Consider the following 72,089-nt stretch of genomic DNA (forward strand, 5'->3'; position numbering starts at 1 on the left):
CTGCTCATTTACAGGGCAGTGCGGGCTACCAGGAAAGAGCGGCAACCTCTCTCTCCCTCTCTCTCTCACACACACACAGAACATGGTACTGTATATACAGATACAAACACATACTGTGGTCCATGCAGCAGTTTTGTCCAGTAATTAGTAGAGGACAACATGGGTTGACACTCATTCACCAAGCAGTGTGAAACCGAAACAGGACCAACATGTGCACACACACAAACACACAAAGGTTTCCAGCTAAAGCAACCGGGTCACATGAGTGACCAGACGGTGGTTTGGTTCTGTTGTCCTGTGGCCAGACATGATCCGTGTGTCACTAAGCGACAGGAGAAAGGAGAGAGGAAGTGTGGATACCACAGGTTTGCAAATGCCAGTGATTTATGCATTATAACAGACACAAGCACACACATCTGCAGGACTTATCAGTACCACAGTAAACACTACATGTTATCTTTCTCCATTTGACAGCCTACCTGTCCTTACTTCCATCTGAAGTGACACAAGTCATTTCCTGTTTTTCTCATTACAGCTTAGCAAACTTTTAAATTAATCTCTCAGAGTCTAAAGAAAAAGAAGAGACAATATTGGTATGAAATCACAGGCTTGACAGCATTCAGGAAGTAGCCACATCAGTGAAAACTTTTCCGTTCTTATTTTCAACCTAGAAAATGAAAAAGTGTGAAAACCACAATCAGGTTAAATCGCTTTAGGCTTTGAGAGAGGAAAAAGACGCCAGTGGCCCACAAATACTGTTTTTTTTTATATATATATATTTACCTTTTATATTTTACAAGGAAAATTCAAACATAATATGTAATTCAACAAACATATGAAAGGATCAAGGCTGAGAAAGGAGAATGTAGGTGTGACTTGAAAGCTGAAAATGAGAAGAGACCCAGACAGAGCTGAGCAACTGGCAGTGCTGCTTCTGATGAGACTAAGATTATGATACTATCAAGTGGTAAGTGAGGGTGGAGGTTTTGCAGGCCCAAAAACCACCAGTTCTTACAAACACAGATGTGCAATGAGTCAGACAAACATAAAACTAGCACAGGACATACATACAGTCAACAACATGCTTAGCGTTGTTCTCTGTTAGAGGCACAGCTCTTTCCTGTTTGCTACAGCCGTGTCGATATCTCTCATTTTCTCTTTCTGTTCGTCTGACTCGTTCCTGTCTTTTTTCTTTCCCCTCTGTTTGTGTTGGGCTTAATACATTTTAATGTCTCTCCAGCTCCTCTACAGTGGTTTCGGTGCTTTCTGCAAACCTCAGTGAGCCACAGTGGCGCAGGCCGCTGCCTGGTTTGAACTCAAAAGAAAATAGAATGTTTCCAAAACTTGGACAACCAATGAAAACTGAGAGAGAAGACGGCAAGTCAGAGAAGAAGAAGAAGAAGCATGGAAAGTACAACCCGAAACAGAGAAACCAGAGAAAAGGCAAAGACGATAGGAGAAGAAGGAGGGGAGGGTGGGAGGGAGAGGCCCGGTGACCTCACGTGACATGTGACGTGGGCTCCACCACTCACGGAGGGGAGTGTGTGTCTCTGTGTGGAGGATGGCGAGGAGGATGCAGATAGACTGTGGCTTTTAGCCTTTTACTAGCACTGACGCTCCAGTCAGGCCACCACCACCGTGGAAGAGAAAGAAATAGACAGACCACGCTATCACGATAGCTGGCTAACCTCAGACCCTCGGCCTGCTGCGTGACTGAGCACCACAAGCCCAGCCCTCCCTGTCACCCCGGGCTCCGTTAGGTGGGCCCCCTCTCATCTCCAGCCCTGGTGAGTCCACCTCCACACCTGGAGACACAAATGCTGTTGTTGTCTTTCTTTAAACTGCTTCTCTGTCAACTGTCGTCTGTTCTTCTCTACACTTCTCTCTGAAACGTCTTTTGGTGCTGCTGCTAGCACATGCTGCTGCTCTCTCTGCAAGCTTGTGGCTTAGGATTCCTGTGGTAGTCACAAACCCTAGATTCTTGGTTGCAAACAGACTCTGAGCTCCAGGAGTTTTGTGCTCCCCTTGCTTCTCTCTCTTTTCTATCTATGGTCATTTGTGTGCCTTTTTCCCTCTTGAGGTCGGAGGAGACTGCCTGCAGCGAGGGCTCCGCACCCTTGTGGCTTCCCTGTCATGGCATCCAATAGCATCTTTGACTCCTTCTCCAACTACAGCAGCAGTCTACTAAGAGGTAAGTCCTGATCCTCCCCTCTCCACCCCACTCACCCCCTTCTCCTTCCCCACCTTATCCCTGTTCCCTCCCCTGTCCAGTTGTTTTGAATGTATAGCTTTGTCAACAAAAGCACTGACTTTAACTTGTTGAAATGTGATGGCTGGATGCTTCGTGGTGCATAAATGCATTACTCTTCTTGTCCACATACGTGTGCTCAGATAGATTCACAAAGGAGGAACGGATTAGCACAGTAGCCCTCATCTAGTTGACTGATATGGCCCATAAAGGCCTTTGCCTCTCTGCTCCTGTGTTTTCTGTTGACTTGATGGAGTAGCGCCATAATGGGATTCTCACCACAGACATTCATTATCAAGTGAAACACGGCGCTCTCTCTGTGAGAATACGAGCTCAGAGGCTCCATGTGACTGGGCCCTTTACTGGAACACAGCAATACAATAAAAGAGCAAAGGAAAAAAAACATATTAGTATTACTTTCAGGAGGTACTTTTGGTCTGTGTGGTGAGGTGAGTGCACTATAGTTGGTGATGCTATAGCCTCAGTGAAGAAGCCATTTGTTGCCATGGCAATTCCAATCAGCTTTTACATGATACTCTTTGAGAAGACAGAAAATGATCTGATTTTAATAGGAAAATGTGTTGAGTTTATTCCTGTAAGTGATGACAAACATTTAAACTGAAGTTGTTCCTCACACAACCACTGAGGCAGCCACTGAAAGGCAGCAGAAAAAAAACCCTTTCCCCTTTCCCAATTAAGGCCTTGTCGCAGTGTTAATTAGAGACAGCCACAGGAGAAGCACTACCAGTTTGTAATTGTTTGCAGAGTATATCTTAAAATCTCTGGAGCCTCACACATACAGTCAGACAAACTCAGTACATCTGGGTCTCACATGAAAACAATCCTCTGATATCCTCAGTGGAACCGCAGCGACAGGAGATGATGTTCCAGTGTTCTCACAGCTTCTACAGACTTTCAGGCATTTATAGTTTCCTCATGACAAGACTCAGGCCCCCCCTTTTCTCCTCTATAACCGCTGGATCTGCAGCCCTTTATCTCCCTGCTGTTTATAGATCAGTGTGTCACCAACTTCAGGTTTCATGGATGCCGTCTTTCAGGCTGTGTTAGCCTCTAAAATAATGTGCTTTCAATGATCCTGATTTTAATTTTGAACCCTTTTCAGTGCAGCGAGACAAGAGACAGTGGGTCAAGAGAGGAGGATTTAAAACTGTAATCATCCATTGGAAATCATTAGTGAATATGCAATATCCTTTTACAATTCGCTCTGTCAGGAGACTGAAACAGAACTGCAGGAGAACAAAGGCCAAGAGTCATTAAATCCTGCAGTTCAAACTTAAAGCATTTCAAATTGGGACTACCTCATGTAAGCAAAATACCGCAGTGGTTAGTTTAACAACTTGCATTACACAGGCAGAGCAATTTGGCCAAGGTTGTCCTTTTTTTTTTAGACTTAAATCAAACTGAAATTAAGGAGGAACGGTTAAAGAAAATCAGGGAGACTGTTGAATGTCTGGCTTCCCTGAGCTCTGACTTTAACACAGTGCGACATGAGGCTTATGGAAAAACTGTATTCAACTCTTCAGAAGTCAGGAAATACTCATTTGAGCAAACACAGTCACTGAAAATGATTTCTATCTTTAACATTTCAATTCATGCAGCCTTTGAAAAAAAAATAGGCATCAACACTATCACAAATATATCAGCGTAAGCTAAAGACTTTCAGTCTTTAGGCGCTATATTCTCTTATATTTCAACCTATCTCACAGTGCAGACATGTCAGCATGTGATGTGCAACATCAGATGCACTTCGCGTGAGAAGCGAGAGGATGCCTCACCTCAGAAACCTCAGCCCTTCGCTAAAGCTCAGGGAGACACACACAGACACACACACACATAAAACATATGACACATGCACACCAAGACACAAAGGGAACAGATAGTGTTGTGTTCTCATGGTGTTTAAGTCAAGTTTAAAAAATGCTAAGGGCCTGACATCTCATATGTTGTGAAAGAAAAAGAAACAGAGATGTGGAGCTTTGCGTCAACAAGGCGTTAATCTGATGCAGACTCACAACTAACTGCTGTAGTTCACTGATAATAACCACAATGAGGCTACACCTGCTAACCCTCACACAGCAGCACCACAATTTAATCAGAAAGCAGCGTTTTTGAGAAGGCTTTACACTTTTTAAAGAGCAGCAGACTCCAAAAAAAGCAGCCGGACTTTCCTCATGTGAGGCAGAATTATATAAACTTTACTGACGTTTACGATCCTTATGCATTGGCAGCATTTGCATCAGGTGGGGTACCTGGTTAAAGCAGCTGTGATTGGGCCTGTGGTGGCTCATATTGTTGGCTCAGCTTCTGTCACCACATTTCCCTCTGCTTGGAAGGACCGCTGTGTTCCCTGCAGGCTGTTTTTGTGTGTGTGTGTATTTTTTTGTTGAGTGTTACGCTGTTGGGAGCCAGCTCCCTTTGTGGCAGAGAAAAAGGCCTCGGTTTATTAGGGTGGGAATGGTTTTATATGTTTGGCTTATTGCACTGCATGAATGGAAGTGAGGGCTTGTGTGTGAGAAATGCGCCCTGCCTCACCACAGTTGTAGCAAGGTTATTCTGGAGGATTCTGGGAGGTGGTCTGGTTTGTTCTACAAGTGTTAGGGAGGGGAGGGGGAAGCCTGAGAGACACATGCACAGTGTGAGAGAGAGACACTTTCAAAATGAATGTCAACCTCCTGACAAATAAAAAAAAGGCGCTTTTACAGTAGCTCAAAAAAGAAAAAAAAGCTATAAATTCAACAGAGCACATGGCCGGCCACTGCTGAATGTATTAATAACCAATTCATATGGTGACGATTTTTTTCTGCTCTCTTAAAATTAACATGCTTGATTGGAAGCCATTCAAAATCCAGCTGAGTGTGAGGCCCCCCGAGTGACGCCAAAACATGAAGACTGGCTGAGCGGGCTGAAATCTGTAACCAGATATTAAGAGTTTCAATATTTTAAAGTGAAAGCAAATAATAGAAAACGCATGACAGCCACACAGCAGTGAAATCCTGTCTTTAATTTAGCCCAGTATAATATCTATTTATAAAACTCTGAAGGCATATTGGACAGACCAAACGCTCTGGACTTGATTAGGGATGTAAACGTTTTTTTGGAGGTACTTATTTACTTTTTGGTCCGTCTCGCCGCTTTCACCGTCTGTCAACACAACTTTATGGGGAACACTTTCAGGGGTTGCCAGTAAGATGGGTTCCAGGTAGAGCATGCAGAGGGGTGTGCTGATTATGTGGTCGGCTAATCCTAAACCTGCCTCCACCCCTCTGCACACTTTTTGGCTCAAAACATGCTCAGCTCTGCACTGGTCAAGGTTAAAGTTGTGCTAAGTTGTAGCAGTAAATACAATTTTCTGGTGGTTGGCGAGCAACCACAGGGGCCAACTTCTTAACAGCCAATCTGATAATATGGATTTATGTTGTGAAGGTTTCTCTGACTTAAAAGACGTCTGAAAGGTTGAGCAACTTATTTCAACAAACATTCCTGGAAAGGGGAGAGGTGGCGCATGTTTCTGTAACTCTCTTGGAAAATAAACTGGAGGTGCGTGGACTCTGAAGCGGCATCCAGCGAGGAGTGGATGTGATCTGAGGCTGGTGTCGCGCCAAGCAGGCAGGAAGGATACGCTGCTCGGCGTCTCAGCCTGCAGTTCATCCAGAGTTAGTCTGAATGTTAAACTCTGTGATGTGATCATCCATGGCAGCTGTGAGAACAGTGAACTCAGAGCACGTATGCCGAGCACATTCAATCTGAGGTCACTCTCAGATGAAACAAAAAAAAGACTGAAGATGTCCTATAGTCTTACATGAAAATTAAAGAGCGGTGGTTAAAAATAATTGGTACGAGGCACAGAAGAAAAAGTCCTGATAGGATGGTTTATAATGTCTAGACCTGCTTCCTCAAATGGAAGTTGGAAGTAAAAGTATGCAGACTTTGAAAATGCTTGTATAATTGGGTAACGAGGTGGAAATGATCACAATATAAAATTCTTGATTTCTAAAGAGTAATGCCCATACCGGATGAGGCCCTTCAGTTTCTATGAGTCACTTCTGTATGGTTAATTTGCTTCACTTACGAGCTGATAATATTTCATATAAACCCTTACGTTAAAATGATTGAACTCACATCACAGTTATTAGACTTTTCATGATCTCATACGTCCTGTATGGTGCACAACTAAATTAAGCAGAAGCCCTTTTTGCAATTTTCTAATTCTTAATTTCGCTTTAAACCTACGCCCTAAGCCACAGGCCGGCCCCACAGCTTATTACATGGTAAGGCTGGGATTTCAGAAAAAAAAACAGATGTATCACTGTAAGCTAATTTATGTATTATTAACTTCAGTTTATGCAGCAATTTTGCTAGTGTACGGAAATAAGACGAAGAATTTGAAGTAAAACCTGAAATAAGCATTTGTTTCATGACAGGTTTAGTTTGTTTTCTCTAACCAGAATTAGAGAGCTGTGACCCGAGCCTGACTCAGATGAAGAGGACTTATTGTTTAGACCCCTCCCTGTATCGTTAAACAACATCCCTTCTGCTGGAGAAAAGCAAAAATCTGCCCTGTGACTAAGCACAACGCCGATTGCTGTGCACTTTTGTTTTTAACATTACAGTTGCATTCTAACCCACAAATTACTTTAATGGGCGGGCATGGGTCTGGTCTGAAGCACATAAAATGACTCAAACTTATGGAGATCCCACATGTTCAGAAACATATCAGCACTCTCTAACTTATTCTTTTTTTTAAATGAGATGGAAAACGGCAACGTCGGGTTTTACTTTATCATGTGTGAGAGTTTAGCAGATCTGAGGCCCAGAGGAACTCATTCTGTCACCATCAAAGGGATTAAGAGGAATGTTTTTCACAGAAGAAATCCTGCTTTCAAGACTGAATCTTCACTTCATTATGAGCAACTTTAATCATGCTCAAAACATCCTTATAGCCCATCCTTCTTCCCATAAGCGCAATAAAGAAAAACTTAATTACGGTGGAGGAAAAATGCAGATAATGATAGGATGTGAGAGGCTGCAGGCTAAATGTTTTCTGATTCTCTATTTTCCCAGAATTTTTTTTTGTTGAAAGTTGTTTACATACAGCTAATTGTCTTTGCTGCAATAAAACATGTTTTTTGGCCTGTCTTTTTTCCTGCCCTCAAACATAACTTTAACCACAGGGAATTGATTTTTGTCGAGGCACCATTTCAAAAATGGAATTTTAGTTTTCTCATTGGGGGGTAACTAATAACTGACAGTGCTAACTGCATCAATAATGGGCTACCTAATTGTGCTTTTCTGCTCCGCTGCAAAAAGGAAGATTTTTCATCATTGATTACATTATGGCTAAAAGATGAGTGAAAGGAGGACTGGTACCACTCTGCAGGTAATCCTGAAACACCAGCTAACCAGTTAGCATAGCTTGAACACCTATTAGTTAAGTTAAAACTAAAGTAAAGTAAAAAAGGTGCCAAAAACTACAATGTTTGACTGCGCAGTTAAATTCTTCTCTTGTGCTCAATTGTTGACCATATTTCCTTTTTCTAATTGTGCCTTATATTTATTCTAACATCACAAAACTCCATGTGGAATCAACAGCAGTCTCTAATATCATAATACTGCAGCAGATTTTGCCCTTAAGTAAACTTTAGTGAGCCTTTTCTTTGCAGCTGCTCACTTCTGTATTGGCTCAGGAGGAAACACTGTGCCAGGGATTCCCCCCTCAGCTGTGCAGCAGAAGTGGCCCCTCCATTTCTTTCTCCATAGTCTGTTCTGCTGTGAGGCCACGCCGTCTGTATAGCAAAGACTGTTCTCACGTTCTTAGACGCAGCCGTCACATGCACAGACGCAACAGGAACTTTATGGCGTACACGAAACACATGGCAGCACGTATAGGCTGCGCAGACAGACAGACAGACAGACAGAAGTCACACACACACACACAGCCTGAGTTTTCCCCATGCTGAGTCAGAGAGGAGCAGTGCATGTCAACATGATGACTGTGACGTTTTCCCCATCTAAATGCTGTCTGACCTCACTATAATAGCTGGTCAGGGCTAACATATGGTCTCCTGATGCCTTAGTCCAGCGGAATTACCCACATAGTGACTAAACAGCAGAGGGCTTCACTGAGAAGCCACTGCTTTCTTCAGCTTGTCTTGTGCTTAAAAAATATTTGACTACCGTGCACTGTGGTCACTCCTGTGTGAAGATACAACCGTGTTTTAAAAGGTCTTAAAAAGCAACTCACTAACATGTCCCTATTAGTATTTTGGATTTTATAGCTGTTCTGTTTGTCATATTAAAATGAGCATTTGTCCTCAGTGAAACCGGAGTCTGTCAGCTCTGCACTTTATGGTGTGACAGCCTGCCGTGCTAACACTGCCAACCTGGCAGAAAGACGTTTGTGTCAGAAGGGCCTGACAGACTTGAACACAACTTTTCCCCTTTAATCAGCGTGATGACATAAGAGGCAGACAGGGAGCCAGTCATTCAGTCAGTATAGAGTTTGATTAACCTAATCACCAGGCAGCCAGACTCAAGGCTACTGATTGGGTTTACAAATGCTCCTTGTCATCGTTGTGTCATTAGCTCGTCGTTAGCTGTGGCTGCCTTGACGTGGAGCAGCGACAAGCGGGGTCTAAACACAGCAATCACAGGATTAGAGTGCAGTTACAGCAAAGCCTCAATAGACGCCTCAGGCTCTGAGTCAAAGGAGGGAAAGTTCTGCCTTACTATGCAAGCTCCACGTGGCTAGGGTGCTAACTGTACACAGGCAATGCCACTGCTGATTAGTGATGGAGATGATGAGAGGAAACATTCAGGCACCTTCGGACACACGGGTGGTTTCCCGGACGCCAATTAAGTCAAATCCTTGACTGGAGAAATGATTTGAATGGAGGGACTCCATTGAAAATAACTTTTAGCCTCCAATTAGGTTTGCTTAATCTACAACTGGGAATCAAGCCCAAAAACAACACAGAGCTGCATGCACGACAGTGACTTTCTGTAGTCACTGCAGAACGCCTGAGTGACATTTGGAGAGGATTCATTTTCCTTTGATTTAATTTGTAATCAATTGTAATGATTGACAAAAAAAATCACTTACTGTGCAAAAGATTAGATTTATGAAGGATGACAATATTATGTGTCTAAGTGCTTTTCAGAGCTCCTTGGCTTGCAGGCTGAGAGCCACCACACCCTTGTTTCCTAACGATGAAAAGCTCAGAGGGCCAGACGAGTACTTTCCAAGAGTTGTCTCACGTCTGCAGAGGAAAGTGGCATGGACACTCGTCAGGAAACCAGTGCAGGGTTCCTGCTTCAATCTGGTTGAATTCTGCTGTGAGTCAGATGGTACTTGGGAGGCTGAAGGAAATAAATGCAAATTCAATATTTGGAGGCTCTTTGAAGCCTATTTGCACTTGAATGAGTGTGACAGAACCTGGAATGACCCTGCTGAAAGAGCGCCCTAACAGGAATGAAAGGAGAGGGACAAATGTAGATGACAATAGTTGGAAACGTGTGTGTTTGTGTGTGTTGATGATTCTGTGCTTGAATGTGTGTACGTGCACAGTGGTGTCAAACATGCACAGAGAGCACTGCAAGGAGATTTGCTACCTAAAACTATTTGAATGCACAATGCAGCTAAGAACAACACATATTTGGCTCAAACCCATGTTGGCAAAGCTCTGACTTGCATTTTGCTAGTTAGCATTCATACCATTCATGTCATACGTTACATACCTTACTGTGTTCCTTCGCAGTTCAAAGTAACAGGGACCTAGTCTCAAAAAAGTAAAAACATGTGGCTTTTGTTGCAGAGAGGAATGAACAACAGAATTCCATGTGCAACCACATCAAAGTTCTCCCTCGCCATGGGGCTAAACGAGGGCAGACTGTCCTGCTTGCGCCTCCTGACAGGACTGCCACTAATTAACCAGATTTTAAAAGTCACACTTCCTCCTCATCAATATTCCCACTCTTCATACTAATCTGTGAAGCTTTTAAACATGCAGGGCTTCACTTTGAGTTTCATCGAGTGGGGACAGCCACACAACATGCACAAAGAGGCATTGTCTGCTGGTGAAAATGTGGTTTACAGCTCTGCTATAATGGCTTGGTGGTTGCTGGAAGCCATGCGCACTTCCTAATATTCGGCTCACATGCGATTTCATTTTGAGTAAAGACTGAGCTGTGGGGCTTTGCCTTTGTGTGAGAGGGACGCCTCACAACTTATTTTCTGAGCTGACAGGCTCGGGCTCCTTTACCCCCTCCCCTGCTCCTCACCCCCCCTCTCTGGTGGCGCTACTATATTTGTGTGGGATCTCTAGCGATGGAAGAGTAGACGCAGGCTGCGTTGCCAGTCAAACGTGTTCGGGCTGTCAGACTGAACGGCTTCCAGCGCTGCGATCTGTCTCCTCTCCTCGTCAGTGGGAGCTGTTTGATCTGACAGAGAGGCTCCATTAGAGACACAGGGAAGTTCAACTGCTGGGAGGTTGGATGGCTTCAGCAGTCAGAGTAGCAGCCCAGAGAGAAAAAGGTTTGCACACACAGTCTGGTTGCAATCTTGGTGTCTGTGCTGTGTATCTATAAATGTCTCTGAGCATTACTTGTCCTTCTAGTAGGTGTGTGTGGTTACACAACCCAACGGGCTAACATATTTTGGTGGTCGTTTGGGCAAAGGGGTGATGACGCAGTGGGTAGTGATATCATGAATGTGCGGCGCAGAGAGAGAGAGAGAGAGAGTGTGTGAGAGAGAAATAGAGAGAGAGGATTTGCTGAGGTGGTGAGTAAAAGGAGCTGTACCATAGTTTGCCCTCAGTCTCACAGTGGTGATGACCTCATAAACCTGCGCCACAGTCTGACAGAGTGGAGTGAAAGCTGGTGTCAGAGTGATGAAATAGCAGATGATGGTTTGATAAATATGCATCAATGGTTCAGCCACAGACCGTCACTACACTCCCTGCATTTAATGTGGGAGCGCAACTTCCACTAATCAGGAGGAACTCCCAGTGATTCAATTCTCCAAGACAAGAGGGGGATTAGACTGAGCCTCAGGTTGATGTCATCACCTGCTTGTGAGATGGCTGTTAAAAAAAAGGAGAGGGGAGAGTGAAGTGATGTGGCTCCGGTGAAAGATTGGTCTACTGATCTGTGTGTGGCAGCTGGGCTCTGGCAGGGATCTGGCACAGGGGCTGCGTGGCAGTTAAACTGTCACTGGCAGGAACTGTAAATCTTTTGCAGAAGGTAAATGCAGCAAGACAGTGCCACAGGTGCATTCATTAGTGTGTGTGTGTGTGTGTTTACTAGTCACTAGATTGTTGCAGTAGTGCAACTGCTCATCTCTCCGTTTGTCTGTCCCTCAGTTAGCCCAAGGAGCAAGCAAGTCTGCAAGATTTTAGCAGGACACGTTTAGCAAGGCAGAGTGAGTCAGGATAGTGTGTGTATGTGTGTGTGTGTCTGTGGGGGGGTGGGGGTGCTGTCACTTTGGCAACGCAACTGCACATATTGCAGCGATTACCACAGCGGAAAAATGTTTTTCTGCAACATGCAATTACTACAGATTACAGATTGCCGTCCTTGCATCAGAAGCTCTCGCCAGAAAAGGAGAAACACTCCACATTTGTGTGTGCATGTGGATTTTTTGTGTGTCGTTACACACAAATAGACAGAGACACAAAGACAAAGAAAGATGAGAAATGATTATAGCTCACACTAAAAACCACAACTGAAAAAAATGGGGGGAGTTGACGTATTTATGGGACTCATTTAGATTTAAAAGTTATACTGACTTTGAGAGGTAAATAAAAGGAAGAAAAAAAATACAATCTGTCCTTCAGTAAAAAGGAAAAAAGGAGTATAGAGTACATTTTGTAGGCCTTTGTCCATCATCATCAGCATTAGGAAAAGCAAACAGTCATTCTGAAGGAGTATACAAGCATAAATGCCACAAGTCAGATCAATGTTGGACTTTACATTTTGTTCCAGGTTACAAATCACCCTGAATATCAAAAAGCTTCCTTCAGGTCACACTAAACAATATATCCCAAAAAGTGGTGCCCCGCAGCAAGGCAGGGCCCTATTTACAAACCCACCAGATCAAAACTCAACCCAAAGCGCTCCTATAATAGCACTGGGGCCTTTTGGTGAGCTTACCATCCAATGCTACTTTTAGTGGGTTTCCAAAGAATAAACAGGCCTGCAAACCACATCACAGCCTGCTGACTGTCATCGTTGGGTGAGTGTACCCGACGGATGATGTGAGGGCGGAGCGACCGTGACACCGAGGTTTACGGCGAACTCCCCCCCTGCCTGCTGCGGGTGTGGTGAGTGCCATTGAACTGCCACTGACAGAGCAGGGAGGGGGTCGCCTTACCACGTTCAACCCCCTGATCACAGCAAAAAGCAAAGTGTTTCACTGGCTTTTCATGACCTTTACAGGCAAGATATGAGTCCTCACAGGTGTTGGACTGTTATTACTCAGACACATTAGAGCACCATTATTTCATTGTAAATATACTGTATCACAAGTTAAAGTGAAACATTAGCATCTTCCTCATTACCAGTTACTTTTAGGCACCAAAACTACTTGGTTAGAGTTAAAAAATATAACTTCCAGGGTAAAGTTCTCCAATCTGCAACAACCTTCTCATTTAAAAGTGGACATCTGATATCATAGACAAAAAGCCTGAGACCCAGCTGGTTTCATTTGTAATGGTGAGTTATGTATGTTTTTTTTGTAAAATCTGAATCTGAACAGTAACTAGCTACATCCAACAAGTCAAAACAAGAAATACTCAGTAAAGATCATTAATATTTATTCAATCAGCACCTGAGTAAAGTTTTTTTTTCCATCGTTAGACTAAGAAACATCAACATCATAGAGACGAGTACATGTTTAAGTGCAGTCTTTAAGTAGTCCACTCACATTCAGCAGACAGAAATCAAATCACAGTCAGTTGTCCCCCAGCAGCCATTATGTTGCTCAACTGAAGGCTTTAATAAGCCCTTGGCTCCGCTCTGCACCTTTTATAAAATGTTAGCAGAGTATTAAAGATGCATGAGATGAATGCGCTCATTGTCTCCTCTGGTGACTGCCGCGTCCCGGCTCATCACGCTTACATAGTAATTAGCTGCTGGGTTTGGCAATGTCACCATCCTCTTCATCATCGTCAAGAGAAAATACACTCTAAACGCCTTCAAGGATCTGAAATTGGGGCCTGACACTTTTATAAGTTACTGGATGCATAAAACAAGCTACAAGGAGACAAACTACTGAAGAAAACTAAAGAAATTAAAATGAAAATACAGAATTTAAGAGCCATTACGAGCTAAAACAAAGTTTAAGTACACAAATGCATTCCAGACCTCATTAAAACCAACACAGACGACCTCTGTGGATAAAAAGTAACATACAAATTTATACGATCAAAATTGTTCAATGTGTTTCCTATTTTCTCGTCTGAACATCAAAATGGACAAAAGTGACCGCCAATTGTGATGTGCTGACACATTATGTAATCAAAATTTGAGAGAGAATCAGCCATCAGAGCAGCGAGAGCCCGAAACCCAAACAGTCTGTACCCACTCACTGTTGTTTAAAAGTTTCTCCATACACTTGTGTATATAAACACTCTGACGCTAGAATATGATTTGGCTTTGAGGGGGACTGGCACAAATGGCTTTGGTGACTTACATCATGCTTAGAAGTCTAATCACAGACACTCTTGTCATATCAAGCAGAAAAAGTCTATTTCATACCAAGCTACATTTCAAAAAAAGAGAAAAAAAGGAGGGAAGGATAAACAAGCTCTGCGTTCCACAGCCACCACAGAATTCATCATTCATACAAAAAAATACCCCAAGCCCCAAAGTAGAGCTAATTTAATCCGAGAGGAATAAAACTCCATTTCATAGAAGTCGTCCATTCAGAACACTCAGATTTCCACTGAGCAGAAACCCCCGGCTGAAATTCGAGCAGACACTTTTCGGAAGGAATGCATTCGGTGGGTTGAGGGCCAAAGCTTGCCCTGTAATTTGTGAATGTACAGAAATGTGTGACCGCCACAGCTCCTCTAAAGATAGAAATCTTTGTCTTATGTCATCGCCGAACCTCAAACTATTCCTAATTACCCCCATAGCCCCCTTTTTCAAATGAATAGCTACCCATCCAAAGGCTTATGTGTGCACGTCTGAAAATAGCCCCAGAGTTTACCCAGACTAATACATCATATTCAGGGGAGAAAAAGTGAAAAACTTAAAAAGGTATCCAAGACTGTCCCCATCTTCAAAGTGACTTTTAAGTGGCACTGAAAGCAGCGTGGGTGGCATTTAGAGACAGGTATACGTTTACAGACCCCAAAGGCTTCCAGCGGTTTCCCTGCTAATGGGGATCATATTCATATTAGTCTTTACAATCTGACTCATTACACATGTAACCCAAAGTAAGTGGGGTTTCCTCTGGTTCAAAACACACAGAGGAGGGTTCGTTTCTTCTGCAGGGTGTCATTTGATTTGTTAAACTTTGTGATTTTACTTCTCCAATGAGTTATAATGACACATTTAGAGCTTCCTGATGACTTTTTCTGACTGCTTTCTGATACCACAGGGAGCCATATTTATAATGAGTGTATGCATCACAGATCAGATAAGGAATACAAGGATGGAGGCAACATCTTAGGTTTTTACAGAGTAAGAATCACTACACAGCGATGTGATTTCTTCATTTACATCTGCAGGATCCTTTTTCTTTTTATCCGTGAATATACATGCTGAGGCCTTTTTGAGGTGGGTCCGGGGTTTCACATATCCTCCTGGAGTTCTGTCTTGATTTCAGGCTCAACCCACTTGGATCATTAAAAATCGTTCAGGGGCACGGCGGGCTCTGTCCTCAATGCCTGTGCGGCTGAAACTGTAGAAACTGCATGTTGAAATGCAGAGGTCTAAATGTGACAGGCGCCCGGAGCACACATTACAACTGAGCAGGGTATAGCTGGGGCGTGTGGTCACATATTAATAATGAACTAGGGCAGGAGGACGACTAAAATATCACCAGCATTGTCATTGTCCCAGTCGAGCTGTACTCAGAATAGAGGCAGCATGATAGGTGATCTGATCAGACATGATGTTTTAAAGAGAGGGTTACTGCTGTTACACACACAGACCTGAGTCCATGTGTGAAGCTTCTGTGGTTTGGACCAAATCTGACACACATACAGTCTTAAAGGGGACATTTATGATGTTAAAGTGTCCCTTCTTTTTTGATGATGAATTAAACAACATAGGTTCTTAGATTTGATGTCATTTCTAGTGAGTGGCATGAGTTTTTTTTTAAATTATATCCCCTACAGTCACATCAAGAAAGAAAGAAAGAAAGAAAGAAAGAAGTGGTAGCCACACAAACAGGTAAATAAAATATAAAAAAAAACATTTAATGGCCACACGTCATTTAAAGCCTTTTTTATTTTGGCTTTTATTAAAAATAGGCTAACATGTTCTTCTTCTGCAGCTGTTATCAGAAACTGCAGGAAAACATGAAGCCACTGCGATGACTCCTCACGCCACTTAACTGCACTTCATTTACTCTCATGCAAGTAAACAACTTAAAAGTCCCCACACGTGCACGCAGGCAGGCAGGCGCGAGCACGAGAATAAAAGATGTCATTATTAAAATAAAACTACTATTTAGTTTCTAATGCATTTTATAAATGCTTAGCAATGAAAATCCACAGGCCTGTTCAATATTTATTTTACTGTCCGTAAGTCATTAATTAAATTAATGTTTTAAGGCACTTTTAAAACATTAAATTTCATACTCCATTTTTACAGTAAACGACATCAGCGCTGACCACAGCCAAAGGGTGGGCCGTGTTAATAATATTTTAAGCGATGCTTGAGAAATTAATGAAAAAGCCACAAATTACAGAAGCAGTTAATTCTGTAATTATTATTTTTAAAGAAGAAAATGTAACTTCTGCATCATCGAATGGCTTTTTCACGCAATGAATAAACGAATAAACACCAAAGATTTAACAATAATTTGATTTCTCAAAAATAATCATTATTATTGTGATTCAGCCAAAAACTCGTTCCTACATGTATGAAAAAATGTTCAAAATGTAATAAAAATCTCTACACAAATAGAAGCTGTTAATCTGTTTAGGCTAAAGTCGAAATTAATTCATATTTCCGACTGTTTGAGAGCACAGATAAAAGTTTCCTTTCCTCTGCAGATGTGAAATGTCTGCCTGCAGACCGTCTGAGCTGACAGCGATTGAAAAGGCAAATGCGCCAACTAGTGTCAGAAGGCAGCATGTCGGCGGGACTGCAGGGTGTGCCGTCATTTGATGTAACATTTCTAATGAATTTAGCCTCCGGCGCACGCTGATTACTCTGTTGTGTCGTTTGATGTGGAACAAAATAAAAAAACACTGCTTTAATTTTCTTGTTTAATTCAGTTCAGCCAATTAAAGTGATACGGATCTGCCTTATAACGCATAATTTCAGTCTATGAAAATGTTTAATTTACTTTGAGACAAAGTGTGAAGCCTCCAGATATTACATGAATAAATGAGAATAAAACCGCAGGCCTGTGCAACCACAGAGCTTCTGCGGAGGAGTCATAAACAGCTCTGATAGAGATGGGTCAGAGGAGGTGCTGTGATAAGAGCAAGGAGTGTAGAGGTGCACATGCTCTGATGTTTTACATATTTTAAGATGTGCATCAGAATAATTCAGCATCTTCACACAAAAAGCAGGATTAATGTTTTAAAAAAGAGAAAAATCTAAAATCTTTGCACTTGCTTTACATGCGCAATAATGACATTTTTAACCATGTGTTTCTTTTTTTAAAAATCCTCTTTCGTCGTACTTTATTCTTAAATAAAAAGCATAAAAAGCATGTAAAAAGAAAAGCACAGATATGTATCAATAATCCAGGTCGTCAGTGACAGCAGCACACAGGGTTGCTGAAGGAGCAGCGGAGAGTTTGATTGGTCTGATGAAAGCCCAACCCAGCGGATTCATTGGTGGAAATCATCCCCACACTCCCAACCACTAAACTAAATGACTAGGGTAAAATAATATCGCAGCACTCTGCACTCTGTTCAGCCTCACGGCTCTTTCAGATCCATGAGCTAAAAGGATAACTTTTTTAAAGGAAACTGGATCGACGGGAGCGCTCCTCTTATCCCAACATTACGCTGTTGTTTGTGGGAAGACTCAACGGGGGACACGGCTGCACGAACTTTTACGCACGAATAGGACAGTGCTGTACTTCAGCTGCAGTTTGTCTGTAGATATTCGAGTGTGAATTTTTTTTTAATTAATTTTACATTTTTGCGATTAATTTGATTTTGAAGTGAGATCCAAGACGGCGACTGACTTTTTTGTTTATTTTTTCATTCTTGATTTCTTTTAAAGTTTAGCCGAGACAGCCAGTCAGCTGGACTGCGTCGCTTTTTACAGGGTGACTGGATTACCTGATCACTGCCAATTTGTTGTCAGTTGTTTGGCAATAAATTATTTTGCGGGTTCATTCACTAATTTGCGATTTAAAGTGAGAGCCTAAGTACTTTTGGTGGTGTTGATATATTGTTTACACGCAGCTGAAAGTATCCTCTCAGTGTGTGGTAGATAAGAGCGCCGATATAAGTTCAGCCCTGTCAGAGACTTAAGGGAGCTTTTGTCTGAACGTTTTTGCTGCAGTTAGTGAAAAACAGAACAGCCCTGATGATCATCAAGCTGACGCATCATGTGCAGATGATCTAGAAACACAGTCATCAGAGTTTATTGTTTCTATTGAGATAGCGAGGCTCCTTACACGCTGCGCTCTCGCCCTCAGCCCTTTGCGCTCACAGTGGACTCTTGAGACCGACGGCGTCTGGATAAAAGACACTTTCCCCCCTCAGAGTTCTGCTCTTCTGAACCAGTCAGGTGGCACTGACCCAAGCTGTTGTGATGCATATTCCCGTAGAGCCGCCCACCACCAGACGGTTCACGCCGCCCTCCACGTCCTTCCCCTGCAGTAAGATTGGAGACGGCAACGGGGCCATGGCCACCCCGGGGCCCCTCAGGTCAAGACCGGACACCAGGAACGTGGTGGACGTCCTGGCGGACCACGCCGGCGAGCTGGTCCGAACCGACAGCCCAAACTTCCTCTGCTCTGTCCTCCCGTCTCACTGGAGGTGCAACAAGACGCTCCCCGTGGCTTTCAAGGCAAGACACATTGCTTCTGCTTGTAATTTATTGTTTTAACATTAAAGATGAAAAGACCTCAAACAAACCAAAGGGGTTTGAAGAGGTAATCCTATTGTATGCATTTATAAATTGGAGTGAGGTTTTATCTTCTGAATATATATAAACTGTAATATTAAAATATAGAAACTTTACATTTATTGGATTTATACAAAATAATATCCTTGTAAAGTCGGACCAGAATAATAGTGAACTTAGTTTTCTTATAATTTTATATGTTAGCTATGATTATGGATGTTTTAAGAATCCTTTGACACAGGGTCAATATGGGCCTTTTAACCATCAGTTGTAATAATATGTTTGGAGATGACGACATTAGATCATAGGGAAAATGAAGAAGGTAACAGAATGCACTTTGACTTTATTTTCCTGTTTGAATGTTGACAGTTGACAGTGAAGGGAGTCCTCAGGGAGACCTCAGTTTATTGTTGACATTGTGGTGAAATTGTAAAGATATCTGCGTTTAATATATGGGAGCCGGATGCGGTTTTACGCGCGCAGTGTGTACATTTGGTTTGGTGACCCAGAGTGACCGCTGGCTTTCTCCTGTGCACAGGTCGTGGCTCTCGGTGATGTTCCCGACGGCACTCTGGTAACCGTGATGGCTGGGAACGACGAGAATTATTCGGCCGAACTGAGGAACGCATCCGCCGTGATGAAGAACCAGGTTGCCCGCTTTAACGACCTGCGCTTCGTGGGCAGGAGCGGACGAGGTGAGTTTAACCTCAGACACTCACACACACACAGGGCTGCGCACCCTGAGAGCCTCTGCTCCTAATGCCATTTGCAGCAACATTTGGAAACGTACTTATAATAAAACTACTGGATCATATTTCTGGGTCTAAGTGGAATAACGACTGACAGCCGATAGCGTATTATTATTTTTGAGCGAATTAGAAAAAAAATATACATGACTCCAGATGTGCTGCAGGGACGCACATACAGTGAATACTGATTCACGATGCCCCTTATATTATGGTTATTAAACAATATTGATCTGCAAATGTGGGACCATTTAGGTATGGGTACGGGGAGTGCCCACACTTTGCCAACTGATGTCCACGGGTGTCATCCGAAACATCTGTCCTGCGTCACGGTGCACAGTTGCAATGTGGCTGTATAATGATCTTAATCCGAGAGAATACAAATAATTATCCACGTGGTGCAAGTCGGAGGGGCGGATGAAATACCTCCTAGCATTTTTTTTTTTGTTTTGCCCTTGAGCAATATGTCCAATAATCCCCGTCTCCGTTTAGACCCGCATCATTCATCGTGGGTGTTGTGTTCAATTGCTGCATAAAAATTCTCACACATACAGGCCTGTTTGCAGGATGTTGTGGTTAAAGCCCAGGCCTACTGAGCAACATTTTGTACTATATACCCAGTAAATCAAAACCTCTCAATATTCACCCATTCCTGCACAAATACACATATTTTCATAGATCTGACTGTTCACAAAAATCTTAAAGCGGAGGCACCAGTGTTTTCTAAAAAGCCTTTCTGGCCTTTTCTTTTTAATGTCAAATGACTTGTGATTTCATGAATGGAAAATGGAATTAAAAAGTAACCCATCATTTCTGTAGTCAATTATCCCACACGAGGATTTTTTTTCTGTCCTCCCACGCAGTCTCTTTTTTAACAAGAGATGCCTTTCTCCGAGCTGAGCTCCGGACCCGCTACATGGTGCAACCTTCCTCCTCACTGCAGGGACTTTGATGCATATGGGAGCAAGATCCCGCCTTGTTGAACAATAAACTATTGCTGTTAGCTCTCTGGGACAATCTGGAAGACATTCTCTTAGTAATAGGAATCATACCCACAGTCAGAGCGTCAAGAGACAGGGCCCGTGGCTTTGAGATATATATATATATATATATTTAATTCAAAGACGGCAGCGAGATAAAGGCAGATGATATTTAAAGTTGAACAAGTGAGGCATTGTTGCAACAACAGGACATAATAGTTTTACAAATAATTAGAAAAATCTCTTCCTAAAGTGAAACATCTCATAAAAATCACGGACGTGTTGCTGTGCTGCAGGAAAAAGCTTCACTTTGACCATCACCGTGTTCACCGGACCGCCACAGGTGGCCACCTACCACCGCGCCATCAAGGTCACCGTGGATGGACCCCGAGAACCGCGCAGTGAGTACAACGCACGTGCACACACCCATAACACCCACCAACACCAATGTCGTTACATGCTAAAGTGCATTGTGGTGCAGTGGCTCCCGATGAGAACAGCTATTCCTGGTGAAATGTGTCAGTATCTCTCTATACTAAAGAAACATGACTCATATACAGCAGATGATACCGGGGTGGGTGTGTGTGTTAGGCACTCATCACATTGTGGAGGTAAAAAATCTCTCACACCATCACATGTGAAAGGATGAGCATTCACCAGATTTATTTTGGGGTTAAGACTTGGTTTTGGGGTTAAGATCAGGATTGAGTCTGGGTGAAGCTTGGGGTTAGGCCTGCAGTGGTTATGGTAAGCCTCTTGAGAATGAATGTAGGGCAGCATATTGTCCTCACTAGAATAGCAGGTTTGTGTGTGTGTGTGTGTGTGTGTGTGTGTGTGTGTGTGTGTGTGTGCGCGTGCATGTGTGTGCAGCAGGCACAGGGAAGGGCCCAGTCAGAGGAAACTGTAAAGCACATTAAGGCATAACCCAAGACCACTAAGAGGAGCTGAGTGAGTCTCCAAGCCACAGGTGGCTCAGCTCAGTGGAACTCTCCTTCTCCTCCTCCTTCTCACCCCTGCCTTTCTCACTGCTGGTCAGAGGGGTCGTACCTGCCCGACCACATAAGTGGCTCGCTGATTTAACACAGGGCAGACTCCAGCCACTGTTAGCCCTAGCAGGGAGGCTGAGCAAGCTATAGCTGTTAGCGCCATCGTTCAGCCACGGCTACGTTCACATGTGGTTTAATACTGCTGGTGGGGAGTTGTGTTACTCAGATGAGTCAGTTACTGAGGGTTAGAGTCCGTATGTGCGTACAAGCATACATTTTGTGTGAGCTCAAGGTGGGATAGATGAGATGGGTAGGATTTCGCGATCATTTCTATGAAGGGATCGAGCTTTTGATGGTTCTAAAGTGCAGGGTTTTAGAGGTCTTTGTTCATGTGGATGTCTGTGGGTCATGCTCATGTCTTTAGAGGTGGATATTTGGAACAGGGTGGATTTAGCCCAGTCAAAACAGAACACTGAAGGGACAGTGAGAGTGGTTGCAAGTGCCACATAAGAGGGGATATAGCTGGCACAGGGAGCAGAGGGGCACATGGAGAGGGACATCAGCCACCTGCCAAGCTGGATGCTATTTGCAGAGGTATAAAAGAGAACAGCAAAGGAGGGAAGGACTAGATAATAATAAACACTGTATTACATGTGTGGATGGCTTCCATTCTCTTGTTTAAAGAAAAAGAGCATACATGTGTAGGTATATGTGTGTGTGTGTGCGTGCATAAATGTACTCTCACAAGCATCTGCGAGTGGCTGGGTTTGAAATAACTGTGTACATTCAGGTTGTCTCCTGTCTGTCTGTCAACATGTTGCGGCTCCAGCTGAGGCGTCAGAGTGGCCATGCTACTTTTACACTGGCGCTGGGTGCTATAAAGTGACACTGTTTAATATAGGCCTGTAGGAATTTAGGGCTCCATTAAACTCTATTTCACAGTGCTGAGAGGGAATTCATAGAATGACAGAAAATAAACTTCTGGTTATTTAAAAAAAAACATCTGAATATGATTTATTCTTTAGTTTAAAGATGACAAAGACAGAGATGATTAGATTTGTGCAGAATGTGAATTAATATATCCAGTTACACTGCACTAAAAAAACAGTATCAGCATTCAGAGGAGGAGTATATTTACTTATTATTAATTCCTTGCATTGGTTTGAATGAGCTGTCAGATCTGAAGATGAGTTTTCAGTCCGACGTTGGTGTATTGAAGGACTCAGCCTCAAAATAGAAATCACACAAGACGAGATAAAGGACCTCTCATATTTAAACAAGAAGCACATTCTAAGACTATAATGTCAGTCATGTTCCAGCACACTCAAAGCACAGGAACACACACAACCATTCAAACATTATTAGGACCATAAAAATAATCAGATTCTTTTCTAACCACAAGGCACCACATTATATCGGCTGTACAGCGTTCAGAGCCAAAGCAGAGAGGCACCATTGCCAGCACATAAAACTAACAGCATTTTTTCATTAGAAATGTCATCCTCTGAGACAGTTATACTGCTTTGATCCTGGCTTTCTATTTTTCATCAGTAATGCCACACAGCGCGGCCCCGCACATCTCGGTGCAGACAGCCTGAAGCCACTCTTGGCCAGCGCTGTGCTCACCTGTCTGCAGGCTGGCAGGGCTTCGGGGCGGGGCTGCACAAGGGCTTCGCAGGCTGTTTGCGTACGGCCTGCATTTGCATGGCTGCCAGCCGAGCCACGGCAGGAGCTGGCGCTGAGGGTGGAGGAGGGGGGGAGGTTTTATTAATGTTTACTGATCCAGTCAAGAGAACCTGACGGACAGGGCTGCAGCAGTGGCTCGCCTGCGGCAATGTAACAAAGAACGCCATGCCTTCTGAAAACGCTTGAGCAGGAAGGCACTCACTGTATAGGCACAGTTGTGTACACTAATTTATTTGCACTTGCCCTGACACACACCAGAGTGTAAGTGCTTATAAACACACTGACAGCACTCTGTTCCTCTGTGTTCTGTATGTCGAGCTAAGTATTTTTGTCTGCCTTGCTGCTGATTTCCTCATCACACATCCGGCATTCGTCATCATACCCCTACCAACCCCCAACCCCCCCGATATAGCTGTCATACTTTATTATCAGACTTCTGCTGAGCTCAAACTGCTGACAAAAACTCTCCCTCCAGTTCAGCTTTAACAAAATATCACATCCAGCAACAAGAGAGAGCATACTGAGATGCAAATTCAAAAAAAGGAAAACAGATGACTGAAGTATTGAATCCCTCCCTGTTTGTCACTGCTGTCAGATGCCTCTGAACTCATACACTCGAGCGGGGGTTATTCTCACCAATTAATCCCTCCACTATATTTTTGTTGCCCTACTTGCTCTCCTCACTTATACATGACATCAACTGCTGCCTATTTCCCCACAGGGGATGGGCCATTTGTATTTCTGTATCTCTTGACCTGAAATGAATCGGCCCCTGGGACGAGCTCAGTGTGGGTCAGAGAGAGAGAGATCAAAAAAAGGATTGGAGATATTGTGAGCTTGTTAAATGATGTTTAGAAATAATCTTCACAGCACGGGGTGTGTGTGTGTGTGTGTGTGTGTGTGTGTGTTGCTTTTCTAGAGCCTGAAATAATAATTAAAAAGAAAGCATCTGCACATGTGAACATCAACATCAAGTCAAGTTTGCTATATATATATATGATAGATATAATTTACATACCTGCAGAAAAATGTGAGGATGTAGAAATATTTGTGCATGAATGATTTTGAAATTGAGGTGAGAAAAAGTAATTTCCCTGAATATCTACAAACAGATTTGAGGCAGTTATCTGTGTGTGAAAATCAACGCTCAGAGTTCCAGTGCGTGTGTGAATATTAGAAATACTTTAGAAAGACCTATTTTCAGAAATTAGATTATTTGGCAATTTTTGGGGGAAATCTTATCAACATTTTTTTTTGTTTATGGAGCAATAAGAAAATTAGTGGAGAGAGGAAAGCTGAGGATGTGGGAGCCTCAAAGTTTGCAATTTGTCTAATGATACTTAAATGATACACATGAATTCATCCAAACCACTAACATTATTACACAGAGCACATGCAATACCTGTATACATTCAGATGGAGCTGACACACTTTACCACCCACAGACCCACACTTCCACCGAAATCACACAAGCGCTGTTGTGTTTTGTTGCATGTATTTACTCGGCGGGGTGTGTTCACACAGCTCCAGGAGGAGAATGGCGGGTGAGGGGAGGGGAGGGAGGGCGGTGGGGGGTGCATGTTGGAGTTGGCGGGTTGATTTTATTTGCATTTGGCACACAGACTGTACAAAGTATGCAAATAGACAAACAATGACATTTGCTGTGTTATTTTTCCTGTGATATTGCAGTCTCTGTGTAAAGTAAACAAAAAGATAGCATGTGTGTTGTTGCGTATGCATTTGCGTGTGCGTGTGCTCAGCTCATGCACCTGCCAGGTGCATCTCTTTAAGTCGGTCCCCACCGGACCACGCCCATGCTCCACAAATCACATGAAAGGCTCACCCTCGGTGCGAATTGCTCTCTCAAAGGCAACTTTGATGTTTGAAAATAGAGAAGGGTGTCTTTGAGAGAAGGGCCTACAGGTGTATCAGTGCCAGGGGAGGGGGAAAACAGTGGCATACGTGACGCTGGGTGCTTTCCTGACTAATACCTCACCGTGACTGCATAACCCGGAGACATAGAGGGCCTAAGCATTCACACAATCACACATTTACAGACAAATGGCAGCCAGCCTCAACAATAAAACTCATGACCACCTAATTTATTATTTGGTGGAGAAGAAAATCTGCCTCGACACCACTTAGAGACAGATGGGAACAGATAAAGGCCTGATTTTATGTCTTCTTCAAGGAAACGACAGTCTGTGGCGTCTGCCGTGACTGCAGGCCGATGACTGTGGCGTTCTTCCTTTCCTCTGGGGTCACTCCAGACGCGTCATACATGGCCTCAGTGATTAGAAGTAGAGCAAATATTGGCCGACTGATAAATCCACTGGAATGCTGTGGTGAATACTGAATAGTTCTGTACTTATTTTAGAGAGGAGCTTGTGTGTTGGGACAAACATTCACCACATTTTTAGGGTCTGAAACTTGTGCTGCACGACAGAGGAGGACAGTCGCCTCCAGCAGTCATAAAGAAAGTCTGGGCGTTGCAAACAGCTAATTCCACTCCACCATTAAATATCTGTAGCGTTGTCTTCTGTCAGATATAAACGGTTGCAGGGCTGTTGCTGTCAGAATCATTGCGTGTGACAGGACACATTTAAAAAGCATAGGTAATATGATCAAATTTTGTCGTGGGAGGGTAAAAAGGGACCAAGATGGAGGCTCTTTGACCACTCTTGCCACCTTAACCACATCTAGGAGCTTTGAGGCCTATTCCCTCTGAGGACTACACACACAGACACACACACACACACAGCTGCTGGTAATCCTACTTAAGCTTTTGGACTTAGGCTTTCCTGTGAGAGCAGAGCTAATTTGTCTAAATACCTCAACTAAACTGTGATATAAACAAAGAAAATATAGCCATTAATCTATTACTGGCACCTTTCCTCTCTCCTCTGTTTGTTGTTCTGCATGTTGCTGCAGCGTCAATACAACATTTCTGCTAAAAAGAAGCAAAAAGAAGAACATTGTCTAAGGTTTTGAAACAGTGCAGTGCCTGTCTGCGACATGCACAATAGCTTCGGGGTGACATGCCCTTTATTTTTCCACTTAGACCAAAATTTCCACCCTATGTTTGCTGACGCCAGAGAGAACAGCAGGACACATTAGGAATTACAGAATTATTTACAGAGGCCACAGACAGCACTTTTAATTCATTCTGATGATGTAAAGAGAAGACACTTTCTCACAAACAACTGAGAAGCTTGGCTAACACCTCTACCCTTCCCCCCACCCCCAAATCTGTCTCTCCACCGACCCACTCCCTTCTAAACTCAGCAGCCAAACGTCTTTCCTGTTTACTTACCTATGAAGGGAAGTAAAATGCCCACTCTGTGTGTGCTCACTCTTCCTTATTTACACTGACCCATACAGGAGGGAGCCATTACAACCTTTCAGCTGTAATTCAATAAAAGTTCCGATCTGCATTTAGAAAAATAAATGGCCCATGAGTGGAGGAATATTTTTCTACTCGCCACATTATGACAATAAACCGTTTTCTGTGTTGGGGCAGTGGGGGACGAGGGTGGAGTGTGTGTGTGTGTGTGTGTGTGTGTGGAGGGGGGGGCTGGTTTGTGGGAAGAAGGCACCTGCTGGTTACTGGAAAAGACGCCGTGTACCACCACCCTGCGGTTTTTATATTTATTTCTTCAGGCCTTAATGGTTAGAAACAGCGAGCAAATAATAGGTGTAGCAAGATCTTTCTTTTGCTTCCAGGAGCAAAGAAGGCTGTAATCCTCTGGGTAAACATAGAGAGAAGTTGTGGCTCTTCAAAACAGCCCAAAATCATCGCAGTAACAAAGGTCAATCTCGTAATCTTAACACTAATGCAGAGGTATGTAAGTCTACTGAGTGGAAAATTCACACATTTTGCATTTCACACGTTTTTATTTGTGCCACCTGGGATATCAATTGTCATTCTGTGGAACTGTGTGTGTTTAAAGGCAAATGCTCGCATGTTGCACATCATTGTGTGTGAGCTAGTATGCACAGAGGTGTGAATGCGTAGCCGTTTGACACATCTGCTGGCGTTGCATTGATGTATGTGACAGCAGCAGCTTGCTTTCCTTTCCCACAGCTTTGCAAAGGCCCCCACCTTTCCCCCGTCACCTCGCTGCTTAGAACAACCTGACTATCACGTACACGCAAACATGAACACACACACACACAGAGACATGCACGTCAACCTTATTCACCATTAGAGCTAAAATAACACTCAAAGCAGCTTATTGCTTTAATATGATCTGTCACTGGAGCCAAATAGGCCTACTGTGCACAACAAGGCCAAAGCAGCAGCAGCACTGGGATATCTGCAAAGTCTGCCGGCAAGCGGCCAAAAGGCCTGAAAAACAGTCCCACTCGCATCACCCCAACACGTCTCAGAGCAGTACACACACAGTTGCACACACACACACAGAGTATAGAATAGCGAGACAAAAGAGGGATGATTGCTTTCATCGAGCTACGGGCCTTGTTATATTGTTAGAGAATCCGGGTGCACTGGGCCTTATTTTGGCACCCCTTCACCCTCCCTGCCTGCCTCAACCTGCCTTGCTGTAGGGCTGTCCTTGTGTGGCACTGCTTCTGTTATGCACACACATGCACAGATGTACGCAAAGCACTTTATCCCCTTATCAGAAAAGGAAGGCTGTGCTCTTTGCTCAAACAGTCTCATGTAGCAACTTCCGCTGTGTGCAGCTTGTTTTCAGGCCTGCAAGGGGGATTTTCACACTGCTGATGTCCCCAGAGAGAAGCTGATGCATCTGCCTGAGGGACCAGACACTCCCCCAGCTGTTGCCATAGAGGGCCAACTACAGATAAAAGCATGCCAAAATGTCTGTTGATGTCCTCCTGAGAGCCTAAATAATGTTTCCACAAAAAAAATCCTAACAATAGAGATGACAAGTCATAGCTTGTTTACTGAGAAATTCAATTCACAATAATAATACAGTTGTAGAAACTTGGATGGATTTATACTGAACGTGTTATGTAAATTAGTTTAAAGCAGTGTGATGTCTGTGTGGCTAGCATCGACTCATTTAGGCCCAGACGAGACAGCCACAATCACCAGCCAAGGGTAAAACCCACATCCTTCAGGGTCAGCCTCAAAACAAGAACTTTGATTCGCTCCACTGTAAATACCCAACGGTGATTGGTGGCCTTGGGAAACGCAGTGCCAAATGCACTTCTGCTGCAGAGACACTCCTTGAGCTGTAATAGAACGAAAAGGGAAGTATGAGAATGAGTGGCGGAAAGAAGCAGGGTGGGAACGAGAACGTGGGGGGTTCAGGTCCGCTAGAGAGGAGGAAGAGGAAGACAGGTGTATAAGACTTTGCTCAACAGATGTTGAAACGTCCTCAGAGTCTGTTGAGGGCAGACGGAAGTTTGCTCGCAGGCAAGTAGGCCCCAGTGCAACATGTGCTCAACTGTCGCCCCACATTGCACTGCTGGGTTTCAAAAGTTAGATAAGGATGCAGCACTTGTGTTTGTGCCTTTTTGAATACTTTCAGTATACAAACTGCAAGGGCTTCCCTTAACTGAAAGGAAAGATAAAAGCTTTTTACATATTGGCAAGAACAAAATGACTCACAGCTTGTATATAAAGAAAAGAAATCTGACATTTTTTAGCCTTCACATTCGACACAGAAATGTTCCTTTCATTTTTGTATGTAATCCCATACCATACATGCACAGACTTTACAGTCCAGACATAGTTTTAAGTGTCATACATGCACTCCACATTAATTCTAGTCTGTTATCAGGGGCCTATCAAGTCCATTTATATGTTGAATACAAATATTTACACTTCAAATATATTCAGTGCAGACTTGGGTCAGGGCCAAAGCACGTATTGCCCTTTGCAGTTCAGATAGAGTTTCACTTTGCCCCTGAAAAAGCACCCAGCCCTTTACTAAAAAGAGCTTGTGTTTAATGTGTCTCCCTTTGGACACGGGAACATATGTTTCTTTCTTTCAATGGAGTCAGAGACGGACAGCGAAAAGAGAGAGGAGAAGCATAGAAACAGTGGGGGGTGAAGGAGGAAACAAGTCGTATTGGGTGATCATTTAGCTGCGGCATCGTGTTTAAGTCCTGGCAGTCACCTCAGTGAGCAAACACCATCTCCACACTGAGCTGATATGGGCTTTGTGGAGGGAAAGCTGGGTAAGACTTAGTGGAGTGTTCTGTTCATGTGGTCTAGTCTGGTCTTAAGAACACTGTTTGCAACAACTTCACACTTTTTACATCACTCACACTTGAACTTTCCACATGCTTCAAAGCACGGGGCAAAAGAGCAAAGCTACATCTCAAGTTTTTCTGCAGTGAAGATAAAGCACTATCAGAAAATGAAAACACACACACAAAACAAAGCAGGGCTGGGAACGGCACACCCATTTCTTCAAAACACAGCCATAGCCTTTCAGTACATCGTTAATACCAGACATTTTATATCAAGCATTTTATTTGTTCTTTGTAGCCTTCCATAATGCTTTCAGATGATGCGACCACTTCTCTGAGATGAGGCTAGTAAATCTACAACCTTTAGCATCCATTTTCAGCTCGGGATGCATATTGAGCGCTGCTGTTTAGACCTCATGTGTGCATTGGCTCCCATCTCCCAGCTCTATCTTGTGGTTATGATATCATAGAGAGAAAACAAGGGCATTCTTTCCTAAGTGCACCCTGACACATTAAATATTCATCTAACCACAGAAACCCCTCTGAAATGGGGTTGGTGTGGAGCACCGGCACCCCTCTGGCCCCAAGTCCTGTAGCGGAGAAGTCAAATTGGTGGTTGGGCCTTACATGCTGTGGCTGCAGCCAGGGTCAACTGGGCAAAGAGTGCCTATTAACACAGAAAAAAGAGTCTGCTTCTTTCGACAAGACACAATGTTTGCCGAGAGCAATACATTTAAAACCATTTCATTCTAAACATTTAGCACAATGAGCCTCCTAACTTCTCTGTTAGGGACTGCATTTGGTAGAAGGGACTTCACATTTTATCCTAATTCCTGTGGTGCCCTTTAAGTTTAAAAGAAAGAAAGTGCCTTATGAAATACACACAGGTGCTTCAATTAATAATGAAAATGTCTTAAATGAGATCAAAGAAGGGACATCTCAGTGCTGCCCTTCTGACAGGCTTGCGCAAGAGAAAAGAAGGAGCAAAAATAGAGGAGGAGAGAGAAAGTTTCAAGCTGCCTCCCAGTTGATTAGTGGTGTTAACAGCAACTGTGGGTCCTGGGTTAATGAGCTCCAGGCCTGTTAGAATGACCCCCCCCCCCCCCCCCCCCCCCCCCAAAAAAAAATGGAGCCCACTAAACCCCCCTACTGGAAGCTGTGAACAGTGTGTCGCCAAACGGCGTGTATCTCTGCCAGCTGGAACTTAGCCACAGGATTCACATCTCAAGTGTGTGTGTCTATGAGTGTGTGTGTTTGTGGGCAGCTGAATGATCACTTTCATCCCTAAAGAGCCAGCCAATTCATCTTAGACCACCACTGGCCACAGAAAAACTGACCAATTATCATTTTTTTTCCTCCATGCTGTCTGTCTTTTTTCCAACCAGAGAGCAGTGGGATGTATCATTTCCCTGACCTCAGCCGTTTGAGGTGGTGTAAATCTCTTAATAACTACACAAGGACACATATAGGGGCTATATTTGGAGGGCTGCTTCCCCTGGCCGCCCCTGCTCTGGCCTGGAACAGACAGTAGCCACAGTGTCTATGTGGGTGTTGGAGCCTGGACCAGTCGCTGTGTCGGTGTGTGTGTTTGTGAGAAGAGAGGCTGTCCTCCATTCCTTCCATCATGGTTTAAAGAAAAGGCAGACTGGCCACATATGAGTGTAAATAAAAAAGATATTACAGTGTGCGAGGGGGGCGTGAGGCTGCCCAGGATATGTTCCTGGGTAATGGCACGGAGCAAACTGGTGGGTGGGTGGAATCTCTTTCTCTGTCACTCCCTCTCTCTCTTTCACACACAGACTCTTTCCTTTGGCGTTATAATGATCGGCAAAGCAAACAGCTGCAGGACAGCAACAGGACTGCTGTCTCTGCTCAGACAGATTAGTCATGACTGAGTGTTTTTCAAGTAAAATTCAACAGGAGGGGCACGGCAGCATTAGGCTGGTCCTCAATTCAATTCGATCTACAGATCGTGTAATCTGTGCTGCAGTATGACTTAGATAGGAGGGACTTTTAATTTGAGTGCCTGTGTGCATTCAGACACTTTGTCTGTGTGTGTGTTTGTGTGTGTGTGTGGGGGGGGGGGCATCAAAGCTAGATATTTCTATATAGTTCGTAAAGAGAAGATAAATGGGAGGTGGTGGGCACAAACAAATGGACAGAGCGGTAAACGAGAGGAAACTTTACCCATGGGTCAGCCTCAGAGGGAAGATATATTGCCCATGGGTCAGCGGAGAGAAAGGACGGGCAAAATCCATATTGGTTTGTCTGGCTTGCCCCCTTTATATAGTGATAAAATATTCAAATCCAGCCATTACTTCACATTAGGCTACTCTGTAGAGATGCCAGGGAGAAAACCACAGAATGTATATACACGCTGGTTCAAACACAGTTTTGGTGCATTGATAGTTACATTAAAATCTCTTCCTCCCATTAGAGGCATAGCCCTCATCCGGAGTCACGTCTGACATTTAAGGTGTGTTCACATGTATGTGCGTGAGTGCGTCCACATAAAAGGCATGATCAGACTTTTTTTTTTCTTGTTCTTAACAATTCCCTGAAGCAGACATCAGAGTGATAAGGGTGCTAAGTGCGTAGTTTTGTAGGTCTTAGAGATGCAGCAGAAACACAGCGGTTCCTTCTCACCTCCTCCAGACACACACACACACACACGTGCACACACACACACACTCTTTTCTCTCCGTTATGTTTAAGACTGATGACTATATGGTCTGGTAGCTGTGACTGGGTGTTACCTTCTGACTAAGTGCTGCATCAGTCAGAACTGAATTTGTGTCTGTGGGGGTGTGAGAGTGAAGGAGAGTCAGTTATACATACTTTTTCTTGCTCTTTTTTTCTTAAACAAGATGAATACATCGGATAAACTCATTACTTCCCAAAGCAACAACTCATACTCAAATATTTCTTAGACTTTAAGCTCAGGAAAACAACATTCCTCAAGCAATTATTTTCAACCACTTATGCTACCGTTATCTGCTGATGATGTGGCAGCAGGTGCAGCTTGGGTAACATTTAGCGTCTGGCCCATTTATTTCAAGGTCTGCTGACATTCTAATAATATTTTTTATTTTGAGAGCTGAAAACATGATGACGGTGTTTCTTTCTCGTTTTATATAAGCTTTTCCTATGTGAGTCAAATTTACACTAATTTTCGCTTTGGACTAGCAAAAAGAAGTTGTTTTGCCAGGATATGTCAAATTAGGGAGGAGACGATTAAATCCTGTAATTGTTTTTGCTATTTTTGTCCAACTCTGGAAATATAGAGCCATTTCGTGCCACTTTTCCCGGCTGTGTAGGAGGTAAGCCTGGCCTGACTATGATTTCTCTTCTCCTTCTCACGTCCATCTTTCAGGGCACAGAGTGAAGATAGAGGACCCCCAGAAGATGCAGTTTTCAGACCGGCTGTCAGAGATTGAACGCTACCAGCGGAGTATGCGAATAGGGCCAGTGAACAATAACCCCCGCCCCATCCACCAAACCCACCTCAGCACCCCACAAGGTGAGGACCACGACCATGTAGAAGTAGCTCACTTTAACTGCTATTCCTCAGAAGTATACACATCCCCCAGTAAGACAATCATATTTTGTTTAACTTTACCAGAGGGTAAGTAATCTGTAATACCTCTCTGTTACATGTCAGCACTGCATGCTGTTACATTTTCTCTATGAGGAGTTTCTGTGTTCTGTTCCACTAATCTGAGAGCTGTTATGTGTGTTGGCCAGCTCAGGGGGAAGCTCATGTCAGCTTTGTCCCCGGATACCCTGTGTTGGTGGGTCTGGGCCCCACAGTGCGCCGGGCAGCATCTGTGGCCAGGTGGCACTGTGGGCGCTGCCAGACGATTTGGCTGGGCACTGAAGCTGGCCTCCGCACACTACAGCCTCAGGAATGTAACAGCCGTCCGCTACCTTGGCAATCACGTCACTCTCAGACTGGTCGAATGTGCGGGGGTGGAAGTGGGCTCAGACTGAGGTGGTGCGATTGAGAGGAGGGGGTTGTTTCAAGCATGTGTGTGTGTGGTGTGTGGACAGCTGCATGGGTGCAGGAGTAAGGATGACTGTTCACTCTCCGTCATATGTCAGAGCCTCTTTAACAAGTCGCCATGTCTAGAAGCATGCAGACGCACAAGCCTTCCTCTCCCGCCCACTCTCTAGTTCTCATGCCGGCTAATGAATCTCATTACCTTTGTATCAGCATGTTGCTGTGTACAGGAGGGCTTGTTTGGGAGCGCTGAGCCATGTGTGGGTGGAACTCTATCAGTGTGTATCATAGCCATCCAGTGTTTGGCCTTGCGCTTAGCTTAGCCAGCGCTGAGTCACCAGTATGGGCCTATCTAACAGCTGACTGCAGAGAACACAGGGTCTTTTACCCTGCTCCCCCATGTCCTTACTTACTGTTGATATTGATTTTGTTCCCTTGCACAGCATGTACCAAGATGAAAACATCAGCCTTTTTAGAAACACCAATGACTGGTTATGCTGAAAATAAACAGTGCAGAGGTTCAACACAATACAGCCACTGTGATGATAATTTTCTGATGGTTCAGAGTTTGGCGTGAGCTCTGTAGGTTGTCTGCCAATAAAAAGCCCCCTGCAGCTAGGCTTATACTGGGAGCTTTAAGTTTCTGACTTGAATACAGAGGTGGTGGGGTGGGTGCGCACCGATCAGCAAGAAGAGTACAGACACGGTCCAGACAGCAGACGAGGAACACTGCTCTTGTCTGCCTCGCACAGGATTAGGGCAGGAATTAGAGCATCATAGACTTGCCAGGCTTCAAAGGGCTGCCGTGTTGCAACACACACACAAACACACGTACAGCGCACAGAGAGCAGACACAAAACGTTAACATCACTTGGAAGTGTCAGAGACGTTAAAGGCCTTGAGCTTCACGTTACATCTGCCAGTGACTGGAGGCTGTCTATAAGAAGTGTGTGTGAGACAGAGGAGGGGAAGGGCTGTAAAAACCACACACCTTAATCTGTGGTATTACCGTCATGACGGCATACCGCAGGGCAAGAGTGGTAAAATAATTAAATAACAGAGCAGAGGGCCCTTATCCCTCCCACTCCGTCTTTCTGTTGGAGTGTCTGAGCTGAGTGTAGGTTTGCACCGCAGATCACACAGAGCGCTCCCGTATGTGTAGGAATCATGCATGGACAACAACACTACAGTATTACAAGCAAACCTCAAACAAAAATAGACTTGTTGTAATAAATCCCATTCAGAGACACAGGGAGGTGTTTACATATAAACAGCACACACGTCTCTGCTTTTGACAGCCCTGCCAGACATTGTTGTTCTTTGCAGATACTCTAAATCCCGGGCCTGTTTGTTTGAGAATTGCAGAGTGATAGAGCGCCCATCAACACATTATAATTAAATGGATTCCTGTCTTGTTGTTACAGAAAGATGTTTTCCATTATCCAGGGCTGGAACCTTGCATTTTCCCCCCTGAAGACAACTAAAAAAGAAAATATAGTGTCACCCCCTGCTAAAGCCTCCTTGCCTTATTTTGTTGTCTGGGCCCATGAAATACTGTCTCGGTTTTGTTGTCAACAGGACACGTCTCCAGACATCTGCTCAGTGCTACCCATGGATTCTTAAATCACACACACAGATGATTGCACCATAGGCACACTGAAAATGAAACACACACACACACAGTTCCGTGCTAGTGTTGCAAGTCCTCCGCTGGTGCCCCAGACAGACAGGGTAATTAAGAGCTCATTACAGTGCATGCAGTGACAGGATTCTTGCACGCTGGCAGACGCTACATTCGCTGCTTGTTTTTGTTCTTCTGTGGCCACAGGTAAGCCTGCTAGACATGTGGAATGATTCTCAGATTGGGCGGAGGGAAGTGTGTGTGTGGTTAAAAATGCGTGGTTCAGCTAGTGCAGTCAAGCAAACCTGACACTCAGGCAATCAAGTACTAAATTGTTATTCTGGTTTTCAAAACCTCAAGTGAGGTACATGTGTATACTATGTATATCTGTGGGTGGCAGTTTTTTTTTCACTCCCACTGATAAAGCATGTAGTTCATCCTTTACCATCTGACTGTGACACAGCATTTGTATTCACATAAGGAAAGTAACCAGCTGATTGGACATCTATCTCCAAGTGGAAAACGGATTCCAGTTTTACTTCAATCCATTTTAAAAGCAGACAAAACTCAACAAGCCTCTGGCACAGCCTCTAACAGACAGCAGAGAAGAAAGACACTCTTTTAACTTTAAATGTGCTTTAACAGTAAGAGAGAGAAGGGGGGAAAAAGAAATGTGGCACCAATTTAATCATCCAGAAAGAAAGTCCTGGCACTTTTGAGGTAGTATCATTTAACATGTTATTTGTTCCAACACCTGTGTGTTCCTCTCTGAAGATGAATATCAGATACTAGCATAACGTTCCACCATCCAGTCAAGTGCTCTCTGCTTTGATGACAGCCCAAAAATGTGTGTGTGTGTGTGTGTGTGTGTTCGACCCATGTTGCAGGAATAAAACTAATGACACTTCTACAAATGGCACATCTGCTGCAGCTGTGCTTTGGTAATCATGTTCAGTATGCCGTGGACTGGACTTAGCTTGCCAAAGTCTTTTTTGAGAGAGGACCAGCCCAATGCAGCCGTGCCCCTCCTGCCTCGTCCACAGCGACCACACTGTTTACTCCACATAAACAAGCTGGCCGGCCCCCCAGGTTCGAGGCGGCAGAAGCACTGCCGCAGCGGAGAGGCTCACACTAATTCACACATTCAGGATGACATGATCAGCCAATTAGAAGCAAGAGTGAGACAGGAAATTAGCACCGTCAGGTAGCTGTGGTGTGGACTTTTGAGTATAGCCGTCATGCTAGTTGGGTTTCATGCTGATTTCTGCCAAACCCAAGCAGGAAGCTGGCCCTCTGAGGCAAATACAACTGAAAGGAGCAGGAATCTGGACCGGTCCTTTAGACACTCTGTTTTACTTCTGCACTCCACTATTTACATAATATGTCAATGGCCGCCACAGAGTTTATTTGTTATGGTGCCTGAAAGCTTCACTTGTGGTTACCCTCTTTTTGTGACCCTGAGATGAATAATTCAAACTGAAAATGTTTCTGTTCTTCAGTAGAAAAAAAATCTTTTGAAGCTGCCTCCTTGGTGAAAAAAACAAAGAAAAAGAGAAGTGAGAGCAAGTTATTTTTTTACCAGACTCAACTGTTTGTGTAAGTTATAATTTCACATCAGAGTCGGGCTGAGTTTTACATTTCAGCAATTACAGAAACTACATGTGTGCCATGAACAGTCTCTATTGAGTCTGGGGAGAGGGGAAGGGCGGGCAGACGACGAGCTCTCAAAGAGAACATAGGATTTTTCAGCCCATGTGTTTGTTTTTGCTCACGTTATAAGTGAGGGCTCAAAAGACATATCAAATGTCCCACATAGCTGAGCCAAGGCCGTGTTCCTCCCCTCTCTAACACACTCTCCTTCTCTCTCCTTCTCTCGCTGGCGTCTTTCTTTCTGTCTTGCCTCTCTCCCCATTGCGACGCCTAAGGCCTAAGCGAAACAGGAAGCCAGCACAAGGACCGGCATTCACTGTGTCTCAATGACACGCTTCATTACGGCGGGCGCATTACATGTCTCAGAGGCGTTGCTAGATCCGGAGTCACGAGGATGGACGCCATTTTGGCTCAAACATCTTCTCTTTTCATCTACACATGCAGTTCAAAAGCAGCGCATGTGTTTATTTGTGTCCTCCCCAAAACTATGCTGGCATCACCCCAAAGCTACTTATTAGTGACGCAGTCGGTGCTTCTTCCCATTTCAGCCCCTTGCCTTCCCGGCTCCTCGGCTCCACCCCAGGGGGTTGGTCCTCTTATTAACAGGGGTAATCTGTGCCTCTGGTATTGACGTTGTCTGCCGGCCAATCAAAATATTTGAAGGAAATGTTTATTTTCTTGAGCGAATCGCACCAGCTGCTTGCAAGCCTTTCTGAATAAGGCCATTTATGTGTAAGAATTTGCCATTGTGAGGCATAGTGCAGGACCTCTCAGTGACTGAGTGCTGATTTGGGCCTTTGCAAAGGAAGTGGAGGAGCTCCAGGGGAAGCACAGATCTTACACATGCCCAGTCAGGCTATAGGTGAACAGCCCAGCACCACCCACCCCTCTCTCTGCTTCTGGCATCCTTCTCTATCCTAATTGCCACTACAGGAGGTTGGGGGTTTACTATATTGCGGTATCTCAACAGCGAAGGGTGGAGTTTCACTCAAGCTCCGAGTCTGACTGTAGTTGCAGCTTAAAAGTAGAGCACCAGAAGAAAAACATGGCTGTCAAAATGTTTGTTTACAAATAAGTTAACTTATCTGTGCTACTGTTCATAGTAATGTATGATACATGCACTGAAGCAGCCCATGTCCACTGAGCTTCGTGCAGGTTGTCTTGTAACAACTGCAGCGTCTCAGACCTAGAGCAAACAGCCAACTGTTTGTGTCAAGCCTGCTGCGGTGTGACTGCTGAGTGTGAAGCAGGGTCCCACGCGTTGGGCCAGTAGGTCCTCGACCCTCCTTCGCTTCCTGACAGTTTGGCTGGACAGGCTACCAAGTGTCCGGCTCTTCACAGATCTCCGCTGCCCCTCCAGTGTCTCGCCTGAAAGACCCAAAAATATCTCGTATGCACCCATCAAGCATGTTTTTCCAAGCCTGCTCTCACTGTGGTGAGAAAACCCCCCCCCTCCTCCTCACAGTCATCACTGCTCGGTCAGCAGAGGCCAACCTGTGACAGGAAGACACATCTCTAAACCGCCAGATGTCAAGACAGTTCTGACCAGTCTGTCATGAAGGCTTTTTTAGACAGTGCTTTAGATTCCTATGGCACAGACAGTGACTTCCTCACCTTGTACACACACAGACAACCCACACAATTCTCTGTGTCCTAACACTAACACTAACTGAATGTCTCTTTTGACTTGTTTAAAATGTTAAGAACGTAGTGTTCACTGATTGTTCTTATTGTGTTTTACTAGCCCTGTGGCAGGAGCAAATGGACACCCCTGCTCTGAAGACCTGCAAAGTGGAGGAGGACCTGAGACCATGGCCAGGTGAGAACTGGATTTATTTTTATGTTTTGCATGTCTGTGATTTTGTGTTTAAAAAATATGTCATGGGTGTTTGTCAGTTCTTGAGACATAAACATATTTGTAAGGCCCAGTCAACATGCAGCATCAGAGGTGAAGTCACTAGTAAGCAATGGCCATAATTACTAAGCAAACTCGTAAAATACAGTGGAGGTAATCTAGACTGCCAAGGAAACATCACACCCTCCACACTCAAGCACATGTCAGAGTAAACAGAAGATTTCCAAACAAATGTATTGTAATCAGCACAGTCTCAAAGCCTTTTCAAATTAAAAACAAACACTAAAGTGGTGAAGCTGGAATGCCGTGCACAACACAGGGTGTGCCATTCGTTGTGACAACTGTGAAGTCTGTTGCGTTTTGCCCGTAGGGCTTTACTACATCCCAGAGCATTCCTCAAACACCACCACCTTGCCTGCTTCCTTCATCCTCCTCCTTTCCTTCGTACTTATTTCTTTTATTTGTTGCTTGCCGATTTGGATCTTTGCTGCTCCATCTGAACCCTACCCAGAAACCTCACCACACCAGTCTTGCCGAGTCATCCACTCACACTCTGATGAGGAACACAAAGAATACAAAGACTTTCAGATATGGCTCACTTGTCATCTTGTTCTACTATCTATGTAAGACAATGGCTGCAGACAGGAAAACATATACGATTTACTTAAAAAACATATTAATCATGCCACTTTCTTTGCTGATGCATTAGGAAAATCCTTTTATGATCACAAACTTCCTTTACGCTCGCTTGTATTGCAAGTTGGTAACATGCAAAATCCCCTGCGCTTACATGATAAAGTGCTAACGTGGATGAGGCTTTTGGGCTGTTGACCATGGTGCCACAGTACAGAGGTGATTATCATTTGCATCCGACATGATGCTCTGGCCCCGAAGCCTTAGTGCTTAAATAAACACCTGGAGATCATTTGTGTTCATTTGGGTCTCCTATTCTTTGCCATGCGCAGCAGCAGCCCTGCCCATGTTGCCTTGATATCATCACCCTGTTATCAACAGTGACTGCTCATTGCTGTGGCATCCACTGTTCGAACCACCCAAACCAGTCAGTAAATCAACCAGGCGATGTCTATCACTAAAAGCAGTTAACTCCTCAACTGATTCACACACAGTGCAGTGTAGTAGTGTTACTTATGGTGAGGGGAAGAAGAAGAGGTAATAATCTTTCGACATAGCTGGACCAGCCTGGTGTTCTCCCCTTCCTTTTTTCCTTCCCTCCACTTATTTGCCTGAGACACCATTCCCTGGGCGCTGGCCGTCACAGTTTGCATCAAGCCTGAGTAAACATTTCACAGGTGAGCGCCTGGATTTGCATCTATCCATTGCCTGCCACCACATTCGGACACATACACACACACAGATTACCTGGTGCACAATTACACACAGAGACACAGCCGCCTCAACCCTGCCCTCATGTTAACAACCAAAATCAGTTTCTCCCATAAGCAAATGAGACAAACCTCCTGCCATATCTGGGTTACACGCTTGAGTGTGGACTAGTGGACTTCTTGAGCTAAGTAAAAAGGAGGAGGGCTCCGCCCTTGGTGTTGCAGCATTTAAAAGTACATGGCGATATGCTTCAGAGCTAGAGGAGGAAAGAAAAAGCGCTGGAACACTGTGTTCTCTATAAAAGCCCTGATTCCCAGCTACCCGCTTCATAGACTGGGAACATCACAGACAGCACTCCGTGCCAGCGAGCCCTCTGGGGTCCATCCCTTCTCCTGTCCCTGCAATTTAGTCAACACGTTTCAGATGAGCCTAATGGAGATCATGTGTGGTTTTGTGCCGCAGAGGTTACAGGCAGCTACTACTAGGCTCAGTTAGGAAGACCCTCTCTGCCAAAGATACACCGCTGTTGCCACAGCCACAACAGCGAAGCCTGTACTTACACTGGGTGGGGGAGGGTGGGGATGCAGGAAGGTATGCAACATAGTTAGGAGGGAGAAAAAGCAGACTTTAAAACTTTGCTCCTCAATTACAGAACAGTTTGTTTAGCCCTCTCCTCTAGAGGGAGCTACTGTACTGTAGAGAGTTAAAGGTGGTAGCAGACTCCTCCTGGCTCACAGCCAAGAGTTTGAGACTGCACAAACCTATTAAGGTGTTGTGATAAGTGTCCAGTTCAGTTTACCCTGACAGAACACAGGAGTCGATCCCCACCGCAGTTTAGCCAACACATTTCCACCAAGTCCAATTAAATCGAGATCATGTGCAGGGTGGGCTGCTGCAGCCACAGCCATCATGTCCCCACACAAAACATCCCCTCCCCAGCCTCACCCTGAAGCCTAAATTTAGCACAGACAGAGTGAGATGAAGGGACAGACAGGGAGAGGGAAAGAGAGAGGGAGCAAAAGCTTTTTGGGAGTCCGGCAGGAATTAGAAGGCTGACTCCACTTCACCCGAATCAACAGCAGCTGAAGGCTTGGATTTTCCTCGCGTGAAATCAGATATGGAGCCCAACTCCAGAGCCTGGTAGACTCTGGAAAAAGAAACAGCCCCCCCACCACCACCAAACTGCCTCATCCCGAAAAGAAGAGGAAACTCAACTGCAGAAATGTGTTGTTGAAAAAAAAACACAAAAGAGTTTAGCAGGGGCCATGGAAATTGCAAAGGAACAGATTTTTTTGTAGCTGAAAATGGACCCAGTTCTCCAGACATAGGGAAAAGACATTTCAACAAGACTGTGGCACGCAAGTTTGGCATCCTCCCCCCTCAGGGCTGTGGCGTGCAAGCGCTTGCTATTTCACAAATACAAGCTCTCTTTTCTCTGCCATCCAAATCCACATTTTACACTTGCAGTCATGTGGGCACTTTGGACCCATGAAAGCCACATGCACACAAACAAATAACCGTGGACTGAGGTGTGTCTGAGTATATGAGAGTACGAGCAGCAGGTGCAGATGAGGCCTACTGTATGTTGACAGGTGATCAGGTATGAGGAACTCTAGCCTCTAGTCTTTGTGGGGCACAGCCAGTTTAAGGGCGTTTACAGTTCCAGTTTTTTGGCCTTACTTTCTTCCAAAATATCTGAGCACCATGAGTACAAAGACTCAACATGTTTAACTTGCCAGACAAGATGCAATTTTTCTACATGAGAATCATCATGAAGTGTTAGAGAATGATGATGGCGTGTCATTAACCTAGCTCTGCCTTTTCCCAGTGGCACAAATAAACAACTCGATTAATGTAATGGCAATCAACAGGGAGGGTAGACATAATCAAGGATCGTGGTTCGATACTGCTAAGTTAGTTTCACTACATTTACAGCTGTAGCAGGGTAGAAAAACAAATGCTGCAGGAAGTGCTTCACAAGTTAGGTGAGAAAGACAATATGGTGTTTGAGTTCAGAAACTTTGCTGGTGACAGCAGCAGTCTCAGAGAAGCAAACTGCCAAGTCAAACCCTCAATATTTCTATTTCCGTTTTGTCAGCTGAGTAAATTAGAAAGTGTGCAGTGAAACTAAAGTCCTAACAGCTGTGTTCAACTGTGCTCTGTTACCTGTGAGATTACATCTAGCAGTTACCTCTGACAGGTCCCAGACTGGGATACACATTAGTTCAGATATTCACACAGAAACACTCTCTTTCTTCTCCTCCTCCTCCCTCGTTTCCTTTCTCCGTCTCTCCGACTGTCTCTGATTGTGACCGTCTGCCTGTGTCGCCTAACTATGATTTATGATGAGTTGCATAACAGAGCAACAAGCCGACGGTGTTTATACAAAGCACCCCTCAGCACTGACAATGCCTCTTTTCATTGCTCTGAGTAAGACAGAAAACTGTACGTTGCTCTCCTTTTGAAGAAGAGGTAGGAGGGCTGTGGCAAGAAGGCCTTTTCATAACTTCAGTCTTGTGCATGGGGCTGTGGGATGATGTGCTGTCAGTGCTTGATGACTGTTATTAAGCAAAAAAATGTCTCAGTTCATTACTTTGAGCAAACATTTCCATGGGCCGGTATATCGCAAGAAACTTGAGCTCAGAATTGGGGGTTTTGGAAGGTTTGCTGCTCTGGAAATGGAGGTCACTTTTTTAGAATAAAATAAAATGAGAAATCTCCAATCCCCCTGTTTCATAATTGTAACCACAGTTTTCTTTTATGGCTGTAAAAGAAGTGAGTGTTGACTCTTTACAATCTTTTGTGTCTTTGTTTTGCCAACAGGGACTACAGATCTCTTCCCACAGAGGACCACCTTTCCATCTCTGTCACCACTGACAGACCCTCGCTTCTCAGACCCCCGCATGCACTACCCCGGGGCCTTCCCCTACTCTGCCAACACTTCCAGCACTGGCATCAGCGGCCTCAGCATGTCAGCCTCCTCTAGATACCACACCTACCTGCCACCACCCTACTCAAACAACCAGTCCCAAAACTTCCAGTCCAACTCTTACCTGTATTACGGCACAGGCTCTGGATCCTATCAGTTCTCCATGGTGGCGCCAGGGAATACAGGGGGCGAGCGCTCCCCCACCCGTCTGCTGTCTTGCTCAGGGGCCACGGGCACCGGGGGGACCAACAGCCTGATGAACCCCGGACTGAACACCCAGAGCGAGGGCGTAGAGGCCGACGGAAGCCACAGCAACTCACCCACGGCTATGAGTGCTTCAGGCCGCTTGGATGAGTCCGTCTGGAGGCCTTACTGACTGACAGACAGCTAGACAATCAGAAGTGCAGGGGAGGAGGAGAGAAGGAAGGAGAGAAAAAAAGAGGATAATGAACAACAAAAGCTGAACACTGAAAGAAAAGAAAAAAACAAAACAAAAAAAGAGAAATGCTGCATGTTTGTCTTTCTCCAGCACTCGCTTTCTGCTTTTTACCAATTCCCTCAAGACTTCCAAGTGTTTTGTAAATTTTGAGTGAACTCCTGCACTGTGCTGAAACATGTACTCTTAACTAAAAAAGAAAAGCCATAAGGAGGAGAGGCGATGTTCAGCGGAGAGACTGTAAATACAAGTGAGACAAGCCATAGTAATGTTTGAGGATCATTTGTCTGGTGTAAACTGGTTCTAGTCACAAGACAAACGAACAAACGACAGTGGGGGTACGATCAATTGGTACAGCTGATGAACTGAAAAACCACAGCAGACATCCATCAAACAGACTGATCAGACTGATCCAGCTCACTTGGAAGGAGGTGGAAAGGACTGGATGTTTGCTCCATGAGTGGCTCCGGCCGCACTGCTGTAGAAATCACCTTTTTAAGCTTTAATTTTTGTAAAATTTCAGCATAAAAAACAAAACATTGTGCCAGTGGTGAAAACGTCTCAGTTGCATCCAGGGCTGTTCCATGTGCTCACAGTACTTATGCAGTGTCTAATTTATTATCTGGATGAACGAATTAGCCTCGGTGCTACAGAACACGGTGGATGCTTTGACACAATTACTGCATTATTGCGAGAAAAATACTTTTTATCCGTCAGGACTCACATGTTTAATGAATTCTCCTCTGCTGTGTCATTAGTGTATCGTGTTCCGACAGGACAATGGCTGAGATTTTAAGGAATGTAAAAGACTAAAGCAGAGGAGCCTTTATTGTTTTCTTTTCTACAGGTATGTTGGAGACCTGTTGTCTTTCTCCCTTTACCCTAAATTTCTTATCTAAGTCCTTTTCTAAAGAAAAAAAGTCCTAGTCTGGTATTTTTGAACTGGATGACACGGTTTACTTTTGATATTTATTTGAGCCAAATTTCAAGGAAATGTATGCATATACCCCAAATCCTCAAGCATTTCTGTCTGACTTTCCTTTTTTATATAAATATATACAGTATATATACCATGTTTTGTTGTTAAGTATAAATTTGGAATTTGTGTAATATATTGCAACTAAATTATGAAAAACAAAACCTTTAATGTAATTATTTTTGCTTTCCAATGAAGCTTTGATGCACTAAAAACTTTGATTCCGAATGAACCATGCCCAACAGATTCTGTTAGTAAGATGGTAAATAGAACTGTAGCCTCTCTTTTTTAAAAACAAATTGCCTTCCTGCGCCAAAAAAGCCATTTGCTTAATTTTTGCACTATGTCTCAACCCTCATCTCTTTTTTTAATGTATTTTCAAATCTCTGGAAGTGTGCAGAATATTAAAATCCCTGCACCGACTTTTGCTGAACACACTTAACCTATTCTTTTACTAAGAAATGAGTGATTTTATGATAAGACACACACACACACACATTCCTGCACCACAGGTGTGTGTGCACATTCCCTATGTCCGGAGGGCTTTTCCCCTACAGTTACACATGTGATCCTCTATCCCTTGAAGGAGGAAGAGTGTGAGGATGAAGGGATAGAGGGAAGTGGTAGGGTCAGAGTGGTATCTTCTTACCAACCAAAGGGCTGTTATGAAAAAAAAAACCCTTCCCTTGTTGTGAACAGGTTCCTTTGTTCTGAATAATCACAGTGCTTTGAAGCCTTTAAGGCCTTAATTCTGTCTGTCCTGGTCTAATTTACTGATCATCAGCGCCAGCGGCTCATTGTTCTGCCAATATGCCTGCACAACTTGGTATGAGCAGCAACCAAAAGTATTTACAACAGGTATCAGGTGTCAGATATTTAACATCTTTCACAAGAAGGCAGGTGATTAGCATCCATGACTCAGAAAGATGACTGTTTAGCTGCCACACAAGTGAGATTTGATTTCAAAGCCAGGAGTGATGTAAAGAAACTAGCATTTTTTCGGCTCAGGTAAATACATCAGCTATGTAGACCATCTGCCTTATTCCTCTTTTTTTTAAAAAAGAAAAAAAACAATCACACTGACAATGTCTCATTCCTGTCTCCCTTTGGTTTAGATGAAAAGCATGTTAAGTTTCCCTCCTTTCTCCTCGGAAGACTTACTTTATTATAGGCAAAAAAAAAAAAAATTCATGCAGCTAGAGAAACCACACGTGTGCTGATATTTGTGTGGTTCCATCACAAAAACCAAAGATCTTCACAAAAGCCTATAATACTGTTTGATGGGAAATGTGTTCATGTAAAACTAGGAAGCTAAAATGTACAATTTTTGTATTTGATTAAAGAGCACAATGTTTCTTTTTAAAAGAACCCCCTTTTCTCATTGTCAAAATGTTTCAGTTCATTATTTCTCTCTCTTCATTTCTCTTTATGCTCAAAGCATGTACATCTGAAACTGATGTTAATTTAAACTCATCTATGTATGTAATGATATCATAAATGCTTCCATATTGAGTGCTTGTAAAGTTTGCTGATAATGTAGTTTTTAATCATTTTAATTAAAAAACATGTGTTTTAATTTTGTCTTTAGAGCTTCTTTTTTTTCTATGAAAAACAATAACAGAAGGAACTCTGGGAGAAAGATCACACCCAGGCTTATTATTTATGGCCACATTCTTCAAAATGATTTTCTTTACTATATAAACAAAACCGTACTATAGGACTTCTCTAAATGTGAAATTCAATGCTCAATAGTCTGGCTTGTGTGGTATTTTCTAGTTTAAAAGGCTGAGGTGTTGAGAGTAAAAATGTTAAAAATCGAGGCACAGTGCATAATTCACCTCCACATCAGCTGAGAAAGGAACAGGGGGGAAAAAAAATCTATGAACATTCATGGGACCCAATTTCATGCCAGCACATTCTGATCCAACAAATTCTGATCTTTAGCCTCATACAGAGAATACCACACGTGCTGTAAGCCTCCGTCTCATAATGCTGGTCGTTTGTTCCCAATAACCTCCTAATAATGATAGCCTTCCCTCCCATTAGACTCTCGCTGGCAATTACCTGCACTTCTCAGAGGTTTGAAAATGCCTTAGCTGTCAACACGATGGTACCCAGAGCGTAAATAAAGCACGACTCAGGAATCCAACACCGCCCTGGCAACCTCCATGTTCATCGGCAAGTTGTCACTTGTTAAAAACAATACAGGAGAAGTTTGGAATGTCGGCTGCCTTTTTTTTTTAACCAGCTATGTGGTTGTTAATTTATGCCGCGCTGATGGCATCTGTTTGGCCCATTTGAAGCCGAGCCACATGATTAAACACTTGAGATGCTACCTTGTAGGGGTGGTCTGATTTCAGATGTGGTTAACCTGAAACACAATATCCACAATTCCTCACTCTTAAACTAATGCCACCTGTTGATGTCCCATGAAAGGGCTTTCACTTCTAAACTCTTTGTTTTCCATCATTTTTTCACTCATTTGCTTACTCTCCTCGTCTCTTTTATCTTCTCATTCAGCTTTGTCTTTTCTTTCTTTCTTGTATGGACTCTGCTGTGTGTCTGAGTCAGGCCTTCTGTGGGGGCAGCTTTGGCAGAACAACAAAGCCTCAGGATGCACACACGCAGCCTTGATACACACTGTATTCAATTAACTCAAAGCATTTCCACACACACACACACACAATCCCCTGCTGATAGATCTCACACCACTCTCCACCCAGACAGTCTGAACTCCACTTTACAGCACGAGTGCATGACAGTATTTCCTTCAGGTCTCATCACAGAGAGAGTCGCTCTGCATCGCCCCTCGCTGGTCCCCCCCACCACTCAGGAAGCACAAAGAGAAGATGATAAGCTTTCAATTAGGCCAGGCTCAGGGGAATTTTCCAGCTGTCTTCACACACTCTGCGAGACCCAACTTTCTTGTCCACATGTGGGGAGCAGAGGAGCTCTCATCTGGCTCAGTCTTTGTCATGGAAGTGCACGAGCAGGGCTGCTTTTTTCATCTCCTCTCTGTTCCCGCTATGCCTGTGTTCTTCTTCCGAAAATTGTAACTCACCAGGAAAGAGAAGAAACATTTTCCCGGATGAGGCTATTTGTCTGGATGCAATTGCAGTCAAACGCATGATGGATTGGTTTATAAGACGCAAAAAAATTGCTTTTTAAGTAGACAAATTACAAAAAGAGATAGAAACATAATTGTCAAGAAAATCTAGCTTTTTCCCCTCATTCAACTTTATCTTTAATCAATAAGAAAAATGAGACTGATTAAAGCAGTGTTTATAAATTCATATCAGACACAAACACAGAGATAGAGTGCACAAAAAAACTGAAGGAGGAGAGGAGAGAGAGGGAGTGTTTTGGAAAGAGCACATAATCGTTAAATCCCTCTCATTTCTCATGAACACAGTATCCCGTGTCGCTTCTGCGGTACCTGCATACGAAACCCATTAAGGCCGCTTCTGCAGCCACTGACCTCTTCTCTCCCGAACCCGTGAGAAGGAACGGGTTAGAACCGGCTTGGTTTGGGCGCCTGGTACATGACCAGAAGTCTATTTTCTAACCAGACTGGTGGTGGGAACAGAGGCTACCGTCCAAAATCAGGGTTCCCACAGATTGACCGACAAACACAGGGGCAAGGGGCTAAGAAACCACGAGAGCTGTGATGCAACCATTCTCACACAGATGACTACTGCTGCCTTTCTGACATGGAGAGAAACATGGAGGGAGAGATGAAGAAAGATAGAAAGATAGGAGGGCTCTCCCAGTGTAGAGGGATCCCAGTGAAGGTAGTTTCTCATCCATGTTGGGTCTACAGAGACACCAGGCTGCTCCCAGTTCCCACAGTGGAGCACCTCTCCATGGGGCTACGAATCGGTTCCTGCTTAGACCCAGAGGACCAGTCTCATTATCAGGTCGATCCAAAGAGCTGCCACCATAAACTGAAGGTCAGCAGTGTTTGACCTCTAAGTGATCAGATGTTAGTTCATCTCAAACCCCAACAGCAGACTGATGTTATAGCTACTCTGTGTGCTCATGAAGCAAGATATCTATTACAAACTGTATGATTGTATGATAGTGAGGCTTTAATTATTCCTTTTTGAAGTTTCTATAATCTGAATTGTAAGCGATTGATTAGGAGGAGACCCCACGTCATACCCTGCATGGTATCTCTATATAAATTCTCCATCTGCTTCTAATCTGATTTCAGAAAGTGTGTACGTCATAACACATCACTTCATGTCACTACGCAGAATCAAACGGCAACTCTTTCTAGAAAAAAGCTTTTTTTCATGCAACATTTCAAAGAATTTCATATACAATTTCATTTACTGGGTAAAGCTCTGCAAAGAAGTGTTCTGATCATTCTGATAAGTGTTACACTCTAAACAATCTTGTGACTAAGACTTGTGTCATCATCAGAGACTTACACTTGTAAATAAGTCAAAACCAGAGGAAGTCCTTTACAGAAACCCAGCAGACCTGTGGCCCAGACCTTGGTTAGAGGGTATTCTGGCTAAGACCACAGCAGCTAACTTTCATTTAAATGGCCTAATGGTTTGGATTTGGATTCTTCTCATTGCATAATGACCACAGCTTTCTGTGTCTAACCAGTCCTAATTTAATTAGCTTGTTGGAGAGCTCAAAAGAAGAAGAGGATGAAAGCTTGCAGTCTTAATATTTTTCGTTGACTACAAAACAGTGAAATGACACGCCTTTAAAAGTTTGATTTGGACACAGTATTTGTACTTTATCCATGAACCAAAACATGATTGTACTAAGAGAGTAGGGGCAGCTTCCCAGAAACAATGCTAGTTGTTTCCCATACAGATTCATGAGAATTGACACTATTTTTTTGCCTGTCCTTTCTTTCTCACAGAAAATCTGAATAGCAATCTGTACATGTGAACACACTGCTTCCTCTATAAAACAGGAAATTATCATACACACATACACAACACTGTAGCTCTCTGCCAGGCCCTCCCCCCATCATGGTGGGGTCCTGTGTTGTGGGAGGGGGGCATCCCTGTGGACCAGGTCTCTGTTCATTTGAGCAGGGGAACTTGCTAAATTTTCAGTTCACATACACACTTTCTATCTTTCTATCTGCCTTACTTTTTTCATCCATGTGCACAAGCAGTGAGTGAGATGAGAATGACTGCTCGAGTCTGTTTAGGATCACATGGGAACATGGATGGTCATTAAAAGCTGTGCTGCTCTTTTATTTCTAGCTCCTATTGCAGCAAAAGTCAGAGGCCTTCTAGAGTTTGATTCAAATATTATTACCCCCGCAAAGGTCAATGTGATTCTGGGACTGCTTACTCATCTGCATCAACGTCCTTTTACCAGTAAGGGTGTATGTGGCTGTACAAAAATCATCTGAAGCACCACAACTGCCCATAAACACTCTAAACACTCCACCACCAGTCACAATGACAACATTACAACATCTTTTCCCCTCAATCTCTTTAGTGTCACAACACACAACAACAACAAATCTGTCAACACATTTCTTACAATATCATTCTTCCCTTTATAGGCAGTTTTATTGTTGGTGCTATTTTGGCACTTTGATTGTCAAACATCAAGACAACCAAAGCCGGGTCTGAATAAATCAAGCTCCTGCTGACAACCGATAAAGTATGAGCCTTTGTATCTGTTAGACAGGTGAGGTGACTAAAAGCCATCACTTTGGTGTTCCTGTCTCCAGTTTGCAGTGTGTGTGTGGCAACGTTACACACCCCTGTGTCTGGCTGATGTTGCCCTGCAGGCCTCTGCTGAACAGTTCCCATGGTTCCACTATAGTGACTGTGGACTTCCTCAGGGGACACCTCCCACTCACTGGTTTGTTTTCATCCTTAATGGGAGATCATCTTACACTCTTTATGGTGTATGTATGTGAAGTAAACACTTTTTGTGTGTTTTCTTTTCTTGTTTTCTATGCATGCACCTGTGGATAGAGGCGTATCATTGGGTATGAGGGTATATGTGGGTGTGTGGGTTTAACACACATGCATCCTGCAAATTGTTGCATGTGTGCATTGGCCTGCAGACACCAGACACCTTAATTTCTGTTCCTTTTGTTGTTGCCCATAGGGCAGAGAGGAGGATGAAGGAGGAAAATATCTTTCAAGTATCTGGAGAAGTCTGTTAGGGAGCAGATTCAGATTTAGGAATAATTGCTGAGATATAACAGCCAAATGGGCCATGGAACAAAGAGGGGATTGTGGGGTGATGGAAAATGAAGCATTTACATTTGGGGCCTGGTAATGAGGGGGTTTTCCTGAAAGATGACAGTGAGGAGGAGGATCAGAGAGAGAGGGAGGTAAAACTGAGAGAATACATCAGATCAGGAGGTGGCAATTACACAACTGATCCCAGACAAGCTTCTTGGCTGTAAAGATGGCTTCAGACTGTGACACACTACTGGCAAAGGGACTGCACACATGCATAGACTTTACCCTACAGGTGTTTGTGCTTTATGAGAGACCCTATGCTGTACCTCAGCAGGGGCTGCAGCAGCAGAGCAAGCCAAGGAGGATTTAGCTTCTAGGACGTCTTGGCAGATGCATCCACATTATGAAGTGCGGCCTTCTGGCAGGCCACTCGCAGCAGGGCATGGCAGACCTGAGCATAAACACAGTCAGTCCTTAAAAACCATCCATCACACAGATCCACTAGGGAGCAAAATCCATCAATCTCTCTCACAGAAGCAGATTAGTGATGACACCGAAAGACATTTTTTGGCACATTTGGTAGGTAAGGTAGATAACTGATTTTATTGAGATTAAAAAAAATTACTCATCATACAATAAAGTGTAAAAAATACATTTCTCCTCTATTTTTCTAAAATCGTTACTGCTCCAGTAACCTTGTATTCTGAGTGGGCCTTTTTGGGGGGTTTTTGGAAATGCCCCCACTTTTCCCAGCCCTGCTCCAATTTTCTTTAAATACAACCGTAATTGGTTTGATTTCCTACCTCCGGCCAGGTGGTGGTGAGGGGGGAGTTACAAGCAGTGGCGGGTAACTAGTGAGGGCCAAGGTAAAGGGAGCCCTGCCCTCAGCAGGCAAGCCGCACGCTTGGGTGGCAAAAGAGTCTGACCAGCACTACTATTCCCTCGTTTAAAGGCTGTTTATGAGCAGATCCTGGAAGCTCAGCAAAGAAAAACCCTCCAACACACACTCACACAGCACTAAAAACACCTGAATGTCTCTGAATCATGAACACATACACATCAAAACGCTACTTCTCAACTTTTCTCCTTTTGTCTCACACACACATCCATCACACCCCTGCCAACAGATCTTGCGACATTATCACAAAGGCATTCCAGCCTCCAAATCAAAACCAGTCTTCTACAAAAAGCCTTTTCTTTGTGATTGCTCTCATAGGCAGGCAGACACAGAGGAGTGTGAGTGTGCCGCTCATCAGGCAGGCGTGAGTAATCAAAAAGGAAATAAGACATAGCGTCTGGGAGAGGCCAAGTGGGCCCCTACTGATCTGCAGCCAGCTCATTGTTCTGGCCTTCTATTGTTCCCTTTGCTTGGTTGGCAGACCACAAAGCAGCCAACCAACAAGAGGCCAGACTGGAGCTGTGGAGCAACACTGAGATATGCCTCGGGTGGCATAGACAGTGAAGGAGGGAATCCTGAAAACAAAATACTAAACTAAACTAAAACGATATGTGAAAATGTAAGGAAGCTGAATGAAATGCACAACTATTCCACGAACTACCGCCTGAAATTGAAGCTTGAAGATTTTATGCTAATTAACTAGCCTTCATGGCTATAGATACAGGTCCTCATGGGCTCCTGTTGACTGAGCAGGCCAAGTGCACATCAGGGAAACTGGATATGCATGTTGAAAATTCTCAGCTCGGGCAGAAGAGGTGTTGATTTTTACTGTAACCAGCAGCAACCCAGAGAGGACGTATTATGGCCAGTTCAGGGCCAAACACAGCCTGTTAATATAGGATGGGGAGACAGTAGGGGTGTTTGTCTTCTTTATGATGGCTGGAAAAAAAACAGACACACTTCCAACCAAAGCAGGATCCTGGGGTATGCGGTCCAGCCGCAGAAGAAATGGACCCAGGAGGCTTCCGTAGCTGGAGCACTGGTGCAGAGAGAACACAGGGACTTGTCCAAAAATGGCACAAGTGCATGCACGCACATACACAATGTGCAGCTTTTTCCCGGCAAGCGACAGTCATCTTGGTGGAAAAATATGGTAACCGATGCATTAAAGCCCAGGACTTTGAGGGATTGCAGGGACACGGTGGCATTAAAGACAGACCAGGGGGAAACAGGGGGAGCTTGTTGAGACAGCACACATCCAGAGAAAAAGGACAAAACCAATATGATATGGGAGTGGCAGTGTGTGTGTGTACATTTATCTGTGAGTATAATAATGCCAATGTGTGTACCATCAAACAGTTCTTCTGCAGTTCTTTGAAACAGTGTAAGTCACAGCGCCTTTCCCCACAAATAGAAGGACCTTGCTACTAATAAACAACTTTTATAAAAACAAGATGGCTTTAAAAGCAGAACCAGAAAACACAAAAAACTCTGACTCCAGCCGACGCTGCCTTTTAAGCCTGCAGGTCTGTTGCCATACAACACCAAACAATGCACTTCTGACCCCGTTCCTACTAAGCCTCTCTCCCTGTATCGAGCCATAGGTCTCTCCTCATTAAGAGAACCATACAAATGTTCAGAGCTCCTGGCACTTCTTCACATTTGTAAGTGTAAGACAGGACTTTTACTGCACGCAAGTCCAGGACACTGCAAGTTTACGGGGTGAGTGAGCCGCAGCTTTCACTGCTCAATCGAGCAAATTCCCAAAAGTTTAAAAGTTAATCCAGCTCTGGTCTTACCAGGAAGAGCGAAGCCAGATAAAATGCTCAAAATGACGACAGTAAACCAGCCTTTTGGCTTTATGATCACGACTTGTGAGTTCCTGATGAGCTGGCAGGCTGGAGAAGTAACACTAACTGTCTTATTAATGCTTAAAGCATTCTGACAGAGCCTTTTGTTACTTACTTAAACCATGCTGCCTGCAACGACCTAATGGAAGTCTAAAAGCCATTAGGCTAGAGGCCTTAGCCAACACAAACCATGCACACAGTCTATGAAAGAGCAGCTAAGGGCAATCAATACATCTCCCCTCATCCTCCTGCAGCTGCTTTCCTCCTCCAGTGTTAAAGCTAAATGTCATAGCATCGTCTACAGGCTGCTGGCGAGTAAAGGAGACACTCTGCTTTAGATCACAGAGACACACGGAGGGCCAGCACCTGCAGCATGGACAGATCAGATGTGTCCATTAACATTGCTCCAGGCTGCTACTGTACTGCAGTATGTTGGTTTGCTGCACCTACCCACTGTGCACCTAGAGACAACACAGCCTGAACAAAAGATGAAATCAAAACAGAGAGAGGTTTTATTGTCAGTAAAGGGCACGTGAGTGTAGTCTGTTGTCATTTTACCATGGCGACATGGCAGGGAGGAGCCAGCTGGGGTGTTTCTCTTTAAAGGCCTCTGCAGTGGCTGGCATGAAAAGAAAGCCTGCGAGCTGGAGACGGATGGCAGAACCCAAAACTTCAAAGACCTCTCTGCTCTCTCCCTCCAGTTGCGCTATATAACTCTGAAAGGGAACCTGCTAGTTCACTTTAGCACAAAGACATGCACACACACACACACACACACACACACACACACACACACTCTGTTACGCACACACACCTGGGATTATCAAGATACCCAACAGACGTTTCCCGATTCCTTAAAAGAACAACAAAAGCATGGTGCATTATAAAAATACACACATAGAGACACAGACTACTACACAACCGCATAGACACTGCAATATTCCACCACATACCAGACAGAAATTTGCCGCAGGCTCTGACACACTAATGTAGCATAAACGGCAAGGTGAATTTTGCTCTGTGTGGAGCTAAGGTCGGGGTGTGGCTGCTCACAGAACAAAGTCTTTTATGTCTAATAGTTTTTCTGCCACAGACAAAATAAAACAGGCCACCATTGTAGTTTCATAAAGACAAAACAACTTGTACAAAGGCTGCTGGTGGCATGAAACCCTGACGTCACAAGGTGTCTTTCAAGTCCACAGCTGACAACATTTTCTCTTTAAAAGTACTCACTTTAAGTCCCAAATCTCTCTTTATCTCACACACATACACACACACACCACCACCTCTACCTCTAAAGCTTCCTGTGAAAAAGTGCTGACCATGTAAAGGAGATAAGAACAAATCCCTGAGAGAAGAGCCACTGCCAGCTTTGAGCGTTCCCCCCTCTTTTGGCTTACTGTGGCTGAGTACCCTCTAGTGGTGTTCTGCTGAATAACACTTGTACTTGCATCATTGAACCCTCACTGTGCCTCTTTACCAGCCAACAGCTGCAGTTAACCGCAGCTCTGCCACAGGGTGTGACTGCAGGACCCAGATGGGGTGAGTGGCAAGCAGGGGAAAGGGGGTGAGGCAGCTTTTTGTTGGTCGCCCAAGGGGGTCCACCACAGTCCCCTATCTCCCCACCACAGTAGCCACCGAGCCCCGGAGAGAGAAAGCCAAACTACCACATTTTAATGAGGGCTAAAATAAACAATGTGAGCACACAAAATCCACCCTGACTGGTTGACTGCAGGCACTGGAGCGCAGCCGATAAGCTGGGCTGTTGCTCAGTGGTCTGAGATGTTGATGAGGTGGCTGATGGCACAATGAACTCCACTATGAGTTCCATTTGGATTATAATGAAACTGGCTGCCCCAAACATTGGATGGCATCCTCTGAAGAAGAACACACACTGATGATCAGCTCGGTTAACTCGTGTTTCATAATAAAGCATTTTCCCCCAAAAATGTAGAAAAGAAGATGTTTTAATCACCTAAAATTAAAGTCCCTGATTTCTGAACAGGAAGACTTGATATCAGAAGACTACTGTGGACAGTTTTAAGTTGTCTATTTGTGTGTTCTAAAGTTATGGACTTTACACTTTCTCCATAATCACCCAAAGACTTGACTGTGGCTCACTTTCTGTCAGTCAATCACACATATATTTAAAAAGCTGTACACAACTGGTAATCATCTTAACATAAAAAAATGAAGTTGTTTTCAAAATAAGATCCACCATTACTTGTCATATAATTGCTCCTGTGTGATTTACACGGGCTGCCATTTGTCACCTGTTTTTAATGGTAGCAGAAACTGATTTTAAAATGTGGTAATTTGGGTGAACTAAACCTTTAAAATACAGTCTCAACACCAGAAACCTTTATTACAGCCTCCACACTGAGTATACCGCCAAACTATTGATATTTATTGCATCTGAAAGCCAAATATTAGGAATATTCTCGAGTTTCACGCTTTCCTCCAGCGTGCCACTCTGCATCACTCTTAGCATATTGACGTTTCTTTTTCAGAGTATTAAGACACACGGCCAAGTTGCCACCAGACACAAAAAACCTTGTGTTACTGGCAGAAAAAAAAGATACATGAGATGATGGGTCAGTGACAGCTTGTACGACCAGGAGAGGTTTGGCAAGAAAAACGCACCTTGTTGCAGGATCAGCGCTGCGTCGTAGGCCCTCGCAGCTCCAGGCTAACCAGACGCAGACATGTGGACGGAGCTGATGCCAACATATTTTCTGAATAAAGGCCAACATGAGTGAAGATGTAAGGAGCAGATAAAGGCTATGGAAAGCATTATGGGGGCTGTGAGGTCTGCAGACACCCTGACAGGCATGCTGTTGTTGTCCAACAACAATAAACAGCAGCAGCAGCAGCAGTAAAACGTGGCGTGTGGCCTGTGGCAGGCTGGCTGTATGGAGTTCCATCCGTGCCAAAACAATGCTACCTTCCCACCAATGGCTCATTACCTGTTGTCATGTGCTAATTCTAACTAGCCATTCATCTGTATCACTCAGTGTACATTATAACTTTACATAGCAGGGAAAACAACGGTGGAACTAATAACATTAATTATGTCTGTGTTCCCTTTATGTGTGCCAGTATCCTGCCTTTGAGCCAACATGGCTCCAACTGAGTGGAATACGTCCACTATTAAGTTCATTCACAAGTCACACGTACTGTTTTACAGTGTGTTTCGACAGCTTTTGTGTTTTATTAAGGTGTGCCTGAATGTTGCAAAATAGGAAACACATACCTCTGTGACCATATAATCATCATTATGGTTATCACCGCATACTGTCTGTGCTGCACTGTTCCTCGGTCCTCTGGCTCCTATAACATGGGAGTCTGGACCTCACAGGCTGTCCGACATAAAGCTGTGTTGTTTTTGTTTAATACAAACTTGTGTGTGTGTGTGACTAGTGGTATGGATCCATGGGCTATGACTATATCTATATGCATGGGTCACAATCTTTTCTTTTCAGATAAACAGGCACTAAACGGTTAAATTAACTCAGTAAGGTAAGAGATGGCAAAATAAAAGCCAAAGATTTCTTCCTTCAAGTATTTATTTATATATTTTACATTGAATTCTTAAAATTACTTACTGTTCAGAAATCACTAAGAGGCGAGGTGTGTGTGTGTGTGTGCATATGATAGGTTGAGGGCCAATAATCACTCCTGTTTGCTTGATTTGGCCCTTAGGCCATATGTTGAATATCATTTATCATTTGTCTAGGAAGTCTGTCTTTTAAAATTATTATAAACATCAATCCCGATGACAGACTTTCTCCGCAGAACCCGGTGAACTCTGAAGACTAGCGCTGAAAACGTATTTTCTTTAAATAAAACTCTCATAAAATAGAATGTATGTAAAAGGGGAAATTATGACCATGGATACAACTACCATTTAGAAAAATAAATATCTAAAGTTTGATTGCTTTGCAGCAAATAAACTAATAAGAAATTGGAATAATCTTACTCTGCCTGTGAACTGTCTACATGCTGTCAATCAGCAGGGAAAATCAAATACGAGCAGACCGACAGCCACATCAAATGTCAGGTGCACAGAGTCCATATGCAAAGAAGGGTTTTCACACATTGTAGGTCCAAAACCCAGCAGGGATATCACTGTGTACCCTTGAGCGAGCTACTTTACCAGTGTAAATATTTAGTCAGCTGTATAAATGGGTGTTGTGTAAAGCTGCAAACTGAACTGATGCAGAGAAAGAGTCAATGCCAAAGAGAAATGGCTCCACTGAGCTATTGATTGCACGGCCAGGTGAATACCCTGAAAACTAAAAGTGTGATTGCAACAATTCATATGTATATCGCCGCATACTGGGGAATTTATCCTCATCCTAACAAAGAAAGTGCCTTTTCCTTCTTTGTGTATTAGCTGACTTGTTGGCTCCCTCTCATGGTGTGTATTATAGCTCTGCTTCTGCTCCTACACCCTAACCTCAGCTTAATTCTAACCTTAACTCAAAAACCAACCCTTTTTACCCTCAAACGGCCCTTTGAAGGTCTGTCCAGAAGCGAAAACCTGCCAGAATGTCCTCACTTTTCAAACGTGTCCTCAATTCTAGAGGCTGAAAGTGGTCCTCATAAACATATATGAATGGGTATACACACATATACTCTGTCAACATGTTTGAGAAACAACACACAACCCCTCCTGGCCTCACCTTCATTACCCAATTACACTAATACACTCGCCCTGCTTGTAATCACTGTGGTCTGAATGATGGCCAGCCTTTGTTTACCTCAAATTCACACACAAACACACACACGTATATTTGTGTCTGGGTGGGTTTCCTCTCAGCATTCACCAGTAAGGAGGGAGCAGAGAATGTCTGAGGCTGAAACATGACACTTTAATGATCTGGAGGGCATCCAAAACTGTACGCCCCCACACCTTTTTCTTCTCTTCTCTTGCAAAACTTTGGCTGTAATAAGCCCTGCAGAATAGACTTGTTTGTGTGTCGAAACAGCAGGGAATTGGCTGAAAAACATCATCACCCTTACTGCGAGAGGGTGTCTTCTAGGGGGGGAGATAGAGCCCACAGTGGGTGGACACCCACGTGAGACATTCCATGCAGATAAAGAGAGCTGTAAACAATCATGCTTCAGCCCAAGGGTTCCCAAACGTTTCTGTTTTAGTCACAGTCCACATGGATCAGAATGTAAACTGAAAAAAATAACACATATGACATGTTTTTCAAAAATACTAATGGAAGCTAACACACACAGTAAACAGACAAAACAGATGTATAACAACGTTGAGGGATTATAGAACAACACAAATTGAATGCCAATAACAAGTTTATTTCAGTCAATAATGTTAAAAAAAGCCATGACATAGCTTGGATATTTTCTTTGTACAATGCTTTAATGACATGAACCCCTTGGAAAAAGAACCTTCCTGCAAAACATCTGCAGAGAAAACAAGTAAGGCAAAGAGGAGATGCTGCATCAAGAATTTAAATCCAAGCAGGTCAGAAATGGCCTATTTTTTTCCTCAAAATGAAATTTACACATTTAAATCTGAGCAATGAAAACAAATATTTACAATTCCTTTCCTTAAATCAGATTTGTTTCATTAACAAATACAAAAAACATGGCAAATGGGAAAAAACAAAACAGGTTTTGCTTTATCCACTGTAAAGCACTTTTTGGAGCTACCGTATCATTAATATACATTCGCTACCTTAGAGATCAATCTACATACTGAAGAAAGATGTTTGATCAGGTGTTGTTTCATTGCTACTTTACTTCATTTATTTTGTCATTAATATCTTCATCTCCTCTCCTTGTGAGTGTGTTTTTTTTCTGACCTGCCAGAGTGGTCCAATCCAAAGTGACACCAAAATAATGTGCCCCGGGTTGATCCATGATGTTTCATCTAAACTACTGCTACAGTCAGCATGAACAGCTTGAAGATTTTCCATCATGTCTGACATGAGAAAAGTCAGCGTGCCACTGCTTAAAACAGATTTTTCTATGGCAATGTGGTGATTAATGAGACACCTCGTTGTCTGCAAGCTACATATAGTTGAATATTTCTGTTGCTTCTGCAGCTGGTACAGGAAATTTCCTACAATTCTACTGAGCTGAGCTACAAGATATTTGCCCATTAAAAGGCATTAAGGAAATCAGAGCATAGATACCAGGTAGCTTTACCTGCAGTTACAATTATTTTGATTTATTTTAAACAACTCAACATTAAAATAAAGCATTTCTTGCTTGATATGTCCACCACTCAGGTCTGGATTACCTTCAGCTTCTACTTAAACCTGTCAAATACTTGGAGCCAAAAACACTGAAGCTTAAACACTGTTTACAACATCTCTTAATAAGCCAAAGGACAGGAACAAAGCTTCTCAGTGTTTGTTTTATAGCAACCAAAGAAAGAAATAGAACAGAAAAATAACAACTAATCTTTTCCCTGCGTTAAGGGAGAAAGTCAGCTTGAAGGTCACTTATCAGGAAGCGTGTTTGATGACGTTCCCAACATTGATAAGCACTGATGCACACGTGTGGCTGCTTCTTCATCACCTTAAAACATTCATCAGCAAATGAAAAATATGAGCGATTATTGATAAAACATGGAGCAAGGGTGACCAATATCGATTTAACTAAAGAAACCTTCATAAAAACCGGAGGAACAAAAACAATAACGAAGTCTTCATGCATTGGGGGTTTGCTCTAGATGAAAAGAGAAGGAAAAGAAGTCCAGAGTTTTTTCTTTCTCGTGAATGAGCACATCAGTCCTGGTGCTGAGGAGTGGGCAGCGTAAGGGAGTGTAGATGGAGGGGGGGAGTTATGGAGGTGAAGGATGGAGGCGGTGAAGCTTAGTTGACAAGCCTTTTAGCTACATCTCCGTAGGCGATCTCGATCTCCTTGTCACTGGGGCAGGTGTTGGTGAACTCTTCACGTCTGTAGGCATTATTCAGGTACCTCCAGATGGCTGTCATCTCTTTGGGGATGTCGAAGCCTCTGTACTTCTTTGCCACCACCTAAAGGAAAAGTTGGGGGTTTGAAAGTCATAAATCAGGTGCAGAAGACACCACTAAGTAAACTATAAGCTTTATTACATATATTATGTTTGCATCAAAAATAAGAACACCTTGAGCCAACTAAAATGTCCTGTTACATGTGTGATTCATTTTCCAATTATCATCTTAATTTATCATCTTATTCTACCTTTCCAACGACAGCTTCTGTTCGCTCATGCCAACCTGATGATATGTCAGTGATGTTCCTCACCTTTACAATGTGCAACTTTGGCAGCAGATTACAGTCAGCCAGGGTCATCTCATCTCCATCCAGGAAACTGCGGTTAGACACCTTGACGTCTTCTATGCTGTTGTGGTCAATCTCATCAGGCAGTGGTGAGCGAAGATACTCGTCCAGCTTCTGCAGGGTCTTCAGCAGGCCGCGCTCCAGAGCTGCAAAAAGGCACAAAAGCATCGTATTCAGCATTAAAATACAACCTACTCCTTCCAGAGGCGCTTAGCCACACCTGTCTCGCCTATATACTGATCAACCACTTGGGGGCAGCATTTAATCAAAAACACGTGTACATTACAACTTACAGACATTTTGAAATTTTGTACATTTAGCACAATTTGTTGTAATAAGAGTATGATACAATAACCCGGTGCTGTAACATACTTCAAAATAAATACATTTGATTGTCCCTGTGATACTGTGCCCTCCTCCCATGTCCATCCATCTATAGATTATTCATTAACAACAACTTCTATTGTAGAAAATATGACAAGAGCACGGTGGATTCTGTAGGTCAACAGTGGAATAGTTACCTTGGAGAGCTCTTATCAGTGAACCATGAGATTCAGCCTCTGACTCTGTTGACATAGCCTTGGCTTTCACGTCCAGCTCCCTGTGGTTCAATATTTTCCCAGGGTGGTATAAAATCTCTTTTTTTGGCTTCCATAAACATCCTAACAGGATAACATTCCACATTTCTCTACCCAGGATGCAAAAGAAACCTCTAAATAATAGACTTCATAGTTTCCATACTCTTTTAATCATCTTAACTGTTAAGTTACTGATATGGCCTTTTCTTTTACAGGTTCATAGAATGAAATTCTCTGGATAGCTGCTGCGTGGTTTACAGGAAAGCTCCAGGTGAGACGGTGAACGAAAGGACAGGAGGAGGCAGCAGAACAAAAGCTCTGTGTTCCTGAGTCAGGTCAGAATGCACCAATCGGGGCAGGGCTACCAATACAGTTGCCTGGCAACCAGAGAACACTCCCCAGACAACTGGAAGGTCTCTAAATATCTGCTACTACCACTGAACATGTATAATGAGGAGTGAGTGTAAACAAAGGGAAAAATAACTTACCCTCATTTGCATCTGGTTTTGAGTTCTTGATGAATGCAGAAAACTTGGCAAAGATGTCCATGCCAGCTGTGTTTGACTCAGGATGTCTTGCACCAAGCTTGATGTACCTGCACACACACACACTCATGCAAGTTAACATACATTCATATGAAATAGGGGTGAAGGAGTGTTCATACTTATAATTTTTGCCCAATTAGGAAAGCCAACAACACATTTTCTATTGTCTTTTTAACGCACCTCTCAAACTATTCATTTATAATAGGCAATGTACTTCCAAATCAGGTAAATATTTACTAGAAAGGCATTCTTCATTTGGGCATATACATGAGAATAGTTAACAACAAAAAAATATGATATTGAAAACCTTGTATAAACCTACATCCACAAAATTCTTCTGCCTCCAATCTACATGTATGATTTAGTCTATGCATATGGCAAGCTGTTACCACAGGGATAAGAAAGCACTCACTTGGGTGGGCAGAGGACATCCTCAAGAAATTCCTCGATCTTGTTGACGTCAGTTTTGACCTCGCCGTTGAAGGTGATAAAGGGCGGATGTGTGCCAGGGGCCAGGTTCTGGAGGTCTGCAGGCTTCCTGGGAGACAAAGTGGAGAAATGTCAGTGATCCAAGGAGTGGAAAACCAATCCAGCAGCAAGGTGGATTTAGAAAGTAAAACTATCTTTAATCCCCATGTATGAGTAACCAACTTTGTCCAGCTCTCTTCCTCAAGCTTAAGCTGCTGTGTCTTTAACGATGTGTGTGTGTTTGTGAGTATGTTAGTGTCCCATTCTCTTTGTGGCCTTCAAACAAGCACATCTTGTAACAGATGTCTCTGGCAGGCAGATGACACTGACACACAAAAACAGAAATGAGCATGTGTTGAATGAGTAGTGTGAACACAGCTGACTAAAATCTGCAGAACAGCCTCCTAAATAGCTTCAGAATTAAAGCAACATGAAATACAGCTGATAGACTGTAAGTGTATTATAAGCCAGTGGATTGCATGAATATTAGTCAATACAAAGACCCCAGATTTTTGTTGTGGCGGAGAACACAATGGTAGCTGAGTGTTGCAACAAGCCATTTAAGGGCACAAAAAAGGGGGAAATGACTTCAGCTCTTTGGCACGCAGATAGGAAATGGTGGCAGTGATATCATGAAGGAGTTGGTAAGTGGCTGCTTGAGAGTCACAGAAACAAAAATTAACACGACAGCCATGAGCTATGACAAGATGATCAGGAAACAAAAACATTGATTTATGTGTAGGGACTGCATGTTGTTCAACAGGTTAAACACAGTCTTCCATGCAAATACTATGATAAAAGTACCTTAAATGTGACACACACGCCACCTTTTGCAATACAGCCATTTTCTGTTGACTCAAGATAACAGATACTATAGGCCAAAAACACACATACTATAGGCACAAAGCCACAATCTGTTCTTTTATAAAGAGTGAACGTTCAGATGGTGAAAACGTGGGATGTTTCAGGGCCACCGGCAAAGAAGATCCCTGCTAAAGAGGAATGACACACACCGTGTGTTTTATGTTACATCCCCTCTGCTCGTGTATGCAAATATACGCAAAACCTATGCACACATTGTAAATGTGCAGGCATGCATGAAAACCAAATAACTAGTCAAATGGCTATTCCTTTCGAGCTATAAAAAAAACACACCATGTGCTTCTCTTCCTTGAGGAGGAGATGCCCAGTGATTACCACGTTGCAAAATGGACAAATCACACTTTGGAATAAGGCACACGTAAACTCCATTCTCTGAATCACACAGCCATGATGAGGAAAGACCATAGAAGCCAGACATCCATCTGACCATTCGACAAGGCTGAAAATAATCTGGCACTTGTCTGGCTTCAAGTGGAAAAACATTTAGAGAGCATTCGGATGAATCATACAGACATAAAGTAGTGGGTTTAGGGTGAAGAGTTTCTGGAGCTTCTGGAATCCACAAGCACATTTGCTTGCAGCTGGGAGGAAAAATAAAATCACAGTCAAAATTGCAGAGGATCATCATTTTCTGATCCCAGTGGTAAAAAAAAATAACATGTTGCCCACCAAAATCTAGGCAGGAAGTGAGCAGAGTCAAAAAACCTTAAAATAGCCTCTCCAGAGTCTTTATGTTTATTTTTCTCCAATTTTCTCCAGCTTGGGAAGGGGTCATGGGAAAACCAAATAAGCAGTGGGGAAGCAGTGACCATGTAAGAGGTGGAGCTGGATCAAAGCATTACAGGGTGGCTGAAGCCTTTATGGAAACACCCAGGAAAGCACTAAAAGTCTAACAAAGAGGGAGAGAGAGATTGTCAGAAAGCATGGATCAGAAGGAAGACTCACCTTTTGAGGTCCACAGTGGTGACGTTGAAGACAACACCTTTAAGCCACAGTATCATGAAGAGCCTCTGGGAGAACGGGCAGTTCCCGATGCTCTCGCCATCACTTCCCGCCTTAAATAAACAAGACAGATAATTTAGTAAATTATCAAAAGCAATATGATGCAGGTATCATTCCTGAGGATTAAATACGCGAAGGGTGGGGGGAACATCCCACATTTAATTCATGCAGGCATAAAGCACAATAGAAAATGATCCTAAAAGATCACTGATAGCACTTGGCTTAGAATTGAAGCAGAAACAGAAACAGGTCCTGATAATCTTGACAAAGATCACATCTCTGTTGTAGAACCTTTATGGCCCAGGGCGCTTTACAGCACTCACCCAGAGAGGTTTTATTTCAGACTCTTTCAGGATGCCCTCAAAAAGACTCAAGTAGAAGGGAAGCAGTGGAGAACTGACCCCCTTGTTTTAAAGGCTTCAGCACACTTCCCCTCCATTAATCTGCAGGACCACTGTCTGAGAGTAACAGGAAACTTATGGAGTGATTAAGGCTCACATGGCCTCTTGTTTCCTCTTTAGCTAGACTGCACAAACACAAGGCTTAGCAGTGATGGGAATGAGTTCAACTGAAGTGGCGTGTGCCTTCCAAATTAATGACAAACTCACACTGGTCGGCAACGGACCAAAGACTGGGAAGGGAAGAAGAGATTTGAGCTTTAAATTAAAATCACTACATTTAAAAGCTGATGTAGGGAAATGCTACAGAACAGCCTCCCTGTCTCCTACTGCAGCAATCAAATGTTACACAGGGATGCTTCAAACTGTCAGAGATACTGTAACTTTATCTTCCTAGCAGGCATTCATCTCTTTGTCCTGTGCTCTGTTCTTTCCCTCTGAATTCACACTTTGCTCACAGATTCCACACCAGAAGGTAGAATAAGCATTTAATTTAATTAAGCATGCTTTGCAAGGTCTCTTAATGAAGTCTGTTACACTCACTGGTGGACGTTTACAACCCCTCTAAAACAACATGACAAAAGAGCCATTCCTGTGAAACTGATTAAAGATAAATGTCATATAAAATGTATTTTACCATCACATGCATTATTTTACAATGTCTATCAGAGACTTGGCTCAGAATAAGGAACTGTGGATACCAAGTCTTTGAGGTATGCCATTCTGTTTACAAGGACAAGTATGGAGGTCATTCAAGTATTGCTGCTCAGGAATGCACTTCTTCTTTCACTGTATTACTAAAGCAGAGCTTGGTGAAGCGTCTGAATGCCGTTTTTGCCTTCCTCGTGCTGTCAGTCACTACTCATTTCCTATTCATAGAATCTCTCGCCTGTAGTCCTTATTATTGTATGCAAAGCTTAGTATCTGTAGGAGTAAGGCAATGACACACAATCAACTGTGCATAAATTCCGAAACGTTATTCAGATATGCAAATGTTGCTAAGATACTTATCAGTTTTAACGTATATCTTACATAAATATGTGTCATATCAGAGAAGTTTTGATATGTCCTCAAAAGACGACTTTGTTTGGAAGAGTTCAGTCAGTCCAGCAGCTTCTTGCTGGCATGGACAGGCCAGCTGCTGTTGTCCTCTGCGTGACGCCCAGTGGGATGGCTCTGTTTGATCTGTCTGTTGGCTCCCATTGTACTGCAACTGTCCTCTCCCTCTACCCCTCTGAATTCAATATCTGAAAAGCTTGGATTAGATCACTGCCATTGTTCAGCAAATGAAAGTGCTCCTTTCACATTGCTTGATTTAGTTCCAAAATAAAGCTTTGGGGTATCATGGGGTATCATGGTTCATGGCCAATACCAGACTGTACTAGCATTAGCCGATCCTCAGGGGAACCGAAAGACATCAATGGGATGATTACTCCCATTTTCCCTGCAGCACTACACCTACAGAGAACCATTCAGTTCTGGATCAAGGGTGGTAATGCAGCACAGTAACTGTTCCCATGGCAATGGCCAGGACATATGACATGGAAAGCAGGGCACACAAAGTGGAGGGGATTATCAATATACAGGTGAACTGTCTGATGTGAGCTCTCTTTTGATAGTGACAAAAATGCAAAGTACACAGCAGAATGTAATTTGTAAATCAAAAGATGCTAACTGTACTTCACACAATGAACTGCTTTCATGCCCAGTTCATCTGAGTTCTGAGCCTCAAGTGCTTGATAAAGGCCACAGCAGCTGAGAAAGACATTTCACACTTTACTTTCTCTCGCTCTGTTCTCTCAGCCATGGCAGAGACCCTCTGGAGCAAAGCAGACTGCAGTTTTCTGCCCAGGACTCTGACAGCAGAGATGTGCTGTGCAAGGAAAGACAGAGCAAGAGACACTGAGATATTACAGGAAATGGGGAGGAAATTAGGGATCATATGTAGTGCTAACTGACAAGAAGGAGCACAAGCAGTAATAGATGCTTGAAGTGGGAGGAGAGGACCGATATCAAGCTTCAGAGGCAGTGTGCTCTTTGGCACACAGCTTGTCTCCTAATACTCCTCCTCCTCCCCCTCTTCCTCCCCCTTCTCTTCCAGCTTTATTCCGCACCCCCTTTCCTGGGCCCCTCTATGGAGTCAGAGGGGGGTTGGGCATTTAGAAAGGAGGGAGAAACTATTCCAGAAATGTCCTGTTACTCCCACCGAAGAGGGTGCTTTGTTTAGTTTTAGTGATGATGCTGGTGAAGCTGCATTTCCGCACGGCACTAATGGAACAGCTCCCCGTCATATTACTGTATGGACTAAAGTAAAGTAATCCTCAATGAAAATTGCTGAAATAGTAGAAAGAGAATTATTCATTTATCTACAGAATGTCTGAAATAGACCCAAACAAATGTGAAAAATCCACAGTTATGTGAAGCCTAAGGGCTAAAGGGGTTAAGACACCCCTGTAAACATCAACCCAACTAATGCTTTCCAGAGGGTCACGATTATAGTGTGACATTCAGAAAAAGGCTTGTGGAGAACCTTTTATAAAGCAACAACACAAAGCACTTTCTCTTTGTAGAGTTTTAGGTACGTCATCAGTTAGCGAGGAGAAAAAAAGAAAAAAAAAAACACCCCAATAAAACACCCAAGTGAGAGCAGTTTGAGCAGCCCCATAAAAGGCAAGACACATCAGTTGAAAATATTTTCAAAAAACAAACAGTTACACAGTCTTCAACAGATTCAGACCAGATATGTCTCTGATATCTTCCACAAGAATCAGTAAGTTGCTAAGAGACTTTCGAGGTTTATTGTGGCTTACTGGGTGGCGAGTCAACAGATGCTTGTTTGTTTAATGCCAAGCACACACAGCTGCCCAGTGGAGGGTGTGAGTCATGTTTAAGTCGGATGTTATCTAGGAGCTGGTGTCCAGGACAGTGTGGCCCAGCTAAAGCACAATGAGATTCTGACAGTCAGGGAGGCAGTCTACACAGTGAGGTCATACCTCTTATCACTTCCCCTATGACTTTGCTCACATAACTGCTGATGTAATGACCCACAAATCTCAGCAAAAATGAACATAATTGTAAGTTTTAACTGATTATATCTCTTACATTATATGGACCATGACACTTGAAGGTATGCGCCCTTTTTATAGGCACCAAAGGTATTCTTTTAAAGTCCTCTCCTATAACGTTTTACAAGCAGGAACATAAAACACAATCCTGACCACCTCCCTTTTTCAATAATCAACAGACTCACCCATCATTTTCTGCAACTGACATTCTTTTCCTAGATTATCAATACGAGATCACAGTTACAGTAGTCAGCACTCAGAAACAATGGATTTTGTTCATGCTGGGCATGGTCCTCCCAGTCTCTGCTCACAGGCTAATTTTAGTAACAGGGTGGCCCATGCCTTCCCCTCCCCAACACACCTCATTTTCTAAATTGGTTGGGCTGCTCAGCAAGTTCAAGCCACACTTGACCGAATAAGGATTTGAGGATGTAGGAAACACACCAACTTTTTTCCTCTTGCTCTAACACACAGCAGGCATGTCAGTTTGAAAGGGGCCAGTCATAGTAGCATCACGGCAACACCTCTCTGTGTTTGCTGGAGAAGTATATGGTGTGAGCTGGGGTTATGGCTATGAACAGATTGTTAATGCTGACAGTGGTATATATGTGCAGTATTTATCTTGCTCTATGACATTTTAGAGACAAAATGGATCAACAATAAAAAGCCAAGCCAGAATATATACCACCAAGCAGCCAATGCCACTTTACAGAACCTAATACTGAGAGCTTTTGGCCCTGAGAGAATGGGGTTTGGCTCAATGCCTGAATGACTAGGAGCCCGAATAGGTGGGTGATGAGAATTCTGACCACATGGTCAGAAAGATGAGTGTGTACAGAGCAGACTGATTCAACTGGAACATGGAAAACACCATCACATCCTTGGTGTGGCTCTGACTCAGGCTGACATCACTCAGTGGAAACGTTAAGACTTCCAGTCAGACACAGACCTATTGTGCTGAAGCACAGGACTGCTCCGTGAGATTTTCTGGAAAGTTGGAGGTTGACTTTGAAAAGAGGCTTACTGCATAACCATGCTACGACAATGATGTAAGCTAAGACAATAATCTAAGAACCACTGTATTCTGCCTTAGTCCAGCAGAGATAAGACAAACAGCCAGGTCAGGGATGAGTGTTGTTGATGAGTAATACAAATCCAAAATGATGGAAAAACAAACAGACAGCCATGTGGGAGACGAGCATGAACCAACAATTATCCTTACTCTGGCTGTTGTTTCAAGTGTCTTAAAAAAACACAAGTCTGCCTCAGCTCCCCACTAAGTAATTTGTAGACCCCAGATCATTCTTAAGCTTCCTCACTTGCTCACCTGCACATACAAAATCTCCATGTTGTGAATGTTAGACTGGGCAACAATTATTTACAAGTATCTAACGGTTTTTCAAAATTAATCAGTCATAAACGCTGTAGCAGTTCCTTTAGACCAAATGTCTTGTCTAGACAGCTGCGAACCACCCATTGGCACCAACACAATGTCAGCATGCCATTACCATATATGCCAGATATGCATGGCAGAAAAAGCCTGCACCATGGCCACACAATCACTGGCCTCATCAGCAATTCTGGCTGGACAGTGCGTCCACTTTGACCTGCCAATAAGTTGTGTTTTAGTACCAGTGTGGTACACTGTGCCATGCCTTACACATCATAAAAATACAACATGCAAAACACTTGCATACCCCTTTGCATATTTGGCATGTGTATGTATGTGGTATACTTGGTAACTTCAGTCCCAGCTTTTTTTATTATAAATGATAAATCAGTGTTAAAAGGTGAATAACTTAAGTTAATAGCTTGGAAGAAATGGTGCTATGTGCAAATAAAAAAAAATGATGAGACAAGAAAGAAGTCCCTTGTCACTCTACACACCCTTCAGTGGGCTTTGATAGGAAGACCACAGCCTGTGAAACTCAAGCAGACTGGATCATGTTGAGAGTGATTGAGTTACATGTGTAGTGAGCATGGCATATTCTCCTCATTTAAGGGATCACACACGTACTCAGAGGTTGAGTCAGAGGCTCGTTTTTCTTCTGCACCCTAATGCAGTGGGCTATGACTGCTGAAGTAACCTCTACAACCTTATTAGTTACCAAGTAAAACACACAGGTCTATCATCTAAGGCTTTCTTGGATCAAGTCCTTAAAGTCTTTGGGCTTGAGACTCTCTCTGTCCCTGAGGTCATAGGAAAAAGGCATAATCAGTGATCAGCTTCCTGGCTAGGCTACAGAATTGAGACTAGCCAGCCTAACCTCCTTCAAAGGTTTTCTAGAGTAGACATTTTGGAAAGCATGAACATATATTGGAAACATTTATAAAGGCAAACTAGGATTGTTGGCACAATAATCTTATTTTGCCTTATGATATGTTTTTCAGAGTAATTATTGCCTAACTTTGCTGTTGTGGTGGTCCCCAATGTCAAGCAGCTGCTGCTCTAGAGAATGCCTCATCGTGTAGGTGGTCTCCATAGCAGTGGCAAAAGTGGTCTGCCTTCTTATTACAAATGGGTTTTGTCATATTTGTTTTATTCTGCAGCCTGTCAGCTTGGCATAGATGCACATGAACCAGTTAGCCATTTTCTCCAGGTTGTGGCTCTGTGCAGATCTCAAAAACAGCAGAAATGACAAGTATTGCTGCCAAATGCAGTTCAAGATGGTGGACTGCAACTGGCAGTCCATCATCATGGTGAGTCATTCACTGGGTAGGCAGCTGTCAGAAGGTCTCAAAATAATTTAAGTATCCATATGGACAACATATGAGTATGGGCGAGAGTTAAAATTCCTACAATGGACTGTGATTCTATCCTAAAGGGCCATCATGCTCTTTAAGGGGACTGTATAATGTAGAGGCAATGTCCCTAATCCTGATTATATTCTGTTGACACAAAAATAAACTTCTACTCCATAAAAATACAATAAGTTATTACAAAGCCCCCTGTTTGAACTGGTGTAATAACATGCTGCCAAATCGATCAGGCCAGTGGCCAGAAAGTCAGTCAACCATACAGTTAAAAAGCAGTGACAGACCAGGTGCTGCAGAAGCAAATTCACTGTGCAACAACAAGAGCCCACAGCAAAGCACAGCATTCTACAACAGTAACAAGCCATTAATCTTTGTACCCAAACTCATGACGCTGACTGCAGCAAGGCTATGTACTTGGGGAAAAATAAACTGCTCTATTGATTTTCCAATAAAAAGCAGCACTCTGTTGCCCAGAATACCACCCAGGGGGGGAGAAAAATGGTTTATTTTAAACCTGCAAACAATAAGCACACAGTCCTAGAATTGTTCCTAGAAAGATGCTATATTTATCCACAAGAGGTTGTACCTTTAGATCAATGTGGTGTAACATGCAAAGTGACACAAGCAGCTTCTCCAGGGGCCTGGAAGTACAATAATGAAGAGAGCCCTTATGCCTACAAAGAGCTGCACATGAACCATAATGATAAACTTAAAGATCCACCCTAGGCAATTATTCCTTCAGTGGACTGATAACATTTCATCATCCCTGCAGAAGTATTGCATTGCTAGGGGCCCTCTCTCTCTCATGTTGCATGCCTTTCTTTCTCTGCGGTTCCCATGAGACTGTGCTTAAGGACGTACACAAACACAGATGGGCTTTTATGCCATCCAGAATTAAAAGCACTTCTTAAGCATGTTTACTGGAGCTGTTGTCACTGCTGGCAAGAGTATGGAAGTCTGGAAGGAGCAGAAGGCTCTGCAGCCAGTCGTGTGACCCTGGAGCAGCCTCAGCCAACCGATGCATACACAAGCAGAGATAAAGCCTGCCTGTTTCTCTTAACTCATCAATATTCTGCTCACTGTCATACAGTCAGGTCATATGCTGGTGGAAAATGACTCACTTGCATGCCTGATTCTAATTAAAGCTGTGAAAAACTGAATGAAAACATACAAATAGTAATGATTCAGTGACATGAATTACACACATAAGCATCAATGAAAATAAAGTATAATTCAGTTGATTAGAGTGGCTATAAAGTGAGAAAGAGCCTGTACATAAAACATACTATCTATCGATCGACCCTCCACATCATACCATGACTGACTGCTACTGACTGATGAGCAAAATCCTCTTATCTGCTGCATTGTGATGCGGTCAAAGGTCGCTCCTCCCTGTTACAAAGTCATTATGTTTAACCAAGAGTAATAAATACAGACAATCACAAGCTTCACCTCCACACCCTCAAAGATGACCAAGGTGTAAAAACACTGCTTCCATGGCAATATGACAACTGTTGCTGTAAACACTGCTAGAAGCACTGCTATTAATGGATAAACAGTTGCTGCAGGTCAATCTGTACAGATAGACAAAATAGAAACTCATGTTTTAGAAGCGTCATTAGTCAGCTTGGATATGTGGCAGTGCCCTAACAGATCTGACACTGATGTGTAGAGCACACAGTTTGTTATCAGCTGTTCCCAGAGGCCCAGCTCACAGTGATGTGCCTATGGCAACCTGCATGCCTCCCTTTGTGTCCCATGACTGTGTTTAATGCAGCACAGTGACAACAACGGCATCAATAATAGATGTGGACATGTCAGATGATGGGAAGAGGACACAGAGCTTTGACAGGCCAATAGAAATGAATAGCTCACACCTTTACACAGACGTGTCCAGAAAATACAAACTGGAAGAAACTTCTGGATGCACTGTGCAAAGAGGGAGGAGCTGAGAGGGAAGAGTTGGCCAAGTGTAAACCTTCCAGACCACTAGATGATGTAACCTCTCCTGCAGGCTGTGAAAGGTAGTTATAGAAATGGTGCTACTGGCTTGTTTGTTCCCATCTGTTCTGCCTCTACATTTAGAGGCCTTCTGTTCTTCAGTGGCCCCCCTACAGAGTCTTCTGTTTTAAGAATCAATGAGAAAAAGAGGAGTTTTATTTTGTGTTTCTAATAAATACTAATAAAATCTGGAAAACTGACATGAAAGTATTAACTCTCATATGCAGCTTTTATCAATGT

The 72,089-nt window shown here is 43.4% G+C and overlaps 2 protein-coding genes across 3 annotated transcripts in view; one reads left to right on the forward strand and one right to left on the reverse strand.

The window, feature by feature from the left end:
• Positions 1 to 1,589: 1,589 nt before the first annotated feature.
• runx3 (RUNX family transcription factor 3) lies at positions 1,590 to 45,111 on the forward strand. Of its 2 annotated transcripts, XM_028395256.1 has the most exons (8): positions 1,599 to 1,787; positions 2,081 to 2,191; positions 18,234 to 18,475; positions 19,071 to 19,227; positions 20,555 to 20,659; positions 32,487 to 32,633; positions 38,129 to 38,203; positions 42,407 to 45,111. In XM_028395256.1, exons 2-8 carry the CDS (start codon positions 2,134 to 2,136, stop codon positions 42,886 to 42,888), a joined length of 1,266 nt encoding a protein of 421 aa, XP_028251057.1. In that variant the 5' UTR covers positions 1,599 to 1,787; positions 2,081 to 2,133; the 3' UTR covers positions 42,889 to 45,111. The 2 variants fall into 2 exon arrangements, with proteins under 2 accessions (XP_028251058.1, XP_028251057.1); XM_028395257.1 differs by lacking the exon at positions 32,487 to 32,633 and having other exon boundaries at positions 1,590 to 1,787.
• Positions 45,112 to 58,368: 13,257 nt separating this feature from the next.
• clic4 (chloride intracellular channel 4) overlaps positions 58,369 to 72,089 on the reverse strand; it is a 15,143-nt gene continuing 1,422 nt past the window's right edge. Inside the window, exons 2-6 of the mRNA XM_028395287.1 lie at positions 63,572 to 63,681; positions 61,689 to 61,814; positions 61,220 to 61,326; positions 60,118 to 60,299; positions 58,369 to 59,867 (exon numbers count right to left, since the gene is read on the reverse strand). Coding sequence (XP_028251088.1) covers positions 59,703 to 59,867; positions 60,118 to 60,299; positions 61,220 to 61,326; positions 61,689 to 61,814; positions 63,572 to 63,681 — 690 coding nt within the window. The 3' untranslated portion in view covers positions 58,369 to 59,702. The remainder of the gene's footprint in view (positions 59,868 to 60,117; positions 60,300 to 61,219; positions 61,327 to 61,688; positions 61,815 to 63,571; positions 63,682 to 72,089) is intronic.

This window comes from Parambassis ranga, chromosome 22 (assembly GCF_900634625.1).
Source record: "Parambassis ranga chromosome 22, fParRan2.1, whole genome shotgun sequence".
Classification (NCBI taxonomy): domain Eukaryota; kingdom Metazoa; phylum Chordata; class Actinopteri; family Ambassidae; genus Parambassis; species Parambassis ranga.

Bases quoted from the DNA above. Each gene is read 5' to 3' on its own strand.
- runx3 (XM_028395256.1), top strand. From the start codon at position 2,134: ATGGCATCCAATAGCATCTTTGACTCCTTCTCCAACTACAGCAGCAGT. The intron at 19,228-20,554 runs GTGAGTTTAACC...GCTGTGCTGCAG, and splicing joins CGTGGGCAGGAGCGGACGAG to GAAAAAGCTTCACTTTGACC. The intron at 32,634-38,128 runs GTGAGGACCACG...GTGTTTTACTAG, and splicing joins CCACCTCAGCACCCCACAAG to CCCTGTGGCAGGAGCAAATG.